The sequence below is a fragment of the Hevea brasiliensis genome, chromosome 9, assembly GCF_030052815.1.
Source record: "Hevea brasiliensis isolate MT/VB/25A 57/8 chromosome 9, ASM3005281v1, whole genome shotgun sequence".
Taxonomy (NCBI): domain Eukaryota; kingdom Viridiplantae; phylum Streptophyta; class Magnoliopsida; order Malpighiales; family Euphorbiaceae; genus Hevea; species Hevea brasiliensis.
In genome coordinates this window covers 96550661-96622749 of record NC_079501.1, presented here as the reverse complement: position 1 = coordinate 96622749, position 72089 = coordinate 96550661, and the positions used below count along the sequence as shown (strand labels likewise).

At 29.9% G+C, this 72089-nt stretch overlaps 1 protein-coding gene, 1 non-coding gene and 2 pseudogenes across 2 annotated transcripts; all 4 read left to right on the top strand.

The window, feature by feature from the left end:
* The first annotated feature begins 7712 nt into the window (after positions 1 to 7712).
* On the top strand, positions 7713 to 7819 carry LOC131183592 (small nucleolar RNA R71). The gene has a single exon (XR_009151635.1). It is a non-coding gene; the product is annotated as a small nucleolar RNA R71 (small nucleolar RNA).
* A 3876-nt stretch (positions 7820 to 11695) lies between these two features.
* Positions 11696 to 22107, top strand: LOC131182980 (extracellular ribonuclease LE-like; annotated as a pseudogene).
* Positions 22108 to 28906: 6799 nt separating this feature from the next.
* LOC131183450 (ribonuclease 3-like) lies at positions 28907 to 71577 on the top strand. The gene is made up of 2 exons (XM_058154218.1): positions 28907 to 29307; positions 71423 to 71577. The coding sequence occupies exons 1-2, from the start codon at positions 29064 to 29066 to the stop codon at positions 71464 to 71466; spliced, it is 288 nt and encodes a 95-aa protein (XP_058010201.1). The 5' UTR covers positions 28907 to 29063; the 3' UTR covers positions 71467 to 71577.
* On the top strand, positions 33409 to 65807 carry LOC131183449 (extracellular ribonuclease LE-like; annotated as a pseudogene).
* Positions 71578 to 72089: the final 512 nt, after the last annotated feature.

The following is a 72089-nucleotide window of genomic DNA, read 5'->3' as shown; positions in this document are numbered from 1 at the left end:
TGAAGAAATGAAGAAATAATGGAAATGTAAGCTTAAAGGGGTAGAAAAACCCAGATTTGCAGCAGGATCTCTGAGAAAAGTGCGAAACGTGATCCTTCTTCTTCTTTGGAAGAAGATCTGAAGATGCTCCTCCCTTTCCCTCTTTCTATCTTTCTAAAAATGCCTTCCTTGCTCTCTATGGAAAGAAAGTGATAAAGGGCACTTTATATAGGCAAGGGACTGTTCTAGAATGGCTAAAAGGGGAAGGATCCAGAGAAATTGAGGTAAAAGGTCGAGTAACGGAAATGCCACGTCAAAAATTTTCCGATAAAACGACATAAGCCGAGTCAGTTGTGTCGCGGGTTGTGTCGCTCTCGGCGTGAATATCTGACGATCGACACAACCTGCGACATGAGCTAATTCGGTTGTGCTGCAGGTTGTGTCGCTCTCGGCCTTTTTTTTTTTTTTTTTTTTTTATAAAATTAAAAATTTTTTCAATTCGATTTTAATCTCCTCCAAATGGCTACTCTGATCAAAATACATCAAATTTCTCCAGATTTAACCTACAAAACAAATAAATTCCAAAAATTAAACTAAGAAATGTGAAAATTGTAAAATTGACTAAATATATACTAATATCTAAAATAATAGCTATGAATAAGGGTAAATTATGTGCAAAAATTACTCCTAAATGATGATCTAAAATGCATGCATCAAATTCCCCCATACTCAAACTCTTGCTTGTCCTCAAGCAAAATTTCATTAAAACTCATTTGGAAGGGAATAGAATCAGTCTTTGAAAACACAAAAATCACAAATCCAAACCACCAACTTACCTCTAGCCACCAACATTCCAAATTCCCACCAGCAAAAGCACAAAGAATGAAGCAAGCACTCTCAACTATTACAGAATAGCTAAGAATTAACCAATCAACCCAAGCAACAAATACCAACCAGCTACAAGAGTCAATTGTGCCAAAACAAACCTAAATGAAATAGATAGCCAATGCGTCTCAAATAGATGGTGAGTAATGTATGGAAGATTATATTGCCAAACCCATATGCAAGCATAAAAGATCTAACTCTACTAATGTAACAAGCATTTTTCAAAGAATCATTAGGTCTTTTTAAGGGTTGTAATGGGGTCAAATAGGGTAAGATTGTGGTTAACAAAGAAAGGGAATAAGGTAAACAAAATATGAGAATAATATTAATCATGAAACTCAAAGTGCATCCAAATTTTTTTTTTTTTTTTTTTTATATCAAGAGGAAAGAAATTCACAATAAATCTTAAGTGCTAACACAATAAAGGGACTACTTTTATAATATATTTTTTTATTTTGTATGTGTCCCTATTTCACGTCACACCCAAAATTACCTTTGGGATATTTTGGTGACCTTTTCAACTTTTCACAATTACTCTAGCACTTTTCAAGATGTTTCAATCCTCCGAGATTTTTTTTTTTTTTTTATGCACTTAATTGCTAAATATTATTCTCATAGATAGGTGGTAGTGTTTAGGTTTTATGGCTAGGTAAATGATTTGGGTTCCAAAGAAATTAGGGAATTAAGGTTCAAGGGGGTTTGCAAGGGTTAAAATGAAATTAAGGTAGGTTAAGGCTAAATGCGAGGTTTAAAATATGAAGAAATGCCTAAATCATATTCTTATCAAATGCAAGTTAAAAATTTCGCTTTGAAAGATCTAAGATGCTTGTTCTAGGAATGGTGAGACGACAAGGACCATTTTTTTCCTTAAAGGCTTATCCAGACACTCAAAACTCAAAATAACTAACTAGCACTGCATACCTAGATTGATATATTAATTTTCAGCTATTAAGTAAGAGAAAGAATAATGCTTAAGACTTTGTACCCAGCTGGAACTTTCATTCCACTAACCATCTAAAGGCAAGTTGGATTGCTTGAATAAGTGGCTTATGGAATTCAAAGACTGGTTTAAAAATCCAAAAATTGTGAATGAATGAATGAAATGCATGAGTGTATAAATGTATAGTCAACCTATATGCAACTAAGTACTAAGTATATATGAAGCTATATGCAGTGTATATACGTGAATATGTACAAGTATGAAGTAATGAATGAGTATGTCACTATATGCAAATGAAAAAGGAAAAAATAATTTTTGCAAGGAAAAATTATTTTTGCAAAAAATTTACCCTCTCCCCCATACTCAGAATGAACATTGTCCTCAATGTTAAAAATGTGCAAGGAATGGGATAATTTGGCTATATGTGCATAGAGAAATTATTACCCTGTTGCATAAGCGATAGCACAACTTGTGTTGAAAGTGACACAAGCTGAGATAAGAAGTGTTACCTCATTGAAGTGCAGCCAATTTAATTAGGTAAAATTTGGACAGCTGCTGCACTCATTGCAAAAGAAACAGTGCAATGGAATCCATTAAATCGATTAATCTCAAAAATTTGGAATAGGGAAGTTAAGCGCAGATAATATAATTATCAAGTGTAAATTTTAAATAGCAAATCAAAGCAAGTGAGCAATTGTACTAAAGATATAAAAGAAAAATGTACGTTATGAGGAACTAAAAAAAACTGAATAAGTAAACAGTTCAAGAAAAACAACACAAACAAAATATTAACTAAATAAGTTCAAAATACTAATTAATTAAGCAACGAAATTAAAGACATGAAATGTTTTTTTTTTTTTTTTTTTTTTTTTTTTTTTTTTTTTTTATGCTCATTTGCTTGCAATGCATTGCATCCCATCTGCACAAGGAAATTAGAACAATGTTAAACTCTGAATAAGGAGTATAGAAAAACTTAAAACAAATATATATATGAAAGAAATAAAGAATCAATGAAAAATTATGAGTTATGCCCAAAAATGCTAAGTTTAGGTCTTTAGCTTGACCATACTCACTCAAAATGTTATGGAGAATGAGAAAGATAGCAAGTTGCTATCTTCTCAATTGGCTCACCAACTGAATAGTGCCTCAACCTTTGCCCATTTACCTTGAAATTACCCGATTTTTCACCAAAAATTTCAACAGCACCATGAGGTAAAACTTTCACAATTTTGAATGGACCGGACCACCTTGATTTTAATTTTCCTGGAAAAAATTTTAACCTTGAATTGAATAAGAGAACCAAATCTCCTTCTTTAAAGTCCTTTTTCTTGATATGCTTATCATGCCATTTTTTAGTTCTTTCTTTGTAGATCCTAGCATTTTCATAAGCATCAAGTCTCAATTCTTCTAATTCATCAAGTTGCAAAAGTCTTCTGTGTCCAGCAGCTTGTAAATCAAAATTGATTGCTCTAATGGCCCAATAAGCTTTGTGTTCTAACTCTACGGGCAAATGGCATGATTTCCCAAAAACTAACCTATAAGGTGTAGTTCCTATGGGGGTTTTAAATGCTGTTCTATATGCCCAAAGAGTGTCATCTAATTTAAGGGACCAATCTTTTCTGGACTTATTGACAGTTTTCTCCAAGATTTGCTTGATTTCTCTATTTGTGATTTCTACTTGGCCATTTGTTTGAGGGTGATATGGTGTGGCAATCCTATGCTTTACCCCATATTTTCTCATCAATTTTTCAAATTGGTGGTTGCAAAAATGGCTACCACCATCACTAATTATGGCACGTGGGGCACCAAACCTGGTTAAAACAAATTTTTTTCAGAAATTTCACCACAACTTTTGCATCATTGGTAGGTGTAGCAATAGCTTCTACCCATTTAGATACATAATCCACCCCTACCAAGATATATTTATTCCCATAAGAAGATGGAAATGGCCCCATGAAATCAATTCCCCACACATCAAACAATTCAACTTCTAATATGGACTGTTGGGGCATCTCATCCCTCTTGGAAATGTTGCCTACTCTTTGGCACCTATCACACCTGCTTACAAAGTCTCTCACATGTTTAAACATTTTAGGCCAATAGAAACCTGATGTTAAGACCTTTTCAACAGTTTTTGAGACACTAAAATGACCACCATATTCAGAGGAATGACAATGGTAAATAACATCATTTATTTCTTCCTCTGGTATACATCTCCTAATTATTCCATCATTACATCTTCTAAACAAAAGAGGTTCTTCCCAAGAATAAAATTTAACATCATGCAAGAATCTTTTCTTTTGCTGCCAAGATAAATCAGGTGGCAAGACACCACAAGACAAGAAATTCACAATATCAGCAAACCATGGAAGTGCAGAATTCAACACATACAACTGCTCATTCATGAAAAACTCATCAATTGGCACAATTTCATCATCTTTATTTTCAGTTTTCATCCTAGAAAGGTGATCAGCCACCACATTCTCAACACCCTTTTTATCTCTTATTTCCAAATCAAATTCTTGAAGTAACAATATCCATCTAATCAACCTAGATTTAGCTTCTTTCTTGCTCATTAAATACCTTATTGCTGCGTGATCAGTGAAAACAATTACCTTTGAGTTGACCAAATAAGAACGAAATTTATTGAGTGCAAATACTACCGCAAGGAACTCCTTTTCAGTTGTGGCATAATTAACTTGGGCTTCATCAAGGGTTCGGCTTGCATAGTAAATGGCATAAGGTTTTCTATCTTTTCATTGGCCAAGGGCGGCTCAACGAGAAACTCGCTTGCATCACACATGATTTCGAATGGCAAAGTCCAATCTGGGGGTTGCATGATAGGAGCTGTTGTTAATGCCGTCTTTAACCTGCAAAAAGCAACCATACAATCTTGATTAAAATCAAAATCATGATTCAAAAGATTTGTTAAGGGTTTAGCAAGTTTAGAAAAATCCTGAATAAATCGCCGGTAAAACCCAGCATGTCCAAGGAAACTCCGCACTCCTTTGACAGTGGTTGGAGGGGGCATTTTTTCAATAATTTCTATTTTAGCTCTATCCACTTCAATTCCCCTATTTGAGATTAAATGCCCTAAAACGATCCCCTCTTGGACCATAAAATGGCATTTCTCCCAATTCAACACCAGATCATTATCAGCACATCTCTGCAAAATCTTAGACAAATTAGTCAAGCATGAATCAAAATTAGTGCTATATACTGAAAAATCATCCATGAAGACCTCCATAATTTCTTCAATAAAATCAGAAAAAATGGCCATCATGCATCTTTGAAATGTGCCAGGCGCATTACACAATCCGAATGGCATCCTTCGATAGGCAAAGGTGCCATAGGGACAGGTAAAGGTAGTTTTTTCTTGGTCATCAGGATGTATTGGAATTTGAAAGAAACCAGAATACCCATCTAAGTAACAAAAGAATGAATGCTTGGCTAATCTCTCTAACATTTGATCCATAAAAGGAAGGGGAAAATGGTCTTTTCTTGTAGCATTGTTCAACTTCCTATAGTCTATGCACATTCTCCAACCTGTAACAGTTCTAGTGGATATCAATTCATTATTTTCATTTTTAACAACTGTCACCCCACCTTTCTTTGGTACAACATGCACAGGACTAACCCACTCACTGTCAGAAATAGGGTAAATAATTCCAGCAGCTAGTAATTTTAGGATTTCCTTTTTCACAACATCCTTCATTGTAGGATTCAATCTTCTTTGGTGTTCAATGGAAGGTTTACTATTTGGCTCAAGGAAAATCCTATGCATACAAACTGTTGGACTAATTCCCTTTATATCATCAATTGCATAACCCAAAACTCTTCTATATTCTCTCAAAACTCTCAACAATTTGTCAATCTCAATATCAGTCAAACATGCATTAATTATAACAGGATATGTTTCATTGGGTCCAAGAAAAGCATACCTGAGGTTGGAAGGAAGAGGTTTAAGATCTACCTTTGGGGCATCCTCTACCTTTAATGATGGTGGTTTGATCTCCAAATTTTGCACTCCTTCAAGTTGAAAAATTGTGGCTTCAGGATGTGGTGGAGAGCTCTCCAAGTGTTGTGCAAAAATAGCCATGTTGTGATTATCATCATTAATGCTCCCACCATGGACTAAGCAATTTTCAAGTGGGTCTTGTGGATAGCTTTTTCTGAAATGCTCTTGAACAATCTCATCAATAATGTCTACCCCATAAACAAGACTCAACTTCTTCATGTTTCCTTTTCATGGCTGGATTGATGTTGAATATCATTTGATCATCTCCCACTCTAAGTGTCAATTGCTCACCCTTCACATCAATTAATGCACCAGCTGTTGCCAAGAAGGGTCTTCCCAATAAGATAGGAACTTTTGTGTCTTCTTCCATATCCAAAATGACAAAGTCCACCGGAATGTAAAATTTCCCAACCTTGATAGGTACATTTTCAAGAATGCCTTCCGGATACTTAATTGAACGGTCAGCTAATGAAAGATACATGTTTGTGGGCTTCAATTCTCCCATATTCAACTTCTCATATATTGAAAGAGGCATTAGGCTGACGCTAGCTCCAAGGTCACATAAAGCATTTTCCACACAATTATCACCAATATGACAAGGGATGGAAAACACACCCGGATCTTTGAGTTTGGGAGGTAACTTTTTCTGAATTATAGCGCTGCATTGCTCTCCCAAGTTGATGGTGTCATAATCTTCTAGCCTTCTCTTGTTGGAAAGAATCTCCTTCAAAAACTTGGCATAACTCGGCATTTGGGATAGTGCCTCAGTGAATGGCACATTGATATACAACTTCTTTAGCACTTCAAGGAATTTGCCAAATTGTTTGTCTAGTTTATGCTTGATGAATCTTTGAGGGTAGGGAAGGGTGGGTTTGTAAGGTTCAGGTGGGATGTATGGTTTCTCTCCTTCATCTTGCTCACTTTTGCTTTCTTCTTCTTTTTCATTTTTCTTGCTCTCAACTGAATTTTCTTCTTTTGTGCTCTCTTTTTCTTCTCTCTTGTTTTCACTCTCTTGACCAACTTTTTTACCACTTATCAAGGTTACTGACCTTACATTGTTCATGAGGGTTTTGTGGTTGGCTAGGTAGTTTCCCATAGGAATTGCTTCCTGATGAGCTTGCTTGTTGCGCCAATTGAGTCTCCAACATGCGGTTGTGGACTTGTAATTGATCCATGGTTTGTCTCATGTGTTGCATTTCTTCCTCCAATTTGCTATTCATCTTGCTTTGTTCAGCAAAAAATTTCTCCATCATGTTCTCCAAGGATGGCTTCGGTTCATGGGATGGAAGGGATTGTTGTGCTCTTGCTTGATATCCAGGTGGTGGCTGCCTTGTGGGCTGAAATTGAGGCTGAAATTGAGGCCTATTTTGCTGCATAAACTGCTGGTTATGAGCATAATTTGAGCTTTGGCCTTGTTGAGCAAAAGTTGCTTGTGGTCTCCATGTTGAGTTGTTCACATTAGAATAAGAATTTCCCATAGGTTTTTGTTGATAACCTCCTGCATAAGCAGCTTGCTCTTGCAAATAATCATCACCATAAGAAGAATAATCAACTCCACAACTTTGAGTTCCATTTGTGAAGGCAACTTGTTGCATAGTTGTAGGAGTTGAGGTTGTTGCCTTTGTGCAAAAATCACTAAAAAGCTGAGTCAACTGATCAAATTTTGCATTCATGTAGTTAACTGAGTCAAGTTCATAGATCCCAGCTTTCTTTGGCTCAAGTGCTCTAGGATTTCCCCATAAATGGGTATTATGAGCAATCTTCTCTAATAGATCATAGCATTCTTCACTTGTCATTCTCATGAAATCTCCTCCTGCTTGTGAATCAATTGTGTTTCTTATGGCTGGAGTAACTCTGGTGTAGAAATTCTGAACAATCATCCATTTCGGTATTTCATGATGAGGACATTGCCTTTCAAGCTCCTTAAATCTCATCCAAGATTCATACAAAGTTTCATCATCCCTTGGTTTAAAAGCTACCATCAAATTCCTCAAATGAGTGGTCTTCCCAGGTGGGAAAAATTGAGATAGAAAAGCTTGAGATAGCTGCTCCCAAGTAGCTATAATAGCTTGTGGAAGTGAATCATACCACTCCAATGCTGAATCCCGAAGAGAGAATGGAAATAAGGTGGTAGAATAACTTCATCGAAACTCAGTTGTCTTTGTGTACCACATATCATCAAAAATTTCTTCAAATGAGAATGAGGATTTTCAAGTGGGCTACCTCCAAATTGTGAATTCTGAACCATTTGACTAAGACCAGTTTTTAATTCAAATTGATTAGCTCCAATAATAGGTCTGTTATCTCTCACATCAGTACATCTAGGAAAAGCATAATCTAACATGGATCTTCTTTGAGGATCATTTTGATTAGCATTTTGCCCGTTTTGCTCGTTTCCTCCATTATCTCTACCAATAGCTCTATTTTGATTCTCCATATTTTCGATTGTCTCCTCTTGCTCAAATATTTGTTGTTCTTCTTTTTCTGCTTCTTTTCTTTTTTTGTACTCCTTTTTGTTTGCTCGTAATTTTTCAATTTCGAGTTGAACAACAATTGATGTCACTTGTGCTTTTCGATCGTCTCATAAACAAGAAAAGTACCTGAAAAACACAAGGAACAATAGTGAAAATAAAAGAAAATAAAAATTCTAATTAGCTTAAAACAATTAAAATCCAACTTAAAAACAAACAATTCCCCGGCAACGGCGCCAAAAACTTGATGCTGTGTGTCCGCAAGTGCACGGGTCACAGTAGTATAGTTTTAAAAAAAAATGATATCGATCCCACAGGGAATTGTGCTTAAATTGGAAATAAAAATATAAGCTAATTAGAATTACAAAAATTAAAAGATATTAAAAATAAAATCTAAAAATTAAAATTAAGACAAAAATTAAAGATGTAAAATGAAATTTGGAATTAAAATTGGTATTTGAGGAATTAAAACTAGATCAATCAATTAACTAAAATTAATTAAACTAGATTACCCAAAAATTAATTTGAAATATCTATTTATGAAATTGAGAGGAATTAAATCTAAATTCAATAAAAATAAAAATAAAGTGATTATAGAAATTGGATTTAAATTGGATTTAAATTTAAATTGCTATTTATGAGGTTTGGAGGATTTATATCTAATTTCAATGAAAAATAAATTGATTCTAGAGATTGGATTTTCAATATTGTTTGCATGTGATTTTTCCCTAATTTAGCCAAACACATGAGAATTGCAATTTTGAGGGAAATCAATTCTTAAATTTTTGAAACCTTTTTCAAGCATCTCAAAATTGGTTTTCATTAAATCAAACCCTGTTTTCACGGTATTTCAAATCTAACAAAAACCCAATTAATGCTCTAATTGATTTTTGGAAAGTTCCCCTTAATCTTCTTAGCTTATTTCTAACACCAAGAAAATAAAGTTTATTGCAAGATTATCCATCCCCAATATTCACTTTTCAGTCCATCTATTAAGGATTAAAACTTAACTTAATGAGGGCCCATTCATCAAGCAAGGAAATAAGCACACAAGCAATAAATCAAAATATAACAATCTTCATTTAAATGGCTAAATCAGTTCAAAACCACAAAACAAATCAATATTTACAAACCCATCTCTAGAATCTCAATCAACTACTCACAAATCATTGTTTAAAAATAAACCCAAATGAAGAAATGAAGAAATAATGGAAATGTAAGCTTAAAGGGGTAGAAAAACCCAGCAGATTTGCAGCAGGATCTCTGCAGAAAAGTGCAGAAACGTGATCCTTGCTGCTGCTGGAAGAAGATGCAGAAGATGCTCCTCCCTTTCCCTCTTTCTATCTTTCTAAAAATGCCTTCCTTGCTCTCTATGGAAAGAAAGTGATAAAGGGCACTTTATATAGGCAAGGGGACTGTTCTAGAATGGGTAAAAGGGGGAAGGATCCAGAGAAAGTGAGGTAAAAAGGCTGGAGTAACGGAAATGCCACGTCAAAAATTTTCCAGTAAAAACGACATAAGCCGAGTCAGTTGTGTCGCGGGTTGTGTCGCTCTCGGCGTGAATATCTGACGATCGACACAACCTGCGACATGAGCTAATTCGGTTGTGCTGCAGGTTGTGTCGCTCTCGGCCATTTTTTTTTTTTTTTTTTTTTTTTTTTTTCAACTTCAAAATTTTTGCAATTCGATTTTAATCTCCTCCAAATGGCTACTCTGATCAAAATACATCAAATTTCTCCAGATTTAACCTACAAAACAAATAAATTCCAAAAATTAAACTAAGAAATGTGAAAATTGTAAAATTGACTAAATATATACTAATATCTAAAATAATAGCTATGAATAAGGGTAAATTATGTGCAAAAATTACTCCTAAATGATGATCTAAAATGCATGCATCATCAATCTACCCCTTGTTTTTCTCAAGTCATCCTTAGATATTTATATATTGGTTTAAATTGACTCCTCATAAATTTAAATATTGAACCCTTTTTTTTTTAATGGAGAAATTAATTGACCCCTTTATATTGAGTAAATTATTGTATGTTTGTAGTGTATATGCAACTTCACCCATAAAAGTGTGAGTCTCATCTTTCTAAATTTAAATTTAACTGCTTTTATATAAATATTCAGCATACTATTTTTTAGTACACTAAATTTATTATATAATTTGACTATATATTGACCTCGAATTTTTTTTTTAATCCATCCATGGATAGACTTAGTGTATAATAGAGCTAAATGATGAAAAGATGAAAAAAAAATTTATATAGCCGATTTCAATTATTTTTGAATTCATACTTGCTTGTTATTGTTATAATGCGAATAAGCTCACAAAAAATACGCGGATAGAGACGCAACATTTTGATCTAATACAAAATGAATCTGGGCAAGTATCAAGATTAGGGTCAATTATGATCATTATGGCTAAAGAAGGAAAGGAAAAAAATTGAAAACCAATGTAGAGAAGGAGGGACAGCTGACATATGCCAATAATGAGGAAATGGTTAAACAATGCCATGGATAATATAGATTGATAAAATTGACAAATACTCATTTCCAGAACCTTCCATTTTGGGCTATTAATATAGCTATAAACAGCATATTCTGACTGAACAAAAACCCTTATAAAAGAAATTAGATAAAGAGTATTAGAAAAAGAGTATTATAAAAAAAAACCTTCCATTTTGGCCTATTAATAGGCGGCTAGAGATGCAACAACATTTTGATGTAATACAAAATGAATATGGGCAAGGATCAGGATTAGGGTCAATTATGATCATGATGGCTAAAGAAGGAAAGGAAAAAAATTGAAAACCAATGTAGAGAAGGAGAGACAGCTAACATATGTCAATAATGAGGAAATGGATAAATAATGCCATGGATAATATAGACTGATAAGATTGACATATACTCATTTTCAGAACCTTCCATTTTGGCCTATTAATACAGCTATAAACAGCATATTCTCATTGCAAAAAAAACCCTTATAAAAGAAATTAGATAAGAGTATTAGATAAAGAGTATTATAAAAAAAAAAAAAAACTTCCATTTTGGCCTATTAATAGGCGACTAGAGATGCAACAACATTTTGATCTAATACAAAAATGAATCTGGACAAGAATCAAGATTAAGGTCAATTATGATCATGATGGCTAAAGAAGGAAAGGAAAAAAAATTGAAAACTCATGTAGAGAAGGAGGGACAGCTGACATATGACAATAATAAAGAAATTGTTAAACAATGCCATGGATAATGTAGACTGATAAGATTGACAGATCGATACTCATTTATAGAACCTTCCATTTTGGCCTATAAATACAGTTGTAAATAGTATAATCTCACAAAAAAAAAAAAAGATTAGAGTATTAGAAACCCATAATCTCTGAAAGTTGAATGAGGATGAAAGCCTACAGTTCAATCTTAATGAAGCTTTTGGCAACCCTCTACCTATCTCTCCTTTGTGCATCACAAAATTTTGATTTCTTCTACTTTGTTCAACAGGTAAATTAATCAATTAATAGTTAAGCTTCATAATTGATTTGAGTTTTTTTTTTTTATTTAAATTATTCATATTGTGATACAAAGCAAAGTTGCTGCTACCCAACCACTAGAAAACCTGCTGCTGATTTTGGCATTCATGGACTTTGGCCTAATTGCAAGGATGGGAATTATCCACCAAGTTGTAGTTCTGGTAATCTTTTCAATCAAACTAAGGTAACTCCCTATTCTATTATTAGATTTTTTTTTTCTTTAAACTTTATTGAGTGTATTGATTCACTATGATGAACAATATTAAAGTGCATCACTTTTTTGTTATAAAATTTTTACGTTTGGTTATTTTTTATATTTAATTTATTCACTTATTATAATCATTATGGCATTATAAGAGTCTATTTGATATTATTGTTTGAGCTCATACTGAGAAAAAAAAAACTTATCTAAAAAATTAATATTTATTAAGAATCTTTAATTAAGTTACATTTTGTATTGAGTAAAAAGGAGAGGAAAATGATAGGGGAAGAGAAAAAAAAAGGAGGACAATTCTCTTATTTTGTTGGAAGGAAAAATGAAGAAGGAGAAATTAAAATTGCATTTATTTTGTAAGAAGGAAAATATGAAAAGAAGAAAATTTATTTGAATTTGTATGGAAAGCAATTTTATTTTTTGCCCAAATTGAGCAGAAAATAGTGGAAAGCAGTACTAATTTTTTCTGTTTTCTCTCTATGCCCTTTTTTCCTCCAATAATCATTCTTTAATATAATTTTATTTATTCAATATAAATATAACTGTAAAAATGTAATACTTTTCTTTTCTTACTTTTCTTTCTATCAAAACATGAAAAATCACTTCTTTTCCTTTTATTTTCTTTCCTTTCTATATGGATTTTACTTTCCATATAATCTCACTCACTTTTTCTTCCTTAAGTTTCCTATTTGCACAGAAATCAAAGTTGGTGAAGTAAAAGTGACAGGAATTATAAGGAAAATAAAATCCCTATCGAAATGAAAATTATTATTTTTCATATTTATAAGGAAAATCTTTTCCATAGGAAAAAGAAGGAAATGAAGTCATTTATTTATTTTCTATGTTTGTATGAAAAAAAAAGGTGAGAAGAAAAAATTATTACATTTTACAACTATGCTCATATTGAATAAATAAAATTATATTAAAAAATAACTATTTGAGGAAAAAAGGGTATAGAGCAACAATAAAAAAAAATTTAACACTTTTTTCCACTATTTTTCGTTCAATTGGGATGGAAAATAAAATGACTTTTCATACAAATTCAAATAAATTTTTTTCTTTTCAATTTTCCTTACAAAATAGGACAGAATGGATTTTTAATTTTTCCTTCTTCCTTTTTCCTTCCAACAAAATAAGAGAATTATCTTTTCTTTTCTTTTTTTTTTCCTCCCCTATCATTTTCCTCTCCCTTTTACTCAACACAAAATATACCTTAGTTAAAGATTCTTAATAAATATTAATTTTTTAGATAGTGGTTTTCTCAATATAAGCTCAAATAATAATGTCAAATAAGCTCCTATAATAATCATTAAGTGAATAAATTAAATATAAAAAATAACAAAACATAAAAATTTTATAACAAAAAAGTGATGCACTGTAAATAGTTCATCATAATGAATCAATATACTCAATAAAGTTAGAAAATAAAAAATAAAAATTCTGATAATAGAATAGGGATTTAAATTATTTTGATTAAGGGATTACCAGAATCACAATTTGAAAGGTAATTCTCATCGTTGCGATCACAATATTTTATAAAATTATACTAAAATAAAATTAAAAATTAATTTGTAGGGAAAAAGGGCATTGAAGAAAAATAGAAAAAAAAAAAATTAATATTGCCTTACACTTTGTTCCCCCAATTTTAGAATGTTTCAAAATGCTATTTAAGTATCTTCCACATAAAGACTTGCAAAATTTTTCTTTTTTTTTTTTTCCTTTCCTTTCTTACAAAACAAGGGAATTAAATTTTTATTTTTCCTTTTTTCCTTTTTTCTTCCAACAAAATAAAGAATTTGACTTTTTTTTCCTTCTCTTACTATTTTTCTCTCTCTTTTTCCAACTGCAGAACATTTTAATTATAACAATCTCAAAACAATTACTTTTATGGTGTGTGACTGTCCATGTGATAGTGTGAATGTATTTATCGTGTGAATTTATGTAGTTTGAATATCTTGAAAGCCTAAAATTTAATGTGATTCAAAGAGGAAAACAACTGAAGTTTAAAAAAAATTACAATTTGGTCCTTTGATTTTGACCGATATTATATCTTGCTTCCTATATTCCATATTCTTAGCTCTGCTCTCCTCTACACACACACACATGGTGTGTACAAGCCAACTTTCACAAAGGCTATACTTCCAATTCAACCCAAGAAATTAATAACCAAAAACCACTTATTTAATATTTGTGTTTCTTGTGTCCATGACAAACTTAGATAGCACACTTTTAAGATCATTGCAGAAGAAAATTTTATTTCAGTGTGAGTAAATTGACTCAAGTAAAGAAGTGTGCTAAATTAGTAGGGAAAGAGGTGAGAAGGAATGACGTGGAGGGAAGTAGTATCACAAGATTTACAATTTTTGGATATCAAGATGGACTCGGTGACGGATCCATTCCTATAAAAGAGGATCAATTGATCCCTCGTTTTTCAACCTTATATTTTTATATATTGGTTTAAATTAATACCTCATAAATTTAAGTTTTTAACATCTTTTTTTAATGGAAAACTTATTTTTATTAATAGGAAATCAATCAACCCCTACATTGAGCAAATTATTATGTGTTTACAGAGTATGTGCAGCATCACCCACAAAGTGTGAATCTCATCTTCCTAAATTTAAAATTTAACTACTTTTATATAAGTATTTAGTGTACTATTTTTTAGCATACCAAATATATCATATAAAGTGTATATATATTGACTCTGAAAAATTTTTTCCTTGGATTTGTCACTGGATGGATTTTTTTTTTTTTTATCAGCAAACTGAGGGCAAGCACTTCCACTCATGTTCCCATCAGAAATTCATAGGAAACCCAATCGTCTCTATCTCACAGATTATTTATGATAAGATAATTTAGCTTGTCTGAGCATGTAAAAACTATCATCCTAACTACCCATTCCTCGCATTCCCAATTTGTTCCCTTGTCATTGTCAACAAGTCTGCTTTACCGGTTGTAGCTCCCTGCCTTCCATGTTTACCACACTCTTGAACAACTGAGCCAACTAATTTATGCTTTACTCTCTCTAAAGAAGCAGAAACCTCACCAAACAGTTGAGGCGCATAAAAGCCTCTACTGGGAGACAACCCACTAGGCCACCATCTTTTCTTCCATCCCTTTTTTTTTTCCATTTTTTTACATACTACATCCCAAAAGACTTTAGGATGCATAGACGAAACATAAAGAGGTCTTTCCATAGTTTCAGTCAGGTTGAGGCCCATTCAAAGTAATGACAGAGGAAACCTCTAGTGGCAGTCCAGTTGCCACAGCCAAAGAAAAAGCTCCCCTGCTTTGGCCCGGGCTTCCTAACCATTCCTTTGCTGTTCTTCACTGCACAGTAACAGAAAGTGTGATACTGTAAAACAGGACTATGCATTTCCTTCAGTTTGTAGGGTTGATCCAGTGCGAAGGACAGAGTATCAGGGGACGGCTTCCATGACAATGAACCATCAGTTGTCTGCCACATTGGTGTGTTTGTGATGGAGAATTTTTGATACCCCTGCGCATGAGGAGGGCAAGTAGGCGAGCAGTGTTTTTGGCATCATCCAGTCCACAGTGAGCACGGCCTTGCCATGCTAGGCCTGCCATCTTCACAGCCTCCTTTTGATTGCACCTAACACCACCAAATACCTCACGGACAGGAATTCTCAAATTGATCCACCGATTAAAAAAGGTGGCTTCCAGATCATTTTAAATCGGCACTCAGATTCCAACATCACCCGGCAATCCCAGTTTGACAATGTAACCACAGCAAAGTTAGTGTGTTTTTATCCCCTTCTTCTCAGGCCATTTGTCATGCCTAAGGAGTGCCTTACTAAGTGTGACACCTCTGTCCACCTGGATTTGCTGGATACCAGTCAGATCCTTGCAGAAATCACTTAGGAGCTGATTGCAAGTTGGTCGCACATATGTCTGGAAACAAGCTTCGAGCTGGCCAGTTGCACTGCTCACAATGACAGATGGAAACTCGATTATCTCCTGTGGATGGGGATTTTTTTTTTCCTTGTAACAAGTAGCCTCAAAGTCTATGACTACAAAATACTGAAAATCTTGGAATTGGAACTCACTGGGGTAACCTTGGGAGAACATATTAAATGGGGCATACTGAAATCGAGTTTCCATAGGAAAAGGACAAAATTGTCCCTCATAGCAATTCATTTGGCACAGCTGAACCTTTTAGAGTCAGGGTAGAAGGTTGACCTTGAGCCAAAATCATGATGGTAGGTCGGTTTGCTGTGTAATTCACTACGAAGTTCAAGAAATTCACTGCTTATTGAGTGAACTGGTTCCACAACATCCCCACCTGAGTGCACACTAATTTCTTCTTTGAGCTCTGGAAAGCCATCATTTGAATTCCCATAAGGGAATCCATTGGTCTGGAGGCATTTTAAGGATGCCTCAGAGCTCCTTTGAATAGTTTCTTTATTTTCAAGGGCCATCATGATCTTGCGATAAATAAAGATCCACCAGCGAGTACATGAGATCTTACTCTGATTTGCCTACCGAGTGTGATTTGGAGATGCCACTGGATCGACTCAGTGCACAATAGAGTTAAATGACGAAAAAGATGAAAAAAAAAAAATTTATACAGCCAATTCCAATTAATTTAAAATTATTTCAATTAATTTTAAATTAAGACTGATTTTTTATATAATGCAAATAAGCTCACACAAAAATACATGGATAGAGATGCAACAACATTTTGATCTAATACAAAATGATTCTGGGTAGGGATCAAAATTAGGGTCAATTATGATCATGATGGCTAAAGAAGGAAAAAAAAAAAAAATTGAAAACCCATGTAGAGAAGGAGGGATAGCTGACTTTATGCCAATAATGAGGAAATGGATACCCAAACAATGCCATGGATAATACAGACTGATAAGATTGATAAGATACTCATTTTCACAACTTTCCATTTTGGCCTATAAATACAACTATAAACAGCATAATCTCACTGAAAAAAAAAAAAATCCTCATGAAAGAAATTAGATAAGAGTAATAGAAACCCATATATAATCTCTAAGGATGATATATAATCAGAATAAGGATGAAAGCCCACAGTTCAATCTTGATGAAGCTTTTGGTAGCCATCTACCTATCTCTCCTTTGTGCTTCACAAGATTTTGATTTCTTCTACTTTGTTCAACAGGTAGATTATTAATAGTTCAGCTTCATAAATGATTTGCTTTTTTTCTTTTTAATTTTTTTTTAAGTGAAATGATTGTTTGTGATACAGTAGCCAAGTTCATACTGTGATACTAAGCAAAGTTGCTGCTACCAGCCATTGAAAAACCTGCTGCTGATTTTGGCATTCAGAGGCTTTGGCCAAATAATTACAAGGATGGGAATTACCCTTCAAATTGTGATTCGGGTAGTCCCTTCAATCAAAATAAGGTAATTATCAGATTTTTTTTTTTTTAACTCTATTGAGTATAGTGACTCAGTATGATGACCAACAATATTACTGTGCATCACTTTCTTGTTGCAAAATTTTTATGTGTCGTTATTTTTTATATTTAATTTTTAAAATTATATTTTAGTTATTCACTTACTATAACCATTACAACATTATAAGAGTCTATTTGATTTTATTGTTTGAGCGAGAAAAACATTATCTGAAAAATTAATATTTATTAAGAATCTTTAATTAAGGTATGTTTTATAATGAGGAATATGTTTTGTAATGAGGAAAAGGGAGAGGAAAATAGTAGGGATAAGGGAAAAAGACAATTTCCTTATTTTGTTGAAAGGAAAAAGGAAGAATGAAAAATTAAAAGTCTAATTTGCAACATTTTGTAAGCAGAAAAATATGCAAGGAGAAAAAAATTATGAGAATTGTGTGGAAAACCATTTTATTTTCTGCCCAAATTGAGCAGAAAATAGTGAAAAATAGTGTTAATTTTTCTATTTTTCCTCTATGCCCTTTTTTCCTCCAATAGTTATCTTTAATCTAATTTTATTTATTTACTGTGGGCATAATTATAAAAATATAATAATTTTCTCTTCTTACTTTTCTTTCCATACAAACAAGGAAAATAAATAAATAACTTCCTTTCCTTCTTTTCCCTATGGAAAAGATTTTCCTTACAAACATGGAAAACAATAATTTTCCTTTCTACAGGCATTTTATTGTCCTTATAATTTCAATCACTTTTGCTTTCCTAGCATTCATTTCTGTGCAGATAGGAAAGTTAAGGAAGGAAAAGTGAGTGGGATTATATGAAAAGTAAAATTCATATGGAAAGTAGAAGGAAAGGAGGTGATTTTTCATGTTTTGGTGGAAAGAAAAGTGATGAAAGAAAATTATTATATTTTTACTATTATGCTCGTATTAAATAAATAAAATTATATTACAATTGACCATGCTGAATGGTATGATATAATTTTGTAGTTAAATAGTATGATAGCTTATTTATAAGATAATTTGATAGTTAAATAATTTTTTTATTCAATATAGTTATCTATAACAAAATTGTATTAGTAAAATAATAATTTATTCTCACATCAAATCTATTTTGCTCTATATATTTGAAAAAATATTTCAACTAGCATACTTTCAATTTGAAAATTAAGATTAAAATAAAATATTCTATAAAATTAAAATTTAAAATAAAATAAAATTAAAAATTAATTTGGAGGGAAAAAAGGCATGCAGGAAAAATTAAAAATTAATATTGCTTTCCCCTTTGTTCCGCCAATTATAAAATGGTTTAAAATGCTCTTAAAGCCATTTTATTTTTCACTCAAATTGAGCAGAAAATACTGAAAAACAGTGTTAATTTTTTCTGTTGTCACTTTATGCCTTTTTTTTTTTTTCCTTTGATAGTTATTTTTTAATATAATTTTATTTATTCAGTATAGACATAATTGTAAAAATATAATAATTTTCTTTTCTTATGAAAAATAAATAAATCACTTTTCCTTACAAACGTGAAAAATAATAATCTACCTTTCCATGTGAATTTTATTTTCCTTATAATTCCAATTACTTTTTCTTTCTAACTTTCATTTCTATGTAGATAGGAAAGTTAATAAATGAAAAGTAGGTGGAATTATAAGGAAAGTAAAATTCTTATAGAAGAGAAAATTATTATTTTTTTTATAATTTGTTTTCATAGAAAAAGAAAAAGAAATAAAGTGGTTTGTATATTTTTCATATTTTCATGGAAGTAAACGTGATGAAAGGAAATTATTATATTTTTACTATTATGCTCATATTGAATAAATAAAATTATATTAAAAATGGCTATATTGAATAGTATTAAATAATTTTATAGTTAAATACTATGATAGATTATTATAATATAACTGTACATTAAATAATTTTTATATTCGATATAGTTATCTATAACAAAACTATACTAGTAAAATAATAATTTATTCTCACAACAAATCTATTTTGCTATATATATTTGAATAAATATTTAAATTATTCATACTTTCAATTTTAAATTTAAAATTAAAATAAAATATTTTATAAAATTAAGATTTAAAATAAAATAAAATTAAAAATTAATTTAAAGGGAAAAAGACATAGAGAAAAAATAGAAAAAATTAATATTAGTTTCCACGCTATTCTGCCCAATTATAAAATGTTTCAATATGCTCTTTAAGCATTTTCCACACAAATCCTCGCAATATTTTTTTTTCCTATTCCTTCTTATAAAAAAGGGGAATTGAATTTTTATTTTTTCCTTTTTTTTCCAACAAAATAAAGAAATTAGCCTTTGTTTTTCCTTCTCTTATATATATATATATATATTTTTATCTTTTCCTAACTGCAAAACATTTTAATCACAAGAATCTTAAAACAGTAAATTACTTTTTTAATAATATTTAAAATAGTATTATTTTATAAAAGTGATTTTATATCAACTTTTTAACCACAATCCCAATTAGAGTCAAGCATAATTTCAGCCATTTCTATCAGCCTAAGGTGGTCACTGTCTAATTCTAGTTTCAAGACCAAGGGGACAGGAGTCGAATTGATGGGTTCAAAATTTCGATCATGGTTTTTTTTTTTTTTTCCAGTCTGATTTTGATTAAATTTGGTGATAACTATTTCTTTAAAAAAGGAAAATCTTAATTTTAGTTTGAAAGTGAACTTATCAATTTCAGTCAAATTGCAATTTGATTTCAATTCAATTCAAATTAAGTTAATATAATTTTAATCATTTTTAATCAATTTTAATTTTAAATTAAATTAATTCAATTTTAATTTAATTTCAGTTCAGAGCTGAACTTCCACCGCCCACTTGAAAAGAAGTTATGTTGTTTGTTAAAAGGGAAAAAAGAATAAGCTTTTTGGTTTGTTTCTTCTTCTTTATTGTTTCATTAGGTAGTCTTTCTACGTCAAATTAGTCCTTCACCAACAAAGTTATTTTGTTTCGTCCCTTTATTTTTTTTCCACATATATGAGAAAGAATCAGGCCCGATTTCGAATCGAACGTCTTTAAACCAGACTGCAACTGAATCGGAATCGAACTAATTTAAACCAGACCACAGCTGAATTAATATCGGTCAAACTTGTCTTCGACTCAAAAAAATTAAAACAAACTGAAATTAAACTGGAATCAAACAAGACGATTTCAAGCTAAATCACCTTGTTTATTTATAAAATAAAAAATAAAATTTAGACCGTTAGATTTGAACCATAACCTGACCGGAGCCTTGAGGATTCACACTTTTGATTCAGGGCTGATTTGAACTAGAACCAAACGGATGGCCAGGCCTATTCACATATCATTTGTTGTAAGAAAACAAATTCATGCACCAGCCCTAATTATAATTTTACATCTCATAAAACCTTAGTTTTTTAATTTTACATCTCATAAAACCTTAGTTTTTTACTTTATTTTTTTTTTATTTATAATTGGTTCCAATTGAAACTTGAAGTGGCAATGGAGTGGCCTTTTGGTCACATGAATGGGATAAGCATGGCACATGCTCTTACTCAGTTCTTGACCAACATGGCTACTTCAAGGCAGCTCTTGGCTTGAAGAAGCAGGTAAATTAATCTCCTCCAGCCTCTTAAGAATGCAGGTGAATCCTGATATATGTCAATTTATATAAATTGTTTGTTCTTATATGAGAAGAAGCGTAACAGGTGCTCTCTCTGTCCCATTTCAAGTGATGTTTAAAACAATTTATTTTTATCCCACTCTATTTGCTTTTTTGAAAAAATTAACACAGTATTATTTTTTTTTCCAAATTTACCTTTTTCTATTGTTATTCATTATGCATTTATCTGTTCGTTATCACCTTTCTCTATCTTAATTAAATACAAGGATAGTTTAGTCAATTATTAGTATTTTTTTATAAAAATGAAATTATTCAATTATTTCCTTAATTTTTATTCAAAAACCTTACAAAAACACTTAAAATGAGATGAAGTATTAAATTAAATACTTGCTATGAGATTCATGCAATGTTGATTAAGATGTGCATATATTTAAAATAGTAAGTACTCCCTTGATCCATTTTTATCAATCACATTTGGGTTTTTTTTTTTGAAAATTACCCGTTGCATTTAGAAAACTAAGGAGTATCAATTATTTTTTTCCAATTTTGCCCTTGTGTCTACTAAATAAAATAAATATTTATATAATGAGTAATTAGGTGAGATAAAGAATAATTTAATCAATCACTAGTATGTTTTTATAAAAATGAAATAATCCAATAATTTTCTTAATCACCATATAAAACCAAATGCGACAAATAAAAATGGATGGAAGTAGTATGTAGATTCTGCAGAAATCCATAGCAAGTATTTAATTTAAAGGTTGTTGAAGTCATTCTAATATAATAATTCTCATTTAATAGTAAATTAAAAAGTAATGTAACAGGAATGAGCCAAATGGGGGAACATATAGCTTGAGTAGCATCAAGAGTGCAATACAAGCAGCAATAGGCTATACTCCATGGATAGAGTGCAATTCTTATGAATCAGGCAACAGCCAGCTTTACCAAATTTACTTATGTATGGACACTTCTAGATCAAACCTCATTGAATGTTTCCAAGAGAAAAATATGCCTCACAAATTGAGTTCCCTACCTTTTAGAACATCATCACTAATTCTCAGTTTATTACAGCCCTTTATTTGTATCTCAAGCTATTGGGAATCAATGAAAGAATATGAAATGAAAGGGTAATATATAAATGGTTATATTATAACATTAAATTAGCTAATCATTTTAATATGTAAAGTAATTCAATTATTTATAAAAGTTCATATTAAAATGAACTAAAGTGTAATTTGCGCAGCACTCTCTAAATTTAACACAGTAAAGTTGCGAATCCCATATTGAAAGAATATGAAATGAAAGGGCAAATCAATTATTTATATTAAAATGAATTAAAGTGATATTTATAAAAAGATCTAATTTTTCTACGTAAAAGCAGACATAAAAAAATAATTATGATCATTAAATAATATGGAATCTGACTTAGGTTTGGATAAATTTTAACAACTATCCTTGAATTTAAATGGTTGTAACATTAAATTGATGTGAATAAACTTTCAACTTTAAAATGTAATATAAAACCCCATAAACTTTCAAATTTTACACAGTAAAATTCTTCTGACTTTCAATTATTAATTTTCCAATTAGAAACTGATGTGAATAGCTCCCACATGGTGTTTTGTCAACATTTCTCTCTCTTATCTTATGCAAAGTATAAAATTATTCTCTCTATATGTGAAAAATTATTCTATCTATAGAGAAGAGAATGATTCAATTTACATATGGTTTGAGAAAGAAAAGTGAAATACTAACTAAGCTCTATGCTGAAACTGTCCAGGTCAACGTCTAACTGAAAAATCGATAATTAGAGGTTTAAGGAATTTTACTGTATAAAATATGAAAGTTGATGGGGTTTTATATTACATTTTTAAGTTGAGAGACTGTAATGTCATAACTAAATAAGTTCAGGGACGGTTGTTAAAATTTATCTGACTTAGGTTAGTTAAAACTTATCAATCAACTTTAGCTAGCTTCTTAACTTTGAAACTGAACTAGTGGTTAACCTATTCAATTGTATGGTCCAATTTTAGTTTTTATTAATTCAATTTATAAATTATTGATTTTACCTCAGCTGTATCTAATACATCAAAAGGCATAAATATTTATACTCGTGGTGCTAAGGTTTATATATAGAAGATAAATGTGGATATAATTCACTGACTTGAAAAAAAAAAAAAGCTTTAGGCATGTTTGATAATATTAATTATTCTAATACTTGTTAGCTACTTCAATAGTTATCAACTATTTTACTAACTGTTAGCTGTTTATATAGTGATTTAAAGGATAAATTTTGATAATTATCCTTGAACTTATCTAGTTGTAATATTACAGTCCCTCAAATTAAAAATGTAACATAAAACCCTATCAACTTTTCAATTTTACACAGTAAAATCCCTCTAACCTCCAATTATCAGTTTTTTAGTTAGACGCTGACCTAGACAGTTCTATCATGGAGCTTAGTCAGTATTTCTCTTTTCTCTCTCAAGCCATGTGTAAATTGAATCCTTTTTCTCTCTATAGATAGAATAATTTTTCATGCGTAAAGAGAATAATTTTACACTTTGCATAAGAGAGAAGAAAGAAATATAAACTAAGTACCATGCGGGAGCTATTTACATCAGTTTTTAACTGAAAAATCAGTAATTGAAAGTCAAAGAGATTTTATTATGCAAAATTTGAAAGTTTAGGGAGTTTTATGTTACATTTTAAAGTTAAAGGGCTGTAGTGTTATAACTATATAAGTTCAGGGACAGTTATTGAAATTTATCCGTGATTTAAAGTAAATGTGTTTAGTAAAAATAGTTGTTAGATTAGTTGTTAAGTGTCAAAATAGTTGTATCATCTTGTTGACTCTAATCAAAATGCTTTATAAACCTCTAAAAGTTTAAAGGAGTAATTTTTCATAAATCACTCTTTCAATATTTAAACACTAGTATAAACACTATGTCATCAAACTGTATGAATAAGAGAGGTAGTGTTTTAATTATAGTCAAATCATTAAACACTATCTTAAAACTATTGCCGAATAGGGTCTTTATTAGTTATAAGAACCACAATGGTAACAACTTGTGGATTGGTGTACGTCGAGCAGACATCGATTTTAATTAATAATTTAATAAATTAAATTAATAATTATTAAATTTGTAACACTCCTAATTTTTAAATTAATTATTTTATGGGCAAATATTACTATTTTATTTTATTTTATTTAAATTTTGAAAAAAATTTTGAAATTTTTCAGATTTTAGAAATTGGGTTCGATTTTCAAAAAATGTGAAACTTTGATGATTTTTAAAAATTAATTTAAAGACCATGTGGTAAAACTAAAAATATATTTAGACTCTATAATTTTTTTTGAGTTTTCTGAAATTTTTTCAAAATTTTTAGGCCTCATTTTTTGTCTCAGGACAGAGTAAAAATTTAATTTTGGATATCTTGAATCGGACCGGTCAAATCGAACTGGTCCCTTCCTTCTATTTTTTCTTCTCCCTTCTCTCTCCCCGACGCTCCCTCTTTCCTCACCCGTTTCTCTCTCCTCCCTCTCCCTCCTCCCCACCCCTCCCCGTGTCGCTGCCGGCCTTCCCCACCACCGAAAAACTGCATGCACATGCCGCTTCATCTTCTTGGGCTGATTCGGGCCGATTCAACCATCGATTGGACTGGGTCTTATCCCAAAACTTATCTACACCTCGAGAGCTTTCCATAGACACGAAGAACACCAAAATCCATTAAGCAGTTTGTCCAATTTTTATCTGAAAAGTTTTAGCTCATTTTGATTTTTGAGCTGGATTCCTTGTAAACCGTGAACCCCACGAAAAATCTGAGAGTACCGGAGTGCTCCCCTCTGTAACAGTCGAGCTCCAACCACTAGAGGATTTTTTCACTTTGGCCATAAGCCTAATGGTTTTGTCCAATAGGTGGAATGGAGAACTTCTCAGGAGGTCACCCATCCTAGGATTTCTCTCAAGCGAGCACGCTTAACCCTGGAGTTCTTCCAACTCTCCAGGCCATTCCACCAAAAGGCGCCTCTAGTGATTAGTTTCCCCCATCTTATATATCATTGTTTTTTGAACCCAAGACCATCTCCGTGCTTTGCCGATGTGGGATTTGCCTAAGGGACCTTTCTCTCCCCCTTTTGGGACTCAGCATCCTTATTGAGTTTTGCCCCACCATCGCTCAAGAGGACACACGAGCGGCTCTGATACCACAAATGTAATTGCCCAGCCCACTAGTGATATTGTCCACTCTGGGTGGTATCAGAGCCGCTCCGCGTGCAACCTTGGGCAATGGTGGGGCAAACCTCAGTAAGGATGCTCAGTCCCATAAGGGAGGTGGATTGTAACACCCTAGGCAAATCCCACATCAGCAAAACACGGGAGAGATGCTGGGTTTATAAGTTGGCGGTTAGTAACCCCTAGTGACACGTTTTAAAACCGTGAGGGCTTCGGCCCAGAGCGGACAATATCACTAGTGGGCCGGGCCATTACACCATCGGCGAGAGCTTGGCAGCAATACCCATTTCGAATTTTTCCGACATAGTTTTTCGGTGGGTCCCATGAAATTTTACAGTGTTTTTTCGAGCACTAAATGAGCTTAATAATTTCTGTAAAAATTATATACTAACCCCCATGTTGTAGACTTCACGTAGGTACCTTCAATTTATAGAAATTCAATAGTTGCTCGGGTCTACAATTTTGAGCCGGGCAGACAGGCTACCAAAAAGGTTTCAGAATTGGGTCGAAATTATAGGCAACCCGCCATTTTTAGACATTCCGGATGCGTCCCCAAGGTCAGGATTGGCATAGGTCAACCCGAACTTTACTTTTTCTTAATTATCTAGTGATTGATTACGATTAAAAATCTATAAAATATTTGTGGTAGGTTAAAAAAATTATAATTCCTTTTGCATTAGCTTAATAATATTGCTAAGGATAGCATGGCAAAATTTTAAAATTTTTAGAGCTCATTTGGGTAGTTTTTACAAAAGGAGTAATTGTAGGGACTCAATTGTAATTTTTAAATTATGGATGTTAACTGTTTGGATGGGCCCAGGAGGGGCCATGTGATGTGATTGAGTTGTAGATGTGTGACTTGTGGATATAGAAGTGTATTTTGAACTCTTTTGCAGGTTGGGTAAGTCCTAGATATAGAAGAGATTCTGCTAGATTTTTGACACGACTTAGGGCGTCTTTGATCTTTTCTAAACTTGTATTGAGTCAAATATATTAAACAATTGCAATAAAATTGTCAGGTGAGCCAGGACAGCCTTCCTTCTCTGCCCAGCCGCCGTAGTGACCTCGGTTCAAGTCTATGAGTAAAATATTAATTATAATTATAATTTCAATATTATTATATATTCAGGCATGCCCATGCGTTACTTATAAATATGTGTCTATGTAGTTAAACACTAGGCACATTTTATATTGCATTCTTAATTGATGAATTGCCATGGATATTGTTTATGTAATTTGGAGCAGTGTGCATGCGTTGGCGTGGGTGTAGTGTGCGGTACTAGATATAAATAGGACGGGTAAACGCAACTTGAGAGACACTCACTGGGATCCGATCCTTTATGGATAAGTTAGGGTAGGCATGGCTCGAGATGGCCTCGCTGGCTCCCGCATTTGGTTATCAAGCGAAAGGCCGGCTTGAGAGACACTCGCTAGCAGAGATTGGATTAAGAGAGCTATATAGGGGATCAGCTTCCATATATGTACTGTTTGAACATTATTGGGTGTGTGAGTACTTCAAATTGCCTTTTTGCTATTATGATGTGATGCGTATGAAAATTTCGATGGGGTTGCATTCCACTCCTTAGGATGCATTAACTCTAGGTAGCTATATAAATTGTAGTTAAAATTGGTATTTTACTCTCTGAGTCGAACGCTCACTCCTGTTCACCTTATTTTTCCAGGCTACAAGAGGATTACTTATTGTGACTAACTTGCTCCTCTTCTTCGCAGGTCAATTAGTAATATCTAATGTATTTTGTACAATTTAGCCAAAATTTTAGACTCCACATGTGTTAGGGGTATTTTAATATGTTAAATTTGTAAGAACATTAAATGCATGTATGTGTGAATGTGATTGGATTGGATGAGGGAGCTGAGCTCCTATTTGATTTATGACAAGATGAGTATGTGGAGGGTGAGCTAAGCTCCCCAATTTGTTATATATTGTGTTTACAGGTCGTGCGAGTCAAAAACTCCTCATTGTATGGTCCATATTATGGCCGGACTCTATCCTGTTGAATTCTTGAATTGGGCTTAAAATGGGCCTTAGGATTAGGTTAAGGAATAGTTAGGCTTACTGCTATAATAAGCACGCAAATCTAAGGCACAATCACACAATATTGAAAAGAGAAGAAGAATAACACAGGATTTAAAGTGGTTTAACCGTAAAGTCTACATCCACGGGCAAGAGAACAGAAAAAGGTTCCACTATGATGAAAAGAACAAGATACAATCAATCAGAACTCTTAAACCCTAACCCTACTGTTTTTCCCGAATATCTCACAACTATACCGCAAATGGTAGAATATTACAATATTATCGGCTTGTGCCCTCCGCTACCACCACTGATCTCATTTTTTATCCCAATCAGGTCACAGCACGAAACTTTCGAGTCGGGTCACAATTCGAGCCCATAAAAACATATCCAAAAATTCAAAGCCACAAAAAATAACAATTCTTCCCCTTGGCTTGAATTCTCTCAATCATCAACAAAATAATCACAAAAACACTCTATCTTGAAGTAGTATTTTTTTGTTATTTAAAGTGATTTTAGATCAACTTTTTAACCACAATCCCAAATAGAGTCAAGCATAATCTCAGCCATTTCTCTCCACCTACGATGGCCACTATTCAGGAGGCTACTGTTCAGTTCTAGTTGCAAGACGAAGGGGACTGGAGTTACGGTTGAATGGTGCTCAATTTCGATCATGGTTTTCTTTCCCAATTTATTCTGATTTTGATCAAATTCACTGATAATTTTTTTTAATAAAAAGAAAATTTTAATCTTGGTTCAAAAGTGAACTTATTAGTTACAGTGCAATTACAATTTGATTCCAATTCAATTCAAATTTAATTTAAGTTAATATAATTGTAATCATTTTTAATCTAATTTTAATTTTAAATTAGATTAATCCAATTTTGATTCAGTCTCAATTCAGAGCTGAACCTCCACCGCCCACTTGAAAAGAAGTTTTTTTGTTTGTTAAAAGGGAAAAAAGAATCAGCTTTTTGGTTTGTTTCTTCTTCTTTATTATTTTATTGGGTAATCATTCTATGTCAAATTAGTCTTTTACCAACAAAGTTATTTTGTTTCATCCCTTTCTTTTTCCTACATATATGAGAAAAAAAAAATTTTGTGAATAGTCTCTCACAACATCACACATAGACCCAATCAAGGGCTGATTTAGAATTGGACCCAGATCAGAATTAGACCAATTTATACCATATCATAATCAAATTGGAATTAGTTAAATTCGTCTTTGACTCAAACCAAAATTGAATTAGACTGAAATTGAATCGAAACTAAACCGGACAGTTCTTGACTAAATCGCCTTTTTTATTTTAACATTTAAAAGAAAAAGTGAACTATTAGATTTGAATAATAATCAGACCAGAACCTTGGGGATTCACAGTTCTGATTCTGGGCCAATTCAAATCAAAACCAAACCGATAGTTATTCACATATCATTTGTCGTAAGAAAATAAATTCATGCACCAGCCCGAATTACAATTTTATATCTCATAAAATCTTAATTTTTTACTTCATTTTTTTTTATAATAAGTTCTTATTGAAACTTAAACTCGAAATCTTATAATCTTAATAACAACTTCATTAAAGTAAAACTCATTCATTTTAAAACCGTTATCTTAATTTGATGAAGTTAAAATAAACAATTCCAAGACTTTACCCATTAAGGTTCCTCTATATGATGCTAATTGTCAATAGCAATATCATAACTTTAAAGTGATACTAATTGTCAATGGCCATTTCATTGTTATGCAATTCCCTTCAAATTAATAGTATAGATTTCAGACCTAAGAAGCAGTATGCAAAAGAATCGGCCAACACTAGCTTGCCAAGGGGCAATGGAGTGGCCTTTTGGCTACATGAATGGGACAAGCATGGCACATGCTTTGAGTCAGTTCTTGACCAACATGGCTACTTCAAGGCAGCTCTTGACTTGAAGAAGCAAGTAAATCTCCTCCAGGCTCTTAAGAATGCAGGTGAATCCTAATATATGTCAATTGATATAAATTCTGTCCCATTTCAAGTGATATTTAAGATAATTTATTTTTTTCCCACTTTATTTGCTTTTTTTAGAAAATTAGGAAGGTATTATATTTTATAACTATGCCCATATTGAATAAATAAAATTATATTAAAAAATAACAGTTTGAGAAAAAAGAAGGGTACAGAAGGAAAACAGAAAAAATTAACACTGTTTTCACTATTTTCAGCTCAATTTGAGCGGAAAATTAAGTGGCTTTCCATATAAATCTAAATAACTTTCCTTCTTTTCATATTTTTCCTCCGCCTTTTACTCAATAGAAAATATAACTTAATTAAAGATTCTTAATAAATCTTAATTTTTTAGATAATATTTTTCTCGATATAAGCTCAAACAATAATATCAAATAGACTCCTATAACGATTATGACAAGTGAATAAAATAAATATAAAAAATAACAAAACATAAAAATTTTATAACAAAAAAGTGATGCACTGTAATATTTTTCATCATAATGAATCAATATACTCAATAAAGTTAAAAAAAAAATCTAATAATTTGAAGCATAATTATTATTTTAATTGCAGGGATTACCAGAATTACAATTTGAAGCATAATTTCCATCCTTATAGTTACAATATTTTATAAAATTACAATAAAATAAAATTAAGAATTAATTTGTATGAAAAAGTGCGTAGAAGAAAATGGTTTACTTTTCACTCTATTCCCCTCAATTTTAAAATGGTTTAAAATGCTATTTTAGTATTTTCCTTGTTTTTTCCGTTTCTTACAAAAACAAGGAAATTGAATTTTTCTTTTTTCTTTTTTTTTTCAATAAAATAAAAAAAATTGACTTTTTTTTCTTTTCTTATCATTTTTCTCTCTCTTTTCCTAACTGCAGAATATTTTAATAACAAGAATCTCAAAACAGTAAAATAATTTTTTAAATTACATTTTTTTAATAATATTTAAAATAGTATTTTTTATTTAAAGTGATTTTAGATCAACTTTTTAACCATAATCCCAAATTGAGTCAAGCATAATCTCTGCCATTTCTCTCTGCCTAAGGTGGCCACTGTCCAGTTCTAGTTTCAAGACCAAGAGGATTGGAGTTGGATTGAAGGGTCCTCAATTTTGCTCTTTTTTTTTTTTTCTTTTAATTTAGTCCGGTTTTGATAAGTTCAGTGATTTTTTTTTTTTTTTGAAAAAAGAAGAGGAAATTCTAATTTTGGTTCGAAAGTGAACTTATCGGTTAGCGTCCAATTCCTATTTGATTCAAAATGAATTCAAATTTAATTTCAGTTAATATAACTGTAATTATTTTTAATCAAATTTTAATTTTAAATTAGATTAATTCAATTTTGATTATATTTTGATTCATAGCTGAAACTCCACTATTCACTTGAAAAGAAGTTTTTTTTTTTGTTAAAAGGGAAAAATTAATAAGCCTTTTGATTTGTTTCTTCTTCTTTATTATTTTACTTTTTTTTTTTACAAAGTGCATTGCATGTTACTATACTCGATATACATATTCGTAATTTAATTTTTTTTATATAATTTTTTATTAATTTTTTATATGATATAATGTTATCATAGTATTATAAATATTATATTTAATTATTTAAATAAAATATTAATTTTAATCTCATTTTAATTAGTTATATAAATAAAAATTTTATCAATTTAAGAATTATTTTTTTAGTCTAATCATATTTTTTTTTATGAAAGTTATATGTTATATTATTAACATGTAGTGTTAACTTAATTATATTATGAAATGTAATATGGTAAAAAAAGATATAATAATAAGTTTTAAAAATATAAATAAGTGAAAATGTTTAAAAATCAAAATAAATTAATAATAAATGTAAATTAGTTCATTGTGTTAAATTTGTTCAAACTCTATTATTTTACTCTTTTTTAAAAAAAGTGATTTACATATATTTTATTTTAATTTTTCATAATTAAAATAATATTAACTTTCATAATGAAATTGAATAGCTAGATTAAAGTGAAAGAAAATTATTTATAAAATTAGAAAATAGAACAATTTTGAAATGTATTTTTTTAATATGGTGCATTATCACTATAAAATTTTCATTTTTATTACATTGATATCTTGAAATTTTATATTGTTTAATACAAATAATTTTATTTAAATTTTTTTTATTTTTTATCTATTATTTTCTTATTTTAGTTAATTACATCTTATAAAAAATTTATATTTAATTGAAGTTAAATATAAGTAGGACTAAGAATTTTAAATTTAGTGAACTCTAAAATTAAAAATTTTAAATTTATAGAAACATTAAAATTAATTTAAATAATAAAAACATAATTATAATTAATTTGAAGAATGAAGGGCATGTTTGGCAAAGCTAATGTTTCCCCCTTCCCACATTTATATACAGTATAAATTAGTAATCTTTCTATGTCAAATTAGTCCTTCACCAACAAAGTTGTTTTGTTTCATCCCTTTTTTTTCCCACATATATGAGAAAAAAAAAATGACAACTTTGTATAGTGTCTCACAACATCACATATGCCACACATATAGACCTAGCAAAGGCTGATTCAGAATCGCACCTGGATCAAAATTGGATCAATTTGAACAAAACCATAATTAAATTGGAATTGGTTAAATTCATCTTTGATTCAAACTTCAATTGAATTGGATTGGAATTGAATCAAAACCGAACCAGATGGTTCCAGGCTGAATCACCTTTTTATTTAAAAAAAAAAAAATTGAACCATTAGATTTAAACCAGAACCGGATTGGAACCTTGCGAATTTGCAATTCTGACTCTAGGCCGATTCGAACAAGAACCAAACTAGTGACCGAGCCTATTCACGAGCTGATGAAAATGCCCAACAGAGAGTGATGAAGGCAGAGCTCAATTGCACGTTGCACCTCCACCAGCCTACATATGAAATCGTTATTATTATTAAATATTATCTTACCATAATATAGATTATATCCTTTTTAATAAACCCTTAATTATAGTTATATACTTCCAATTCAATCCAGGAAATTAACAACAAAAAACCACTTATTTATTATTGTTGTTTCTTGTGTCCATGACAAATTGGGATGGTATGCTTTTAAAATTGTTGCAGAAGAAAATTTAATTTCAATGTGAGTAAATTGATTCAAGTAGAAGTGTGCTAAATTAGTAGGGGAAGAGGTGAAAAGGGGAAGGAAGAGGACTAAGATGACGAAGAAGGAAGTAGTTTCACAAAATTTAAAATTTTGAATATTAAGATGGACTCGGTGGCAGATCTGTTCCAATAAAAGAAGGGTCAATTGACCCCTCGTTTTTCTTAAGTCACCTTTATATATTTATATATTGGTTTAAATTGACCCCTAATAAATTTAAGTATTGAAAACTTTTTTTAATAGAGAACCTATTTTTACTAATAGGAAATCAATCGACCTCTATAAATTGATCAAATTATTGTGTGTTTATAGTGTATGTGCACATTCACTCACAAAACTGTGAGTCTCATCTCTTTAAATTTAAAATTTAATTACTTTTGTATGAGTATTCAGCATACTATTTTTTAGTATGCCAAATATGTCATATAATTTGCCCATATATATCCCGAAAATTTTTTTTCTTAAATCCGCCACTGGATGGACTTAGTGTACAATAGAGTTAAATGATGAAAATGACGAAAAAGAATTCATATAGTCTATTCTATTTAATTTAAAATTAAGACTTGGTTGCTATTATAATGCGAATAAGCTCAAACAAAAATACACAACTGAAGATGCAACGACATTTTGATCAAATACAAAATGAATATGGACAAGGATCAAAATTAGGGTCAATTATGATCATGATGGCTAAAGAAGGAAAGGAAAAAATTGAAAACCCATGTAGAGAAGGAGGGACAGCCGACATATGCCAATAATGAGGAAATGGTTAAACAATGACATGGATAATATGGACTGATAAGATTGACAGATACTCAGTTCCAGAACCTTCCATTTTGGCCAATAAATACAGCTATAAACAGCATATTCTCACTAAAAAAAACCTTTATAAAAGAAATTAGATAAGAGTATTAGAAACTCATAAGCTTTGAAAGTTGAATGAGGATGAAAGCTTATAATTAAATTTTGATGAAGCTTTTGGTAGCCCTCTACCTATCTCTCCTTCGTGCTTCACAAGATTTTAATTTCTTCTACTTTGTTCAACAGGTAAATTAATCAGTTAATAGTTAAGCTTCATATTTTTTTTTTTAAAGTGAAATGATTGTTTGTGATACAGTAGCCAGGTTCATACTGTGACACAAAGCAAAGTTGCTGCTAGCCAACCATTGGAAAACCTGCTGCTGATTTTGTCATTCATGGGCTTTGGCCTAATCACAAGGATCAGAATTACCCTTCAAATTGTGATTCTGGCAATCCCTTCAATCAAAATAAGGTAACTCCCTATTCTATTATTAGATTTTTTTTTTCTGTAACTTTATTGAGTATATTGATTCATCATGATGAATAATATTACAGTGCACACTTTTTTGTCATAAAATTTTTATGTTTGGTTATTTTTTATATTTATTTATTCACTTATTATATTGAGAAAAACATTATCTTAAAAATTAATATTTATTAAGAATCTTTAATTAAGTTATATTTTGCATTGACTAAAAAGGAGAGGAAAATGATAGGGAAAAAAAATATGAAAGTGCATTTCCGCCCTGTTTTGTAAGAAGGATAATGTGAAAAGAAAAAAAAAATTATTTGGATTTGTATGGAAAGCCATTTTACTTTCTGCTCAAATTGAACGGAAAATAGTGAAAAACAATATTACTTTTTCCTGTTTTTTCTCTATGCCCTTTTTTCCTCAAATAGTTATTTTTTAATATAATTTTATTTATTTATTTGGGCATAGTTGTAAAATGCAATAATTTTCTCTTCTCAATTTTCTTTTTATACAAACATGGAAAATAAATGAATAAATAAATTACTTCCTTTCCTTCTTTTCTCTATGAAAAAAAAAATAATTTTCATTTCCATAGAGATTTTATTTTCCTTATAATTTCAGTCACTTTTACTTTCCCAGCTTTTATTTCTATGTAAATAGAAAACTTATGGAAGAAAAAGTGAGTGGGATTTTATGGAAAGTAAAATCCATATAGAAAGTAAAGAAAATAAAAGGAAAGGAAGTGATTTTCATGTTTTGATAAAAGGAAAATTGAGGAAAGAAAATTATTACATTTTTATAATTATTCCAATATTGAATAAATAAAGAATAATTATTTGAGGAATAAAGGATATAGAGGGAAAATGGGAAAAATTAATACTATTTTCTATTATTTTTCACTCAATTTGAGTGGAAAATGAAATGGCTTTCTATACAAATCCAAATAATTTTTTTTTTCTTTTCATATTTTTCTTTCTTACAAAACAGAGCAGAATGCACTTTTAATTTTTCCTTTTTTCTTTTCTTTTTGTCCTTCCAACAAAATAAGGGAATCATCTTTTTTACCCCCTTCCCCTTTCATTTTTCTCTCCCTCTACTCAATACAAAATATACATTAATTAAAGATTCTTCATAAATATTAATCTTTTAAATAATATTTTTCTTAATATAAGCTCAAACAATAATGTCAAATAGACTCTTATAATGCCAGAATAATTATAATAAGTGAATAAATAAATATAAAAAAACAAAAAAATTTTATAACAAAAAAGTGTGCACTGTAATATTGTTCATCATAATGAATCAATATAGTAAATAAAGTTATTAAAAAAAAATCTGACAATAGAATAGGGAGTTACCTTATTTTGATTGAAGGGATTACCAGAATCACAATTTGAAAGATAATTCCCATCCTTGTAATTTTAATGTCATTTTAATTAATTATATAAATAAAAATATTTATCAATTTAAGAATTATTTTTTTAATTCAATCATATTTTTGTGAAAGTTATGTGTTATATTATTAACATATTGTAACGATCGGGCTCCAACCACTAGAGGAATTGTCCGCTTTGGCCATAAGCCTCACGGTTTTGTCCCATAAGTGGAATGGAGAACTTCCCAGGAGGTCACCCATCTTAGGATTTCTCTCAAGCGAGCACGCTTAACCCTGGAGTTCTTCAAACTCTCCATGCCATTCCACCAAAAGGCGCCTCTTTCAAGATATTCTTCTTCAGTTTCTCATCTCTTAGTACATATTCTGCCTTTATAGTACAGGCACCCATCTCCTTTCAACTCATAATCAGTCTCCTTCCCCTCTTGAGTTCTTCCCATAACAGTTAGCAACTTTTCATCCCTTAACTGTGCTTCTTGTATTTGCTGTAACAAACTTGGCTTTACACACAACTCAGTCAAAAGTACCCCATCTTGTGCTAAAGACAACCGAGCATTCAATGCTCTCAAAGCCATCATGGACTTCCTGCTTAGGGCGTCAGCCACTATATTTGCTTTCCCAGGATGGTAGTCGATCACATAGTCATAGTCTTTAAGGAATTCAATCCATCTCCTCTGTCTCAGAATGAGTTCCTTCTGAGTTGGCAAGTACTTTAGACTCTTGTGATCAGTGTAGATGTAACACTTATCACCTTATAGGTAATGCCTCCATATCTTCAATGCAAATATTATTGCCGCCAATTCCAGATCATGAGTTGGGTAGTTCTTTTCATGTGGCCTTAGCTGTCTACAAGTATAGGCAACTACTTTCCCTTTCTGCATCAGAACACACCCAAGCCCATTGTGAGAGGTATCACTGTAGATCACATAGTCTTTCTCTGACTCTGGCTATGTCAACACTGGAGCTTCTGTAAGCATAGCCTTCAGCTTCTCAAAGCTGGTTTGACATTTTTCATTCCAGTCAAACTTTGCATTCTTATGTAGTAACTTAGTCAGTGGGGCTGCTATAAGGGAAAATCCCTTCACAAATCTCCTGTAGTATCCAGCTAACCCCAAAAAGCTTCTGACTTCTGTTACATTTCTGGGAGGCTTCCATTCAACTATTGCTTCAATCTTCCTTGGATCTACCCTGATTCCATCTGCTGACACAATGTGTCCAAGAAAGGATATCTCATCCAACCAGAAGTCACACTTGGATAACTTGGCATACAACTGCTTTTCTCGTAGTGTCTGTAGTACTACTCTCAAGTGTTCATCATGCTCCTCCCAGTTCTTAGAATACACCAATATATCATCTATAAAGACCACAACCAACTGATCTAGTAGGGATGAAAAATGCGGTTCATTAGGTCCATGAAAGCTGCTGGTGCATTTGTTAGCCCAAATGGCATCACTAGGAACTCATAGTGTCCATACCGGGTCCTGAAAGCAGTTTTAGGAACATCTGTCTCCTTCACTCTCAACTGGTGATAGCCTGATCTGAGATCTATCTTGGAGAATACTCCAGCTCCCCTCAACTGATCAAACAGGTCATCTACCCTAGGTAAAGGGTATTTGTTTTTCACATTCACCTTATTCAGCTGTCGATAGTCTATACATAATCGAAGGGTATCGTCCTTCTTCTTCACAAATATCACTGGTGCTCCCCAGGGTGACACACTAGGGCGTATGAAGCCCTTGTCTAGTAGCTCCTGTAACTAAACTTTCAACTCTCTCAGTTCAATAGGTGCCATCCTATATGGAGCAATGGACATTGGCGCAGTACCCGGCATAACCTCTATAGCAAACTCCACTTCTCCATCGGGTGGAAAACCCGACAACTCTTCTGGAAACACATTCGGAAAATCACATACAGTGGGGATCTCCTGCATGCTTGGGCTAGTCTTCCTGGTATCAACCACATGTGCTAAAAAAGCCTCACAGCCCTTTCTTATCAATCTCCTGGCTGTTGTGGCTGATATGATGGTGGAAAGACAACCCGTTCCTTCACCCACAGTTGTAACCTCATCCCCATCTACTGTCTATAGTGACATGCTCTTTTGCCGACAATCTACCATCGCCTGATGACGTGATAACCAGTCCATACCCAATATCACATCAAACTCATGGAATGGTAGCTCAATCAAGTCAACTAAAAACTCATACCCTTGTTTCTTCAGAGGACAACCCTTGCAGACCTTTTTCACCATGACACTATGGCCTAAAGGGTTTGTGACTTGTATGTCCTCCTCTAGCTCCTCTACTTGTACCCCTCTATCAACTGGTGGTGTGATACACACATATGAATGTGTGGAACCCAGATCAATCAATGCACATACTAGCAGGTCATAAAAAGAAAATGTACCTCTAATGACATCAGCTGGTTCTGGCTCATCTCGAGCTCTCATAGCATAAGCACGTGGTGCTACCCTAGTCTCCTACCTCTGCACTGTCTCTGCAATAGGCCTCTATGATGTACCAGCTATATCAGGCCTCGCAGGTCTTTTACCCCTATGTGCTGCTGGGGCAGACCTCTCCATCTGAGGTGGAGTAGTGGGAGCACTAGTGTTCCTCTGTGGACAATCCTTCAGGAAGTGATCCATAGACCCACATGTGAAACATCCACCTGTCAACAATCTGCACTCTCCTCTGTGGGGTCTACCACAATGTACACAACCAGGTGGTGGGGCTGATCCCCGTGTAGCTGCACCAGGTGAACTACCCACTGATGCACCAGATTGTCCTCCTCTTCTCCTTGGAGCAAATCGAGACTTCTGTTTCTTGCCCCAACCCTGAGTTTGACCCTGAGACTCCTTGGGCCTCTTACTACCCGTATCTGCTGAACCGGACTTACCAGACCCAGAACCCCTCTTGCGTTGCCTATCCTTTCTGGACTGCTCTTCATTTCTGACTCTCTCCACATCAAGGGCTGATGCTAAAAATCGTGAGGCTTATGGCCAAAGCGGACAATTCCTCTAGTGGTTGGAGCCCGATCGTTACAATTGGTATCAGAGCCGCTCGCGTGTTCTCTTGGGCGATGGTGGGGCAAACCTCAGCGAGGATGTTGAGTCCCGAAAGGGGGGGAGAAAGGTCCCTTAGGCAAATCCCACATTGGCAAAGCATGGAGATGGTCTTGGGTTCAAAAAGTAATGATATATACGATGGAGGAACTAATCACTAGAGGCGCTTTTTTGTGGAATGGCCTGGAGAGTTGGAAGAACTCCAGGGTTAAGCGTGCTCGCTTGAGAGAAATCCTAGGATGGGTGACCTCCTAGAAAGTTCTCCATTCTACCTATGGGACAAAACCGTGAGGCTTATGGCCAAAGCGGACAATTCCTCTAGTGGTTGGAGCCCGATCATTATACATATAATGTTTACTTAATTATAATATGAAATAAAATATAAAAAAAAAGATATAATAATAAGTTTTAAAAATATAAATGAGTGAAAATATCTAAAAATTAAAATAAATTAATAATAAATGTAAATTAGTTCATTTAATTAAATTTGTTCAAACTCCATAATTTTTCCTTTTTTTAAGTTTGATTTGCATATATTTTATTTTAATTTTTATAATTTAAAATAATGTTAATTTGTATAATGAAATTGAATAGCTAGATTAAAGTAAAAGAAAATTATTTATAAAATTAGAAAATAGAATAATTTTTAAAATGTATTTTTGTTAATATGGTGCATTATCATTATAAAATTTTCATTTTCATTATATTGATATCTTGAAATTTTATATTGTCATATTGTTTAATACAATTAATTTTATTTAAAATGTTTCCCTTTTTTTTACTTATTATTTTCTTATTTTAGTTAATTACATCTAATAAAAATTTTATATTTAATTGAAGTTAAGTATAAGTAGGACTAAGAATTTTAAATGTAGTGAATTCTAAAATTAAGAATTTTAAATTTATACAAATATTAAAATTAATTTAAATAATAAAAACATAATTATAATTTATTTGAAGAATAAATGGCATTTTTGGAAAAGCCAATGTTCCCCTCTTTCCACATTTATATATGATATAGATTAGTAATTTTTCTATGTCAAATTAGTCTTTCACCAACAAAGTTAATTTGTTTCGTCCATCACTTTTTTCTCATATATGAGGAAAAAAAAAAAAATCTAACAACTGTGTATAATGTCTCACAACATTACACATGCCATAGATATAGACATAGCCAAGGGCCGATTTAGAATCAGATCTAGATTAGAATTGGACCAATTTAAACCTAACCATAATTGAATTGGAATCGGTTAAATTCGTCTTTGACTCAAACCTAAATTGAATTGTATTGGAATTGAATTAGAACTGAACTGGACGGTTTCAGATTGAATCGCCCTTTTTATTTTAAAAAATAAAAATTTTTTAAAAAATAAACTGTTAGATTTAAACTAGAACCGGATTAGAACCTTGGGAATTCACAGTGTTAATTCTGAGTCAATTCGAACTAGAACCAAACTGATGACCGAGCCTATTCACATACATTTGTTGTGAGAAAACAAATTCATGCACTGGCTTGAATTACAATTTTACATCTCACAAAACCTTAATTTTTTACTTTTTTTTATATAATTAGTTCCAATTTAAATTTAAACTCGAAATCTTATAATCTTAACAACACTTCGGTATCACAATATCATTGAATTAATTCCAAGACCTTGCCATGAAGGTTCCTTTATGTGATGCTAATTGTCAATAGCAATTTCATTACTTTCAAGTGATGCTAGTTGTCAATGCCAATTCGTCGTTGAAATCTTTATCCCCATGCCAGACACCACACAACGACACTTCAAATTAATGGTATAGATTTCGAAGCAGTACGCAAAAGAATAATTATTTGAAGAATAAAGGGTATAGAGGGAAAATAGGAAAAATTAATATTATTTTACATTATTTTTCACTCAATTTGAGTGGAAAATGAAATGGCTTTCTATACAAATTCAAATAATTTTTTTTCTTTTCATATTTTTCTTGCTTACAAAACAGGGTGAAATGCACTTTTAATTTTTCCTTTTTTCTTTTCTTTTTGTCCTTCCAACAAAACAAGAGAATCATCTTTTTTTCCCCCTTCCCCTATGATTTTTCTCTCCCTCTACTTAATACAAAATATACATTAATTAAAGATTCTTCATAAATATTAATCTTTTAAATAATATTTTTCTTCATATACGCTCAAACAATAATGTCAAATAGACTCTTATAATGCCATAATAATTATAATAAGTGAATAAAATAAATATAAAAAAACATAAAAATTTTATAACAAAAAAGTATGCAATGTAATATTGTTCATCATAATGAATCAATATACTCAATGAAGTTTAAAAAAAAAAAAAAATCTGATAATAGAATAGGGAGTTACCTTTTTTTGATTGAAGGGATTACTAGAATCGCAATTTGAAGCGTAATTCCCATCCCTGTAGTCACAATATTTTATAAGTTTACAATAAAATAAAATTAAGAATTAATTTGTACGGAAAAAGGGAATAAAAGAAAAATTAAAAAATTAATATTGCTTTTCACTCTATTCCACTAAATTTTAAAATGATTCAAAATGGTATTTAAGCATTTTCCACATAAATTCTCGCTAAATTTTCCTTTTTCATTTCCCTTTTTATAAAAACAAGAGAAACTTTTTTTTTTCATCCAATAAAATAAAGGAATTAACTTTTTTTTTTCCTTCTCTTACCATTTTTCTGTGTCTTTTTCTAACTGCAAAACAGTTTAATTATAAGAATCTCAAAACAGTAAAAAAAATTTTTAATTACTTTTTAAATAATATTTAAAAAATATATATATATTTTTATTTAGAGTGATTTTAGATCAACTTTTTAACGATAATCCCAAATAGAGTCAAGCATAATATCCGCCATTTCTCTCTGCCTAAGGTGGCCACTGTCCCGTTCTAGTTTCAAGACCAAGAGTACCAGAGGTTTTTTTTTCTTTTTTTTTCTTTGAAAGGAAGACAGACGCACACACATGGCTTAGTGATAGGACATACCCCTTGGTAAAACCATGACAATTTTACCAAAGTATACTAACCCATATGAGCCACACATACACGCTATCTACAACTGATGTGGGATCTCGAAGGACTAGCCCTCTATGAGGAGGACTACGTGTATGCGACTCATGTGTGGGGGTAACCCACGCATACACCTGCTCACCCTCTCAGGCACTTTGATTTTTTTCTTTCAAATGCAGACAGAGGCACACAACCGGCTCAGTAACATGACTTTTTTTTTTTTTCAATTTAGTCCAGTTTTGATCAAATTTGGAAATAAATTTTTTTAAGAAAGGAAATTTTAATTTTGGTTCGAAAGTGAACTTATTAGTTACAATCTAATTCCAACTTGATTCCAACTCAATTTAAATTCAATTAAAGTTAATATAATTCAATTTTGATTCGATTTCAATTCAGAGGTTCACCCACTTGAAAAGAATTTTCTTTGTCTGTTCAAAGGGAAAAAAAGAATAAGCTTTTTGGTTTTTTTTCTATTTCTTTATTATTTTACTAGTTTTTATTACAAAGTGTATTGCACGTTATTATACTTGTTATATAGACTTGTGATTTAATTTTTTATATAATTTTTTATTAATTTTTATATACAATATAATATTATCACAGTATTATAAAAATTATATTTAGTAACTTAAATAAAACATTAATTTTAATGTCATTTTGATTAATTATATAAATAAAAATATTTATCAATTTAAGAATTATTTTTTTAATTCAATCATATTTTTATGAAAGTTATGTGTTATATTATTAACATATAATGTTTACTTAATTATAATATGAAATGTAATGTAAAAAAAAGATATAATAATAAGTTTTAAAAATATAAATGAGTGAAAATATCTAAAAATTAAAATAAATTAATAATAAAAGTAAATTAGTTCATCTAATTAAATTTGTTCAAACTCCATAAATTTTCTTTTTTTTTTTTAAGTTTGATTTGCATATATTTTATTTTAATTTTTATAATTTAAAATAATGTTAATTTGTATAATGAAATTAAATAGCTAGATTAAAATGAAAGAAAATTATTTATAAAATTAGAAAATAGAATAATTTTTGAAATGTATTTTTGTTAATATGGTGCATTATCATTATAAAATTTTCATTTTCATTATATTGATATCTTGAAATTTTATATTGTCATATTGTTTAATACAATTAATTTTATTTAAAATGTTTCCCTTTTTTTAATTATTATTTTCTTATTTTAGTTAATTACATCTAATAAAAATTTTATGTTTAATTGAAGTTAAGTATAAGTAGTATTAAGAATTTTAAATGTAGTGAATTCTAAAATTAAGAATTTTAAATCTATACAAATATTAAAATTAATTTAAATAATAAAAACATAATTATAATTTATTTAAAGAATGAATGGCATTTTTGGAAAAGCCAATGTTCTCCCCTTTCCACATTTATATATGATATAGATTAGTAATTTTTCTATGTCCAATTAGTCTTTCACCAACAAAGTTAATTTGTTTCGTCCCTTACTTTTTTCTCATATATGAGAAAAAAAAAAAATCTAACAACTGTGTATAGTGTCTCACAACATTACACATGCCACAGATATAGACATAGCCAAGGGCCGATTTAGAATCAGTCCTAGATTAGAATTGGATCAATTTAAACCTAACTATAATTGAATTGGAATCAGTTAAATTCGTCTTTGACTCAAACCTAAATTGAATTGTATTGGAATTGAATTAGAACTGAACTGGACGGTTTCAGATTGAATCGCCTTTTTTATTTTAAAAATAAAAAATTTTTAAAAAATGAACTGTTAGATTTAAACTAGAATCGGATTAGAACCTTGGGAATTCACAATGTTAATTCCGAGTCAATTCGAATTAGAACCAAACTGATGACCGAGCCTATTCACATTCATTTGTTGTGAGAAAACAAATTCATGCACCGGCTCGAATTACAATTTTACATCTCACAAAACCTTAATTTTTTACTTTTTTTTTATATAATTAGTTCCAATTATTACATTTTTATAATTATGCCAATATTGAATAAATAAAGAATAATTATTTGAGGAATAAAGGATATAGAGGGAAAATGGGAAAAATTAATACTATTTCTATTATTTTTCGCTCAATTTGAGTGGAAAATGAAATGGCTTTCTATACAAATCCAAATAAATTTTTTTTTCTTTTCATATTTTTCTTTCTTACAAAACAGAGCGGAATGCACTTTTAATTTTTCCTTTTTTCTTTTTGTTTTGTCCTTCCAACAAAAGAAGGGAATCATCTTTTTTTCCCCCTTCCCCTATCATTTTTCTCTCCCTCTACTCAATACAAAATATACATTAATTAAAGATTCTTCATAAATATTAATCTTTTAAATAATATTTTTCTTAATATAAGCTCAAACAATAATGTCAAATAGACTCTTATAATGCCATAATAATTATAATAAGTGAATAAATTAAATATAAAAAAATAAAAATTTTATAACAAAAAAGTGTGCGTTGTAGTGCTGTTCATCATGATGAATCAATATGCTCAATAAAGTGAAAAAAAAAATAGAATAGGGAGTTACCTTATTTTGATTGAAGGGATTACAAGATTCACAATTTGAATCATAATTCCCATCCTTATAGTTACAATATTTTATAAAATTACAATAAAATAAAATTAAGAATTAATTTGTACGAAAAAGTGCATAGTAGAAAAATAGGAAAAAAAAATATTGCTTTTCACTCTATTCCCTCCAATTTTAAAATGGTTTAAAATGCTATTTAAATATTTTTCACACAAATCTTTGCAAGATTTTTCTTTTTCTTTTCGCTTCTTACAAAAATAAGGGAATTGAATTTTTATTTTTTCTTTCTTTTTTTTTTAAATAAAATAAAGAAATTGACCTTTTTTTTCTTCTCTTATCACTTTTCTCTCTTTTTTCTTAACTGCAAACATTTTAATTATAAGAATCTCAAAACAGTAAAATAAAATTTTTAAATTTTTTAAAAAATATATATTTTTTTTTATTTAAAGTGATTTTAGATCAAATTTTTAACCATAATCCCGAATAGAGTCAAGCATAATCTCTGCCATTGCTCTCCGCCTATGGTGGGCACTGTCCAGTTCTAGTTTCAAGACCAAGAGGATTGGAGTTGGATTGAAGGGTCCTCAATTTTGCTTTTTTTTTTATTTTAATTTTAAATTAGATTAATTCAATTTTAATTATATTTCAATTCATAGCTGAACCTCTACTGTACCCTTGAAAAGAAAAAATTTTTTTTCTGTTAGAAGGGAAAAAAGAATAAGCCCTTTGGTTTGTTTCTTCTTTATTATTTTACTATTTTTTTTTACAAAGTGTTGCCTGTTACCATACTCGATATAGATACTCATGATTTAATTTTTTTATATAATTTTTTATTAATTTTTTATATATTATATAATATTATCATAGTATTATAAATATTATATTTAATTATTTAAATAAAATATTAATTTTAATGTCATTTTAATTAATTATATAAATAAAAATATTTATCAATTTAAAAATTATTTTTTTAATCTAATCATTTCCTTTTTATGAAAGTTATGTGTTATATTATTAACATATATAGTGTTAACTTAATTATAATATGAAATGTAATATAGTAAAAAAAGATATAATAATAAGTTTTAAAAATACAAACAAGTGAAAATGTTTAAAAATCAAAATAAATTTATAATAAATGTAAATTAGTTTCATTGTTAAATTTGTTCAAACTCCATCATTTTACTTTTTAAAAAGAGTAAGTTGGATTTGCATATATTTTATTTTAATTTTTCATAATTAAAATAATATTAACTTGCATAATGAAACTGAATAGCAAGATTAAAGTGAAAGAAAATTGTTTATAAAATTAGAAAATAGAACAATTTTGAAATTTGTTTTTGTTAATATGGTGCATTATCATTATAAAATTTTCATTTTTATTATATTGATATCTTGAAATTTTTATTGTCATATTATTTAATACAAATACTTTTATTTATTTATTTTTTATTTTTTCTTATTATTTTCTTATTTTAGTTAATTACATATTATAAAAAATTTATATTTAATTGAAGTTAAATATAAGTAAGACTAAGAATTTTAAATTTAGTGAACTCTAAAATTAAAAATTTTAAATTTATTGAAACATTAGAATTAATTTAAATAATAAAAACATAATTATAATTAATTTGAAAAATGAAGGGCATGTTTGGCAAAGCCAATGTTCCCCCCTTCCCATATTTATATAGAGTATAAATTAGTAATCTTTCTATGTTAAATTAGTCCTTCACCAACAAAGTTATTTTGTTTCGTCCCTTTTTTTTCCACATATATGAGAAAAAAAAAATGACAACTTTGTATAGTGTCTCACAACATCACACATGCCAAACATATAGACCCAGCAAAGGCCGTTTCAGAATCGAACTTGGATCAGAATTGGACCAATTTGAACCAAACCATAATTGAATTGCAATCGGTTAAATTCATCTTTGATTCAAACTTCAATTTAATCGGACTGGAATTGAATCAGAACCGAATCAGATGGTTCCAGGCTGAATCATCTTTTTATTTAAAAAAAAAAATTGAACTGTTAGAATTAAACTAGAGCTGGATTGGAACCTTGCGAATTCACAATTCTAACTCTAGGCCGATTCGAACCAGAACCAAACTTGTGACCGAGCCTATTCACGAGCCGATGAAAATGCCCAACAGAGAGTGATGAAGGCAGAGCTCAATTGCACGTTGCACTTCCACCAACCTACATATGAAATCATTATTATTATTAATTATTATCTTACCATAATTTAGATTATATCCTTTTTAATAAACCCTTAATTATAGTTATATACTTCCAATTCAACCTAGGAAATTAACAACAAAAAACCACTTATTTATTATTGGTGTTCTTGCGTCCATGACAAATTGGGATACTACACTTTTAAAATTGTTGCAGAAGAAAATTTAATTTCAATGTGAGTAAATTGACTCAAGTAGAAGTGTGCTAAATTAATAGGGGAATGGAACAAAAGGGAAAGGAAGAGGACTAAGATGACGTAGAAGGAAGTAGTATCACAAGATTTACAAATTTTGAATATTAAGATGGACTCGGTAGCTGATCTATTCCTATAAAAGAGGGGTCAATTGACCCCTCGTTTTTCTTAAGTCACCTTTATACATTTATTTATTGGTTTAAATTGACCCCTAATAAATTTAGGTATTGAAACCTTTTTTTAATGGAGAACCTATTTTTACCAATAGAAAATCAATCGACCTCTATAAATTGATCATATTATTGTGTGTTTATAGTGCATATGCACATTCACTCACAAAACTATGAGTCTTATCTTTCTAAATTTAAAATTTAATTGCTTTTGTATGAGTTTTCAGCATACTATTTTTTAATATACCAAATATATCATATAATTTGCCTATATACATCCCGAATTTTTTTTTTCCTAAATCCGCCACTGAGTGGACTTAGTGTACAATAGAGTTAAATGATGAAAATGATGAAAAATAATTCATATAGCCTATTCTAATTAATTTAAAATTAAGACTTGGTTGTTGTTATAATGCGAATAAGTTCAAACAAAAATACATGGCTAGAGATGCAACAACATTTTGATCTAATACAAGATAAATCTGGGCAAGGATCAAGATTAGGGTCAATTATGATCATGATGGCTAAAGAAGGAAAGCAAAAATTGAAAACCCATGTAGGGAAGGAGGGACAGTCAACATATGCCAATAATAAGGAAATGGTTAAACAATGCCATGTATAATATAGACTGATAAGATTGACAGAACTCATTTCCAGAACCTTCCATTTTGGCCTATTAATACAGCTGTAAATAGCATATTCTCACTAAAATTATAAAAGAAATTAGATAAGAGTATCAGAAACCCATAATATCTGAAAGTTGAATGAGAATGAAAGCTTATAGTTCAATCTTGATGAAGCTTTTGGTAGCCCTCTGTAGACACTATATTTTGTCTGGGTCAATAAAATCTTTTTTTTAAGACGCTACATTTTGTTTTGCCCTATAAAAATAATAATAAATAAAAATTTAATTAATTAAAAAAATAAATAATTAAATACAATTTTATCGAGTAGATTGTTGTTTTCACTATTACTTTAATTCTAATTTAATTTTCAATTTTGTTTTAATTTTACTTTTAATTCCCAAGCTCATTTATGTTTTTTTTTAATTAAATTCCGCTTTTTTTAGTTCTAATTTGTATTTTAATTTTAATTTTGACCATCAATTTTATAAAAATTTAATTTCATTTTTAGATTTAGAATTTAATTTTAAAAATTAAAGAAAAAGAGTAAAATTGTTTTAATTAATCCTTCTTTTTAATTTTATTTATTAGCCATTATATTTAAGAGAATTAAATCAAATTTAATTTTAACTTTTAATTTTTCTTAGGATTGGATACCCACCTCTGGATTAAAAATTAGTTAAAGCATTTTACACATTTTAATCTTGATCATTAATTTTTGTAAGAATTAATTTAGACCTTAGGATTAAAAGTGAAAATGACAAAATGGTACAAAGTGTTTATTTTCTTAGGATTTAATTTTCCACCCTTGGATTAGGAGTTGGCTAAAGTAATTTTTGTATATTTTAATCTAAGCCTTTTAATTTCTGAAAGCAAATCTAGACTCTTAGATCAAAAAGTAATAAGACAAAATAGTCCCAAATTAATCTTAGCCATTAAATATTTTAGGAATTAATTTTGGACCATTAGATTGGAGGTTTGTTAAAGAAATAAAGATAAATGTTAGTACCATTAAATCCCAGCCCTTATTTTAGAAACCCATAATCTCTGAAAGTTGAATGAGGATGAAAGCTCATAGTTCAATCTTGATGAAACTTTTGGTAGCCCTCTGTAGACACTATGTAACGCCCTCACCATAGGTAGTCCGTACAATTTACTGTTCCGACGACTCATATCTGTTCGGACAGTCAAAATGTCTGGAACTACACTTAAATTATAGTAAAGAGGCATAAATTAATGAAATAAATAAAAAAATATATAGGAAAAATTTTGAGAAAAATAAATTAAAGTTTAGAGAATTTATAAATTGGTATAAAATAATAAAAATAACCCGATGAGTACCATGAAAGGCATTTTGGTCATTTTACCCCTAGAGGTGAATTTTGACTTAAATGTCAAATTAAAATTTGGAAATAGAATAATTAACATAAATTAATTTTATGAATTTGAATTTGGAAAATGGAAAGGGCAAGAAAAGAAAAGGAAAGAAAAGAAAAGAAAGGAAAATAAAAAGACTTATGGCATTTAAAGAAAAGAAAAAATAAGCTTATGAAAATTTAAAACAAAATTAAGTACAATAAAAATATAAATATATAAAGCACAAGAGACAAAACCCACCTACTTTTCTCTCCATCTTCTTCCCCACTCTCCCTCTCTCTTGCCGTCCACCCTTGTGCTCCTCTCCACCATTTTTGTCAAGCTTTCAAGCTTGATTTTCCAAGCTTCCACACACCAAAACTTATAGCTCCTTTACAAAAAAACTCCCTACACCCTAAGGAAGCTTTAGCTACCCCTGTGAAGAAGAGAAATTGAAGTTTGGCAAGACACCCAAAACGGTTAGTGCACTAATCCCTCTTCTTCTCTTTATTAAACATGAAAAGCATGTTTAGCTAAGCATAAATACCATTAAAACAAAAAGAAAATCTAGAGGAAAGAACCCTTGAATTTTTGGCAGCCATGGAACTTGAAATTTATTGCTTTTAAGTGATGAAAAATGATTCTATGAGAATGTGTAATTAGTTGAAATGTTTGGGTGTTTGATTGTGTAGTGTTTGTGTAAATTTGAAACTTTGAAAACTAGGGTTTGTGTAAATGTTGAGGACTTTGTGTAAAATGTTGAAATTGATCTATTGGGATGAGATTGTTGCTTATAGAAGTGTATTGCATGCAAATTGAAGTAAGGAAGTTGGAGGAGATTGAGTTTTGGAAGTGTCAATTTTCTGCAGGTTGTGTTTGTTGAGGGCAGTGTACATTTTAGGCCATAAATAAAATTGTGTGACCCCAATTGGTATGAGGCCAATTGGAGGTGAAACTAGACCCAAAATAGCCCATTTTCCATGAAGAAACCATGCCCAAATTCTATCCAAAACTTGACCTAAATACTGCCCAAATTCGGATTTCCCTGCAACCCAACCCAGAAAATGACCAAATGAACAGTACGTATTCATTTGGTCATAACTCTCTCTATACTGGTCCAAATGACCTAAAATTTTAACCATGGAAAGTTTAGACATAGGGCTACACTTTTCATGAAGACTACTTAACCCAGTTTTGCCTTTAACCAATTCAAATTGTTAGCACAAGTTGGGTCACTGAAACTGCCAACCCAGAAAATGTCCCAAAATACTATTCCTTTGGTATTTTGACCATAACTTGAGTTCTATAACCCCAAATTCAGTGATTCAAAAACTGAAATTCAAGTTTAAACATAGAGGAGCAATTGTTATGAAGGAAGTGTGACTAAATAGACATCCTAACATAGTCAAATTCCTAGATAAATATAATACATCAACATGAACCTAAAGAAAGGTTCATGGGAAAAATGCTATCTATGAAAATTAAAATCCTCATAAGGATAATTAAATATTAAAAATGATATGAATATGTAAATTGGGACTAATTTCCTATTAATATGAAATTAATAGTACTAATGAACAGTACTAGAAAATAGAAATAATGAATAGTGCTAAATTAATTAAAAATGTTTAATTGCCCATAGTATACCTAGACTTATTTATTTAGTTGGATAAATTGGTATACCAATTAGGGACTACAGATAGCAGTACTGCCTACCGAGAAAATCATGAACTGACAATATATGTCTGGTATGATTGTTCTACAGGCTATATGCCTACTTTATTTCTGGCTTTACAAGCTCGACAATGGCCTCGTGCGACGGTACCGCCTCGTGCACGACAGACGATATCTTGGATAGACATATGGTCGTCTAACCAGTATACACCCGTACATCCAGCTTTTATAATTTGTTATAGTTTTTCTTGGGCAATTAAAAAAAAATAAATAATTAAGACTTAAAATACAATAAGTAATCATAAAAGATCCCAATAATGTTAATTATTTCCAAAGAGCAATAAAAATGCAAAATACCCAGAAATTATGAGTTGCATATATTATTTCAAATTATTAAATTATTGTTATTATAAATTATGCACCACTAAGCGTTATGCTTAGCGCGTTGGTTTTTCATCGCGTTGGTACTGGAGATCGACCACACGCAAAGAAGATACAGAGTACACTGTGAGCTTTGATCAGATCTGCCATTGTCCAGAGTCACCTCACCGGTCTGTTGTATTTTGGTAGGGCCCATGTATAGACTAGTATTTTGGTTCATTATGTTTAGTCATGATGTAATTACTAGTTTATGATGTATTTCATTTTGGACTTGTAATTAAACTTTGAGATTGAAATGAAAACTTGTAATTTATTATCTATGAATTTCTATATGAATGCAATAGATAATACTTCATTTTGAGATCTCATAAATAATTGTAAATGATATGATACATGAGAATATGATATGGAAATGTGTAAAATGAATATGAACATGTTAACAGGTGATTAGTGGAATCCGCCAGATGCTAATAAAATAAGGGAGGCTCTGTCCGGGTCTCCACAGAAATAAGATATAAAAAAAAAAAAAAATTCTACACATAGAATACATGTTTTAAATGACATAAAAAGTTTACAATAGATATGATAAAACAAGATAGGGTGCTCCGGCACCGAATGTAGTACTTCTTGCTAGGCTATACTGTAGACGGGTAAGGGGTGTCATACACTATATTTTGTTCAGGTCAATAAAATCTTTTTTTAGGACAATATTTTTTGTTTGGCTTAAAAAAATGATAAATAAAAATTTAATTAATTAAAATAATAAATAATTAAATACAATTTTGTCAATTGGATTCTTGTTTTCACTATTACTTTAATTCTAATTTAATTTTCAATTTTATTTTAATTTTACTTTTAATTCCCTAGCTCATTTAAGTTTTTTTAATTAAATTCCACTTTTATTTTAGTTCTAATTTGTAATTTGATTTTAATTTTGACCATCAATTTTTTAAAAATTTAATTTAATTTTTAGATTGAAAATTTAATTTTAAAAATTAAAGAAAGAGAGAAAAATTGTTTTAATTAAACTCTACACTTTATTTTCTTTTTAATTTTATTTCTTTGCCAATACATTTAAGAGAATAAAAACAAATTTAATTTTAACTTTTAATTTTCTTAGGATTTGATTCCCACCCCTGGATTAAAAATTAGTTAAAACATTTTACACCTTTTAATCTTGATCATTAATTTTTGTAAGGATTAATTTAGACCTTAGGATTAAAAGTGAAAATGACAAAATGGTACAAAGTGATTTTAGCAATCTATTTTCTTAGGATTTAATTTTCCACCCTTGCAAATAAGAGTTGGCTAAATTAATTTTTATACATTTTAATCTAGTCCTTTTAACTTGTAAAAGCAAATGTAGACCCTTAAATCAAAAAGTAATAAGATAAAATAGTCCCAAATTAATCTTAGCCATTAAATATTTTGGAAATTAATTTTGGACCATTATATTTAGGGTTTGTTAAAGAAATAAAGACAAATGTTAGTACCATTAAATCCTGGCCCTTATTTTTTTTTTAAAGATTTAATTCCCCCACCATTAGATCAAGAATTAGTTAAACTAAATAAGACAAATTTTGTACAGTTTAATTTCAACCACTGAGGCAAGGATCAAGATTCGGGTCAATTATGATCATGTTGGCTAAAGAAGAAAGCAAAGATTGAAAACCCATGTAGGGGGGAGGGACAGCCGACATCTGCCATTAATGAGTAAATGGTTAAACAATATCATGGATAATATAGACTGATAAGATTGACAGATACTCATTTCCAGAATCTTCCATTTTGGCCTATTAATATAGCTATAAATAGCATATTCTCACTAAAATTATAAAAAGAAATTAGATAAGAGTATTAGAAACCCATAATCTCTGAAAGTTGAATGAGGATGAAAGCTTATAGTTCAATCTTGATAAAGCTTTTGGTAGGCATCTGTAGACACTATATTTTGTCCGGGCCAAAGAAATCTTTTTTTTTTTTAAGACGGTATATTTTGTTTGGCCCTATAAAAATAATGATAAATAAAAATTTAATTAATTAAAAAAATAAATAATTAAATACAATTTTATCAATTGGATTCTTGTTTTCACTATTACTTTAATTATAATTTAATTTTCAATTTTATTTTAATTTTACTTTTAATTCCCTACCTCATTTAAGTTTTTTTTATTAGCTTCCACTTTTATTTTAGTTCTAATTTATAATTTGATTTTAATTTTGACCATCAATTTTTTAAAAATTTAATTTCATTTTTAGATTTAAAATTTAATTTTAAAAATTAAAGAAAAAGAGTAAAATTGTTTTAATTAATCCTTACACTTTATTTTCTTTTTAATTTTATTTCTTAGCTATTAGATTAAAGAGAATAAAAACAAATTTAATTTTAACTTTTAATTTTCTTAGGATTTGATTCCCACCCGTAGATTAAAAATTATTAATGCATTTTACACCTTTTAATCTTGATCATTTATTTTTGTAAGGATTAATTTAGACCTTAGGATTAAAAGTGAAAATGACAAAATGGTACAAAGTGATTTTAGCCATCTATTTTCTTAGGATTTAATTTTCCACCCTTGGAATAGGAGTTGGCTAAATTAATTTTTGTACATTTTAATCTAGGCCTTTTAATTTGTAAAATCAAATCTAGACCCCTAGATCAAAAAGTAATAAGACAAAATAGTCCCAAATTAATCTTAGCCATTAAATATTTTAGGAATTAATTTTGGACCATTAGATTGGGGGTTTGTTAAAGAAATAAAGACAAATTTTAGTACCATTAAATCCCAGCCCTTATTTTTTTTAAAATATTTAATTCCCCCACCATTAGATCAAGAATTAGTTAAAATAAAGAAGACAAATTTTGTACAATTTGATTTCAATCATTGAGGCAAGGATCATGATTAGGGTCAATTATGATCATGTTTGCTAAAGAACGAAAGCAAAAATTGGAAATCCATGTAGGGAAGGAGGGACAATCGACATATGCCAATAATGAGGAAATGGTTAAACAATGCCATGGATAGCATAAACTAATAAAATTGATTGATACTCATTTTCAGAACCTTTCATTTTGAACCATTAATACAACTATAAACAGTATATTCTCACTAAAATTATAAAAAAAATTATATAAGAGTATTAGAAACACGTAATCTCTGAACGTTGAATGAGAATGAAATCTTATAGTTCAATCTTGATGAAGCTTTTGGTAGCCCTCTGTACACACTATATTTTGTCTAGGCTAATAAAATCTTTTTTTAAGGCACTATACTTTGTTTGGCCCTATAAAAATAATAATAAATAAAAATTTAACTATTTTAAAAAATAAATAATTAAATACAATTTTATCGATTGGATTGTTGTTTTCACTATTACTTTAATTCTAATTTAATTTTCAATTTTATTTTAATTTTACTTTTAATTACCTAGCTCATTTAAGTTTTTTTAATTAACTTCCACTTTTATTTTAGTTCTAGTTTGCAATTTGATTTTAATTTTGACCATCAATTTTTTAAAAATTTAATTTCTTTTTAGATTTAAAATTTAATTTTAAAAATTAAAGAAAAAGAGTAAAATTGTTTTAATTAATCCTTACACTTCATTTTCTTTTTTAATTTTATTTCTTAGCCATAAGATTTAAGAGAATAAAAACAAATTTAATTTTAACTTTTAATTTTCTTAGGATTTGATTTCCACCCCTAGATTAAAAATTACTTAAAACATTTTACACATTTTAATCTTGATCATTAATTTTTGTATGGATTAATTTAGACCTTATGATTAAATGTGAAAATGACAAAATGGTACAAAGTGATTTTGACCATCTATTTTCTTAGGATTTAATTTTCCACCCTTGGAATAGGAGTTGGCTAAATTAATTTTTATGCATTTTAATCTAGACCTTTTAATTTGTAAAGGCAAATCAAGACCCCTAGATCAAAAAGTAATAAGGCAAAATAGTCCCAAATTAATCTTAGCCATTAAATATTTTAGGAATTAATTTTGGACCATTAGATTAGGGGTTTGTTAAAGAAATAAAGACAAATGTTAGTACCATTAAATCCCAGCCCTTATTTTTTCAAATATTTAATTCCCCCACCATTAGATCAAGAATTTGTTAAAATAAAGAAGACAAATTTTGTACAATTTAATTTCAACCATTGAGGCAAGGATCAAGATTAGGGTCAATTATGATCATGTTGGCTAAAGAATAAAGCAAAAATTGAAAACCCACGTAGGGAAGGAGGGATAGTCGACATATGCCAATAATGAGGAAATGGTTAAACAATGCCATGAATAGTATAGACTGATAAAATTGACAGATACTCATTTTCAGAACCTTTCATTTTGGCCAATTAATACAGCTATAAACAGCATATTTTCACTAAAATTATAAAAGAAATAAGATAAGAGTATTAGAAACCCATAATTTTTGAACGTTGAATGAGGATGAAATCTTATAGTTCAATCTTGATGAAGCTTTTTGTAGCCCTCAGTAGACACTATATTTTGTCCAGGCCAATAAAATCTTTTTTTTAAGACACTATATTTTGTTTGGCCCTATAAAGATAATAATAAATAAAAATTTAATTAATTAAAAAAATAAATAATTAAATACAATTTTATCTATTGGATTGTTGTTTTCACTATTACTTTAATTTTAATTTAATTTTCAATTTTGTTTTAATTTTACTTTTAATTCCATAGCTCATTTAAGTTTTTTAAATTAAATTCCACTTTTATTTTAGTTCTAATTTGTAATTTGATTTTAATTTTGACTATCTATTTTATAAAAATTTAATTTCATTTTTTGATTGAAAACTTAATTTTAAAAAATAAGGAAAAAGAGTAAAATTGTTTTAATTAATCCTTACACTTTATTTTCTTTTTAATTTTATTTCTTAGCTATTAGATTAAAGATAATAAAAACAAATTTAATTTTAACTTTTAATTTTCTTAGGATTTGATTCCCACCCGTAGATTAAAAATTATTAATGCATTTTACACCTTTTAATCTTGATCATTTATTTTTGTAAAGATTAATTTAGACCTTAGGATTAAAAGTGAAAATGACAAAATGGTACAAAGCGATTTTAGCCATCCATTTTCTTAGGATTTAATTTTCCACCCTTGGAATAGGAGTTGGCTAAATTAATTTTTTTACATTTTAATCTAGGCCTTTTAATTTGTAAAATCAAATCTAGACCCCTAGATCAAAAAGTAATAAGACAAAATAGTCCCAAATTAATCTTAGCGGTTAAATATTTTAGGAATTAATTTTTGACCATTAGATTGGGGGTTTGTTAAAGAAATAAAGACAAATGTTAGTACCATTAAATCCCAGCCCTTATTTTTTTTTTTAAATATTTAATTCCCCCACCATTAGATCAAGAATTAGTTAAAATAAAGAAGACAAATTTTGTACAATTTAATTTCAACCATTGAGGCAAGGATCATGATTAGGGTCAATTATGATCATGTTTGCTAAAGAACGAAAGCAAAAATTAAAAATCCATGTAGGTAAGGGGGGACAGGCGACATATGCCAATGATGAGAAAATGGTTAAACAATGCCATGGATAATATAAACTGATAAGATTGATAGATACTCTTTTCCAGAACCTTCCATTTTAGCCTTTTAATACAGCTATAAACAGCATATTCTCACTAAAATTATAAAAGAAATTAGATAAGAGTATTAGAAACCCATAATTTCTGAAAGTTGAATGAGGATGAAAGCTTATAGTTCAATCTTGATGAAGCTTTTAGTAGCCCTCTGTAGATACTATATTTTGTCTAGGCCAATAAAATCTTTTTTTAAGACCCTATACTTTGTTTGGCCCTATAAAAATAATAATAAATAAAAATTTAATTAATTAAAAAAATAATTAATTAAATACAATTTTATCGATTGGATTGTTGTTTTCACTATTGCTTTAATTCTAATTTAATTTTCAATTGTGTTTTAATTTTACTTTTAATTCCATAGCTCATTTAAGTTTTTTTAATTAAATTCCACTTTTATTTTAGTTTTAATTTGTAATTTGATTTTAATTTTGACCATCAATTTTATAAAAATTTAATTTCATTTTTAGGTTTAAAATTTAATTTTAAAAAATAAAGAAAAAATGTAAAATTGTTTAAATTAATCCTTGCACTCTATTTTCTTTTTAATTTTATTTCTTAGCCATTAGATTTAAGAGAATAAAAACAAATTAAATTTTAACTTTTAATTTTCTCAGGATTTGATTCCCACACTTAGATAACAAATTAGTTAAAGCATTTTAAACCTTTTAATGACAAAACAGTACAAAGTGATTTTAGCCATTTATTTTCTTATGACAAAACGGTAAGCATTTTTTGTTTCTAGTAGATATAGGGGGCTACCCCTCAAACTACTTAAATGGGGGATACCCCCTTAAATTGTTATTAATCATTAAAATTTATTTAAATCAAATAATATTTTTATATACAATTTTTTTTTGTAGTTAAAGGGATACCTTAAACTACTTAAATGGGGGATGCCCCTTTACTTGTTATTAATTATTAAAATTATTTAAATCAAATAATTTTTTTAAATATATATATATATATATATATATATATATATATATATATATATATATTGTGTTAGTAGTAAAAGGGGTACCCCTTAACTACTTAAATAAGGGAATGCCCCTTAAATAGTTCCTAATTTATTAAGTAAAATAAAATATTTCTATTAAAATATCTTTTTTTAGTAGTTAAAGGGGTACCCTCTAAGCCACTTAATTGGGAGATGCCCTCAATTTATTATTAAATTATTTGGGCCAAATAATTTTATAGTTTGTTTCCTTTGAGCCACTCAAATAGGAAAGACAATTGATAAAAATTAATAAGTCCTTTCTATATAAAATATCTTTTTTTAGTAGTTGAAGAGGGTACTCTTTAATTACTTAAATAAGGAGATAACCCTTAAGTTATTATTATTTTAATTATCAAACAGATTTTTTTTTGAAGTTCTTCTATTCATTGTGCTTTTAGTGCTATGAATTCCAAAGTAAACAAATGGTCGGTTAGAAGGAATAGAAAATAAGTTCACCGACTTAAGATTTTATCTAAAACCAAAATCCTTCCCTTGTCAAATTTCTTTATTTTATTTTTATGTGATTTTCTTGTTGAGGTAGAAGATGCATGAATAAATGTGCAGGTAAGGATGACAATGTTGTGCATGTTGTATTTTGTTAAAATTTGAGAAATGTCCCATCTTTTTAGGAAAAACTATACCGAAATTTCGGTAAATTTGTAAGTATATTATATTTGATTTGATATGTATTAATTCTTTTGTTATTAAATTACATTTAATTGTGAAAGTGCATGTATATTTTGTAGTTTAATTAAATTAATAAAGGTTAAGATTGGGATTAATTAGTGCCAATGATGAGATCTTGATTCTATTTAGTGGCGTATCCATGAGTGGATTAAACTCTTTAGGCATTAATTGATGCATTCTTTTAATTGGGGTACTGGTTAAAAAAATGAAAACCTTGATCAATATTAATTTATTTTTATTTCTATAATTGTTAAAAAAGTTTAAGTCATGGGTTACAAAGTGTACTATTGCTAAATAATTGAACTAATAAAAGTAAGTTGTTTAACAAAACTGGTAAATAATAAATTTATTTGAATTAATAAAAATTAAGATTATGGTTAAATTAATATCGATGATGAGACTTTGATTTGGTTTGGTGGAAATACCTGCTAATTGATCAAACCCTTTAGGCATTAAATTAACATATTTATTTTAATCGGGGTACTAATTAAAAGAATGCTAATTTTGATTTGTATTAATACAATCTCTTCTCTACGACATTTAAATTATGCTTAACTTATTGATAATTTTTAATTAAATTAATAAAGATTAAGATTGCGGCTAATTAGTGCCGACAATGAGACTTTGATCTTATTAAGTAAGGGTACCTGCTAATGGGTCAAACTCTTTAGGTATTAATTAACATGTTCCCTTTAATCGGGATACTGATTAAAGTGAATGGAAGTCATAACCTATATTAATTTAATTTCTTGATTGATAAATGAATTATGCTTCGAAAAATTAAAATTTCCTCTTATTTTCTAAAATGGCTTTCAATTTTGGCAAAATGATTCCATCTTCAGCATACACCTCTTTTAGTTTAAGCAAAACTTAATTTTTTGTTGGCAAATTATTTAATGTCCACTTTTATTTTGCACACATCTTAAATTTTAGAAAATTAAATTTTTAGTAAATGATTTTAGATTTAATCTCATTTGACTGCAAATTTACCACTTAGGTCTTCTTCAAAAATTTTGTTTTTCTCTAGGAAATTCATCAATAATCAGATTTGAAAGCTTATTTCACATTCTTAGACTTTTATTTCAAAATCAATATAAAATTGGTTACCTTTTGCCATTTTATAATAAATAAAATATAGTCAAAATTCATTGTTAAGATCGTTTTACTTACTTGACTTACTAGTAAGGTATTTATGTGTTCCCATATTTATGCCCTTTTTGAACAAATACTGGGAACTAATATTATGATTTAAACTCCATTAAAATTATTTGTATGAGCACATTATTAAATCTATCTGCCCTATTTAGGGATGACTGTGGGGTGCCTAACACCTTTCCTACACGTATACGGACTCCGAACCCTGGACCTTTGGATTAGAAGTGGTAAACATTCTTTTCAAATTTTTTTAAATAATAAATGGTTTGCTTTAATTTTTTCTCAAAATTAAAGTAGCGACTCCTCACTTTCCACTTCGATGAGATGCCTGGCAATCGCGAAATCCTTGCAACACCCTCTACCTATCTCTCCTTTGTGCTTCACAAGATTTTGATTTCTTCTACTTTGTTCAACAGGTAAATTAATCAGTTAATAGTTAAGCTTCATAATTTATTTTTGTAAGTGAAATGATTGTTTGTGATACAGTGGCCAAGTTCATACTATGATACAAAGCAAAGTTGCTACTATCTAATCACTGAAAAACCTGCTGTTGATTGGATAAATTTTAACAACTATCCCTGAATTTATATGGTTGTAACATTATAGTCTTTCAACTTTAAAATGTAATATAAAACCTCCTCAACTTTTAAATTTTGCACAGTAAAATCCCTCTAACTTTCAATTACTGATTTTCTAGTTAGATGCTAGTGTGAATAAATCTAACGTGATACTTAGTCAGTATTTTTCTTTCCTTTTTTATGCAAAGTGTAAAATTATTCTCTCTACACATGAAAAATTATTTTCTCTATAGAGAGTAGAAGGATTCAATTTACCTATGGCTTGAGAGAGGAAAGAGAAATGATGACTAAGCGTTACACTGGAACTGTCCAGGTCAACGTCTAACTGGAAAACCAGTGAATGGAAGTTGGAGGGATTTTACTATGTAAAATTTGAAAGTTGAGGGGGTTTTATGTTATATTTTAAATTGAAGGACTGTAGTGTTACAACTATATAAGTTCAAGGATGGTTGTTAAAATTTACCCCTGCTGATTTTGTCATTCATGGGCTTTGGCCTAATCACGAGTATCGGAATTACCCTTTAAATTGTGATTCTAGCAATCCCTTCAATCAAAATAAGATAACTCCCTATTCTATTATCAGATTTTCTTCTTTTTTTTACTTTTCTTTCTGCAATTTTATTGAGTATTTTGATTCATCATGATGAACAATAATACAATGCGCACTTTTTTGTTATAAAATTTTTATAATATTTTTCTCAATATAAGCTCGAACAATAATGTCAAATAGACTGCTATAATGCCCTAATAATTATAATAAGTGAATAAATTAAATATAAAAAAACATAAAAAATTTATAACAAAAAGTGTGCACTGTAATACGGTTCATAATGAAACAATATACTCAATAAAATTAAAAAAAAATTCAGATAATAGAATAGGGAGTTACCAGATTCACAATTTGAAGTGTAATTCCCAACCTTATGGTTACAATATTTTATAAAATTACAATAAAATAAGATTAAGAATTAATTTGTACGAAAAAGTGCATAGAAGAAAAATAGACAAAAAAATTAATATTACCTTTCACTCTATTCCCCCTCAATTTTAAAATGGTTTAAAATGCTATTTAAGTATTTTCCACACAAATCTTCGCAAGATTTTCCTTTTCCTTTACGCTTCTTACAAAAACAAGGGAATTGAATTTTTATTTTTTCTTTCTATTTTTTTTCAATAAAATAAAGAAATTGACTTTTTTTTCTTCTCTTACCATTTTTCACTCTCTTTTCTTAACTGCGAACATTTTAGTTATAAGAATCTCAAAACAGTAAAATAATTTTTTTAAATTACCTTTTTAATAATATTTAAAATAATATTTTTTATTTAAAGTGATTTTAGATCAACTTTTTAACCATAATCCCGAATAGAGTCAAGCATAATCTTTGTCATTTCTCTCTGCCTATGGTGGCCACTGACCAGTTCTGGTCTCAAGACCAAAAGGATTGCAGTTGGATTGAAGGGTCCTCAATTTTGCTTTTTTTTTTTTTTTTCTTTCAATTTAGTCCGGTTTTGATTAAATTCGGTGATATATTTTTTTTTAATTTTAATTTTGGTTTGAAAGTAATAGCTCAATTTCAACTTGATTCCAACTCAATTCAAAATCAATTTAAGTTAATATAATTTTAATATTTTTAATCTAATTTTAATTTTAAATTAAATTAATTCAATTTTAATTCAATTTCAATTTAGAGCTGAACCTTTACAGCCCACTTGAAAAGAAAATTTTTTTTTTATTAAAAGGGAAAAAAGAATAAGCTTTTTGGTTTGTTTCTTCTCCTTTAGACTATAAGATTGACAAGATACCCATCTCCAAAACATTCCATTTTGGCTTATAAATACACCTATAAACTGCATAATCTCACTGAAAAAAAAAGTACTCATAAAAGAAATTAGATAAAGAGTATTAGAAGCCCATAATCTTTGAAAGTTGAATGAGGATGAAAGCCTATTATTCAATTTTGATGAAGCTTTTTGGTAGCCTAGGTAAACTTCGTAATTGATTTGAGTTTTTTTTTTAATTAAAAAAAATGAAATTATTGTTTGTGATACAGTGGCCAGGTTCATACTGTGATACAAAGCAAAGTTGCTGCTACCCAACCACTGAAAACCTGCTACTGATTTTGACATTCATGGGCTTTGGCCTAATTAAAAGGATCGGAATTTTACCCTTCAAATTGTGATTATGGTAATCCCTTCAATAAAAATAAGGTAATTTTCTATTCTATTATCAGATTTTTTTTTTAAAACTCTATTGAGTATAGTGATTCTATATGATGAACTATTTACAGTGCATAACTTTAATTAAGGTTTATTGTAAATCTAGGAAAAGAAAGAGGAAAAGATGAAATTAAAAAAAATTATGAGAATTTGTGTGAAAAATCATTTTATTTTTTGCTCAAATTTAGCAAAAATAGTAATAAAATAATGTTAATTTTTTTGTTTTCCCCCTGTGCCTTTTTTTTTTCCAATAGTTATTTTTAAATATAATTTTATTTATTTAATATGATTATAATAGTAAAAATGTAATAATTTTCTTTCATCACTTTTCTTTCCATCAAAACATGAAAAATTATACAAATCATTTTCTTTCCTTTTCTTTTCCTATGGAAAAAGTTTGTAAGGACAAATAATAATTTTTTCTGTAGGGATTTTACTTTCCATATAATTTCACACTCTTTTCATTCTTTAACTTTACTATCTACATAGAAATGAAAACTGGGAAAAAAAAAGTTATTAAAATTATAAGGGGAATAAAATTTCTATGGAAAGGAAGATTTTTATTTTTTATGTTCGCAAGGAAAAGTGATTTATTTTTCCTTACAAACATGAAAAATAATAATATATCTTTCCATAGGAATTTTATTTTTCTTTATAATTCCAATTACTTTTTCTTTCCCAGCTTTCATTTTTATGTAGATAGGAAAGTTAATGAATGAAAAGTATGTGGAATTATATGGAAAGTAAAAATCCTTATAGAATGGAAAATTATTATTTTTCCTTATAAATTTTTTTCAAAGAAAAAGAAATGATTTGTATATTTTCATATTTTGATGGAAATAAAAGTGAAAAAAGAAATTACATTTTTATTATTATGCTTATGTTGAATAAATAAAATTATATTAAAAAATGGCTTATATTAAAAAATGGCTATGTTGAATAGTATAATATAATTTTATAGTTAAATAGTATGATAGATTATTTACAATATAATTTCACAATTAGATCATTTTTATATTCAATATTGTTATCTGTAACAAAAATATACTAGCAAAATAATAATTTATTATCACATCAAATCTATTTTGCTATATATATTTGAATAAATATTTCAATTACGCATACTTTTAATTTGAAAATTTGAATTAAAATAAAATATTTTATAAAATTAAAATTTAAAATAAAATAAATTAAAAACTAATTTAAAGGGAAAAAAGACATAGAGTAAAAATAAAAAAATTAATATTGATTTCCACTCTGTTCTGCCTAATTGTAAAATGGTTCAAAATGCTCTTAAAGCATTCTCTACATAAATCCTCGGAAGTTTTTTTTTTTTCTTACAAAATAAGGGAATTCAATTTTTATTTTTTTTCTTCTTTCTTTTTTCTTCTAACAAAATAAAGAAATTAGCCTTTTTTTTTTCCTTCTCTTTATAATTTTTTTCCCTCTCTTTTCTTAACTACAAGACATTTTAATTATAAGAATCTTAAAACAGTAAAATAATTTTTGAAATTACTTTTTTAATAATATTTTAAATATATTTTTTTTAATTTTAGGTGATTTTAGATCAACTTTTTAAACACAATCCCAAATAGAGTCGAGCATAATCTCAGCCATTTCTCTCCGCCTAAGGTGGCCACTGTTTAGTTATAGTTTCAAGACCAAGGGGACTAGGATTGAAGGGTCCTAAATTTCGATCATGGTTTTCTTTCCCAATTTAGTCTGATTTCGATCAAATTCGGTGATAATTTTTTTTTTAATAAAAAAGGAAATTTTAATTTTAGCTCAAAAGTGAACTTATCAATTAAATTGATTCTAACTCAATTCAAATTCAATTTAAGTTCATATGATTGTAATCATTTTTAATCTAATTTTAATTTTAAATTAGATTAATTCAATTCTGATTCAATTTCGATTAAGAGCTGAACCTCCATTGCCACTTGAAAAGGAGTTCTTTCCTTTGTTGAAAGGGAAACAAGAATAAGCTTTTTGGTTTGTTTCTTCTTCTTTATTATTTTATTAGGTAATCATTATATGTCAAATTAGTTCTTTACCAACAAAGTTATTTTGTTTCGTCCCTTTCTTTTTTCTACATATATGAGAAAAAAAAATTGTGAATAGTCTCTCACAACATCACACATGCCCCACAAATAGACCCAGTCAAGGGCCGATTTAGAATCAGACCCAGATTAGAATTAGACCACTTTAAACCACATCATAATCGAATTGGAATCAGTTAAATTCGTCTTTGACTCAAACAAAAATTGAATTGGACTAGAACTGAATCGGAATTGAGCTGGACGATTATGGACTAAATTGCCTTTTTATTTTAAAATTAAAAAAAAATAAACTATTAGATTTGAATAAGAATCGGACCAGAATCTTGGGGTTTCACAGTTCTGATTCCATGCCGATTTGAAGCAGAACCAAACCAATAGTCGGGCCTATTCACATATCATTTGTTGTAAAAAAACAAATTCATGCACCAGCCCTAATTACAATTTTACATCTCATCAAATCTTAATTTTTTACTTTTTTTTATAATCAATTCCGATTGAAATTTAAACTTGAAATCTTATAATCTTAATAACAACTTCTTTGAATTAAAACTCATTCATTATAAAACCTTAATCTTAATTTGATGAAGTTAAAATAAACAATTCCAAGACTTTAACAATGAAGGTTCCTCTATGTGATGCTAACTGTCAATAGCAATTTCATTACTTTAAAGTGATACTAGTTGTCAATGGCCATTTCATTGTTGAAATCTTTATATCACAACCACAACAACCCTCAACCCACATCCACCATATTCTCTCCCCCCCCCCCCCCCTCATCTTATGATCCAATTCTCTTCAAATTAATGCATAGATTTCAGACCTAAGAAGCAGTATGCAAAAGAATTGGCCAACCCAAGTGGCAATGGAGTGGCCTTTTGGTCACATCACATGAATGGGACGAGCATGGCACATGCTCTGAGTCAGTTGTTGACCAACATGACTACTTCAAGGCAGCCCTTGACTTGAAGAAGCAAGTAATTCTCCAGCCTCTTAAGAATGCAGGTGAATCCTAATACATGTCAATTTATATAAATTGTTTGTTCTTATATAAGAAAAAGCTTAACAGCTACTATCTCTGCCCCATTTCAGGTGATGTTTAAAACAATTTATTTTTATCCCACTTTATTTGTTTTTTAAAAAAATAAGAAAATATTAATTATTTTTTTTTTCTAATTTTACCTTTTTCTGTTGTTATTGCCTATGCATTTATTTGTTCGTTATCACCTTTCTCTATCTTAATTAAATACAAAGATACTTGAGTCAATTATTAGTATTTTTTTTTTATAAAAAATGAGATTATTTCATTATTTCTTTTTTTTTATATATATAAATGAGATTATTTCATCATTTTCTTAATTCTTGTACAAAAAACTTAAAAAAAAACTTGAAATGGGACGAAGTGTTAAATTAAATATTTGCTATGAGATTCATGCAATGTAATTAAGATGTGCATATGTTTAAAATAATAATTACTCCCTTCATCCATTTTTATCTTTCGCATTTGGGGTTTTTTTTTGGTCCAAAATTATCCATCACATTTAGAAAATCAAAGAGTATTAACTATTTTAATCAAATAAATATTTATAAATTGAGTAATTAGGTGAGATAAAGAATAATTTAATCAATTACTAGTATATTTTTATAAAAATGAGATTATGCAATTATTTCTTTAATTACTGTGTAAAATCAAATGCGATAGATAAAAATGAACAGAGGTAGTATCTTGATTCTGCACAATCTCATAGCAAATATTTAATTTAAGGTTGTTGAAATCATTCTAATATAACCAGTTTATAGTAGTTGTACCCAAGATTATATAATAATTCTCAATTAACTGTAAATTAAAAACTAATGTAATAGGAATAGAGCCAAATGGGGGAACATATAGCTTGTGCAGCATCAAGAGTGCAATACAAGCAGCAATAGGCTATACTCCATGGATAGAGTGTAATTTATTAATCAGGCACCAGCCAGCTTTACCAAATTTACTTATGTGTGGACGCTTCTGGATCAAACCTCAATGAATGTCCAGTGTTTCCAAGTGGAAAATGTGCCTAACAGATTAAGTTCTCTACCTTTTAGAACATCAATTTGCCAATTGCTTTTCATTCACGAATTCTCACTTTATTCCTGTCCTTTATTTGTATCTCTAAGTTGTTGGGAATCTCACGTTTGAAAGTATATGAAATGAAACAAATGGTTGGATTGCAATATTGAATTGGCTAGTTATTTTAATGTATAAAATAATTCAATTATTTACATAAACCCATATTAAAATGAATTAAAATTTAATTTGCTCAGCACTCGCCAGATTAGGTTGTAGACTTCAGCCACCCATAATATTTGATACTACCCACCCAAAATCTTAGTCAATTAGTCAAAATTGTGTCTAGCGTGGCAATCAGAAAGTCACAATTATATCCAGTGTGGCAATAAAAAATCTAGACAGTATTTAGAAGGTCAAGAGTCAAAACCAAACAAAATAAGATTGAACAAAAACCTTTATTCACCCAACAAGGCAAACGAAAGTTATACCCAGCAGCAACTACGCCAAGTAGAGCCTGGATCTCATAGACCAAGCAATAATCACTCTAGCAATCAAGCAAAAAACTGATTTCATGTAACACCCTAGGCAAATCCCACATCGACAAAACATGGGAAAGATGCTGGGTTTATAAGTTGATGGTTCGTAACCCCTAGTGATGCGTTTTAAAATCGTGAGGGCTTCGGCCCAGAGCGGACGGTATCACTAGTGGGCCGGGCCGTTACATTTGTGGTATCAGAGCCGCTCCGCGTGCAACCTTGAGCGATGGTGGGGTGGGGCAAACCTCACCATCACTCAAGGTTGCACGCAGAGCGGCTCTGATACTACAAATGTAATGGCCCGGCCCACTAGTGATACTGTCCGCTCTGGGCCGAAGCCCTCACGGTTTTAAAACGCGTCACTAGGGGTTATGAACTATCAACTTATAAACCCAGCATCTCTCCCGTGTTTTGTCGATGTGGGATTTGCCTAGGGTGTTACATTTCACGCTGACAATCCCGAAAATTCAACCATAATTACCTCCATAAACAGAGTAATGACTATTTCTCTAAAAAGTCTATAAATACCAACAAAGAGACTAGAGACGGGTACGCATACTCACTCTATAATTCTTTTCAACTAGCTCTTTAAACATTCTCTGAAAACACTTTTAATCAAAATCTTTAACTTGAGTGTCGAAGTGGCCTACCAAGTAGGCCATCCACCTCACCGTTTCTCTTATTGCAAGTCTACGTGGCATCAGGGCCAAGACCCGAGGACTTCCAGTAGCATCAATATTATATAATTGAGCAAATTTAATGGGTAAATTATATGCATAATCCCTCAATTTACGTGGTTATCTAATTTTTAGTCACTTAATTTTAATTTATTAAAATAAAATCTCTCCATTTATGTGGTCATTTCATTATTGTCTAAAATGAAAAAGGATAAGTTACTATCTAAAAGATTTTTCTCCTCCGCCCAAATCATCTTTCAAGTTTTCAATTGTTTATATTTAACAAAAGAGGAGAATGTATCCTTGTATGGCTCCAGTGATTAAGAACGTAGAGATGTAATTGTTGTACATATATGACAGGTCATATAATGTTTGTTTTCTTATTCGTGTACTTCTACTTGAAAAGTTTGAATGAGAAATGGTTAATCTTTCTTGAAGCTAATAAATTGTTATTCTTTATATCTCAAAATAGTTTCCCATTGCTAATTTAGCCAGCTCTAATTTTCTGTAGTCCATTTGATAGACACTTGCTAGCTTATATGGGCGTGCAGCTCACTTTCGGGACTACATGCAATTTTGTATTTAAGTGATGCATATTTATTGAGTTGAGGTGTGAATTAGGCAAAAAAAAGAAAAAAAAAAGTTTAGGTGTCTATTAGGACAACATGCAATAATTCATGTGTCTGGAGTTGTATTTAGCCTTTTTTTTATATATACTTGTCACAGAAAGAATCCATTTTTTTTTATATATAAAGCTTCATGGAGTCAACCTTGGTTTTAGGATATAAGTGAGTTTTCTCACTTAGACTCTGTCTATTATAAAAAAAAAAAAAAAAAAAAAAAAAAAAAAAAAAAAAATCTGTCAATGCATTAAGGCATATGATTTCAACCCTGTCAAATATTCAACACTGCTACCAAATATGAAGAGGGCTTGGCCTTTCTTATGAGGATTGTGGTATGCCCTCCTATTATCTTCATTTACATCCATGCAAATAATGAATTCTTGCCTCGGTAGTTATTACCAATTTGAATTTTATTTCTATCACCAATAAGATTTATGATGTGTGACTATCCATGTGATGTAAAAAAATAATTCTTAATAAACCATAATAATCATAAACATAAGATTTAACTATCACCCTAATAATAGATCTTGAACAAATAAATTCTCACGGATCTAAAAAGCATATCTGATGCAAAGTTTAATTGAGTCATGGTAATAATTGAGAGAGACATTTTGATTTAATGAACTGATTTCTATCTTGACCTTTATTGATTCACACACAAAACTTTAGTGAAGAAAGACTTTCTTGAAATGACCATAATATCTCAGACTTTATGAAAGAGAATTTGTGTATCTTTATAGATAGAGAGAGGACCAACTTATACACACACACACACACATATATATATATATCCGAGATTTAATCTAGTACGTCTATCAAGTAATTCATAAACGATTAGGATTTACTTTAATTAAAATAATCCTTGTATAATTAGGATTTGTATTAATTAAAGTAAATATCAATTAATATTGTGTCACATTAAAGGAATTGATTTTGGCCCATATGGTAATATTAATTACCAAGCAAAAATCTTATATTCTCCCACTTTGCATGATAATTAAGTGATATAAACTTTAATAGTATAAACATTAGGCACACATGGAATAAACAAATCTTTTCCATAACATACTTCATAATTACCTTCCTATAATAAATTACTAAGTGTGCGTTATGGCAGTTATACAATGTTCAATCATATACTTCCTTCCATATACCACAACTATAACGCCCTCGCTGTAGGTAGTCCGTACATTTTACTGTTCTGACGACTAATGTCTGTTCGAACAGTCAAAATGTCTGGAACTACACCTAAACTATAGTGAGGAGGCATAAATTGAAGAAATAAATGTTAAGAAAATATAGGAAAAATTTAGAGAAAAATAAATTAAAGTTTAGGGGATTTATAAATTAGTACAAAAATAAAATTTAGAGAATAAAAATAGTTAACACAAATTAATATTATGAGTTGAATTAGGAAAGAAGAAGAAAAGCCAAAAAAAGAAAAATAAGCTTATGAAAATTTAAAACAAAATTAAGTACAATAAAAATATAAATATATAAGCCATATAAGACAAACCTCCAACCACCTTCATCTTCTTCCTCCACTTCTTCTCTCTCTCGCTCTCCCTAGTGCACCCACCTTGGCCCCTCAAGTCCTCCATTGATATTCAAGCTTCCAAGCTTGATTTCCCAAGCTTTCACTCACCAAAACCCATAACACTGTTCATTAAAAATACTCCCCACACCCTAAGGAAGCTATAGATACCAAAAAGAAGCAAGGAAAGAGAAGTTTAACAAGTTACAAAAAAAGGTTAGTGCTCAAAACTCTTAATCTCTTCTTTAAGCATGAAAATCATGCTAAACCAAGTGAAGATTTACATGAAATTAAAAAGAAAAATTAGGGAAAGAAACCCTTGAATTCAGCAGCCCTAGAGGAACCATGAAAATGATGGATTTTGTTGGTTTTAGTTTAGTTAGGGAAGTTAATTAGCAAGGTATTATATGTGGGAATTGATTTCATGGTTATATATGTGAATTTGATGTTTGAAATTAGGGTTGTGCACTTGAAATTGGGGATTTTGTGACATTTTTGAATTTGACCTAATTGTGTTGAGATTGATGCTAATAGAAGTGACATGTATGCTTATTTGGAGTTTGGAGAAGGAGGAGATTGAATTTTGGGGGTGGCAAATTTTCTGCAGGTTAGGACTCAATGAGTCCAGTGTGTTTGTTGAACCCTAACTGACAATGTGTGACTCCAATTGGTATGAGGCCAATTGGAGGTGTTTTGAGACATCCAAACCTTCATTTTTCAAGAAGAAACCCTGCCCAAATTCTGTCAAAATCATGACCAATTCTCTGCCCAAACCCGGATGACCAAACACTGTCAACCCAGAAAATGACCAAATGAACAGTACGTGTTCATTTAGTCATAACTCTCTCTATACTGGTCCAAATAACCTAAAATTTCATCAATGGAAAGCTTATATAGGGCTACACTTTTCATGATGACCACTTGACCCAGTTTTGCCTTTAACCAATTCAAATTGTTAGCACAAGTTGGGTCACAAAACTGCCAACCCAGAAAATGACCAAATGAACAGTACGTGTTCATTTGGTCATAACTCTCTCTATACTGGTCCAAATGACCTAAAATTTCATCAATGGAAGGCTTAGATATAGGGCTACACTTTTCATGAAGACCACTTGACCCAGTTTTGCCTTTAACCAATTCAAATTGTTAGCACAATTTGGGTCACTAAAACTGCCAACCCAGAAAACGACCAAATGAACAGTACGTGTTCATTTGGTCATACCTCTCTCTATACTAGTCCAAATGACCTAAAATTTCATCAATGGAAAGCTTAGACATAGGGCTATACTTTTCATGAAGACCATTTGACCCAGTTTTGCCTTTAACCAAATCAAATTATTAGCACAAGTTTAGTCACTAAAACTGCCAACCCAGAAATTGTCCCAAAATACTATTCCTTTGGTATTTTGACCATAACTTGAGTTCTATAACTCCAAATTTAGTGATTCAAAATTGAAATTCAAGTTTAAACATAGAGGAACAATTGTTATGAAGGAAGTGTGACTAAATAGACATCTTAACCTAGTCAAATTCCTAGATAAAGATAACACTTCAACATAAACCTAAAGAAAGGTTCATGGGAAAAATGCTATATAGGATAATTAAAATACTCATAAGGAAAATTAAATATTAAAAATGATATGAATATGTAAATTAGGACTAATGTCCTATTAATATGAAATTAATGGTACCAATGAACAGTACTAGAAAATAGTAATATTGAATAGTGCTAAATTAATTAAAAATATTTAATTGCCTATAGTATACCTAGACTTATTTATTTAGTTTGGATAAATTGGTACACCAATTAGGGACTACAAATAGCAGTACTGCCTATCGAGAAAATCATGAACTGATAATATATGTCTGGTATGACTGTTTTACAGGCTATATGCCTACTTACTGGCCATTGTGCCTACTTTATATCTGGCTTTACAAGCCTGACAGCGGGTCTCGTGCTCGAAAGCTGGCCTCGTGCCTGACAGACGTATACTGGATATACATATGGCTGTCTAACCAGTATACAACCGTGCATCCAGCTTTTATAATTTGTTATAGGTTTCTTAGGCACTGATAAAAAAAAATTAATTAAGACTTTAAATACAATAAGTAATCATAAAAGATCCCGATAATGTTAATTGTTTCCAAAGAGCAATAAAAATATAAAAGACCCAGAAATTATGAGTTATAGATATTATTTCATATGTTAAATTATTGTTATTATAAATTATGCACCACTAAGCGTTATGCTTAGCGCGTTGGTTTTCCATCGCGTAGGTACTGGAGATCAGTCCCAGCAGCCGCAGCAGCAGCACCAGTAGTGCACTGACAGAGCTCTGACCAGATCTGTCATTGTCCACAATCACATCACCGGTCTTTTGTATTTTGGTAGGGCCCATATATAGACTAGTATTTTGGTTCATTATGTTTAGTCATGATGTAATTACTAGTTTATGATGTATTTCATTTTGGACTTGAAATGAAAACTTGTAATTTATTATCTATGAATTTCCATATGAATGCAATAGATGATACTTCATTTTGAGATCTCATAAATAGTTGTGAATGATATGATAAAAAAGAATATGATATGGAAATATGTGAGATGACTATGAATATGTTAACAGGTGATAGTGGAACCTGCCAGATGCTAATAAAACAGAGGAGGATCTGTTCGAGTCTCCACAGAAATAAGATATAAAAAAAATTTTTTTTTCTACACATAAATTACCTGACTTAAATGACATTAAAATTTACAATAGACATGACAAGACAAGATAGGGTGCTCCGACACTGAATGTGGCACTTCTTGCTCGGCTATACAATAGATGGGTAAGGGGCGTCACAATAACACTAGTAATTTACTATAGTAGGTTTATAATAGATATATGTATATCACATCATGGTCCACAATAATGTCTCAAAAGACTTTTTCTGTCATCAT

What these genes read in the sequence shown, in the direction of transcription:
- LOC131183450 (XM_058154218.1), top strand. Translation starts at nt 29,064, where the DNA reads ATGGCCATTTCATTGTTATGCAATTCCCTTCAAATTAATAGTATAGAT. An exon ending in CCAGGCTCTTAAGAATGCAG is followed by an intron (nt 29,308 to 71,422) that starts GTGAATCCTAAT and finishes TCCATCGCGTAG; the next exon opens with GTACTGGAGATCAGTCCCAG.